General features: G+C 41.0%; 1 protein-coding gene across 2 annotated transcripts; it reads left to right on the top strand.

The window, feature by feature from the left end:
• Positions 1–16,724: 16,724 nt before the first annotated feature.
• LOC142140367 (acidic mammalian chitinase-like) lies at positions 16,725–34,589 on the top strand. Of its 2 annotated transcripts, XM_075198144.1 has the most exons (10): positions 16,725–16,827; positions 17,771–17,972; positions 19,000–19,056; positions 19,181–19,352; positions 29,857–29,981; positions 30,747–30,870; positions 30,963–31,148; positions 31,572–31,688; positions 33,647–33,788; positions 34,278–34,589. In XM_075198144.1, exons 2-10 carry the CDS (start codon positions 17,839–17,841, stop codon positions 34,538–34,540), a joined length of 1,320 nt encoding a protein of 439 aa, XP_075054245.1. In that variant the 5' UTR covers positions 16,725–16,827; positions 17,771–17,838; the 3' UTR covers positions 34,541–34,589. The 2 variants fall into 2 exon arrangements, with proteins under 2 accessions (XP_075054245.1, XP_075054246.1); XM_075198145.1 differs by lacking the exons at positions 16,725–16,827; positions 17,771–17,972; positions 19,000–19,056 and having other exon boundaries at positions 19,186–19,352; positions 29,844–29,981.
• Positions 34,590–72,089: the final 37,500 nt, after the last annotated feature.

Here is a 72,089-nt window from a genome sequence, read left to right as displayed (position 1 = left end):
TGGCAACCCGTCATATAGACGTTAATACTTCTTTTATTTGAGGAAGCAGTGTGAAAAATAGACAGTTTCAGTATACTTTTTGTACATGTTATACAGCACAGACATTGTTCATCTGTTATGTTCAGAATGCATAGAAAAGCAGGGCCCTCTTAACAACATTATGGGCCCCCAGGCAAAGCAGTCCACCGGGGCCCCTATATATATATATATATATATATACACATAAAAAGAAAGTTATATATATATATATATATATATATATATATCACTTTTTTTTACACACACACATACTGGTCAGCCGTCGGCGTCCCTTAAAATAATTAAAAAAAAAGACCTTAATTTACCTTATTCTCCGATGCGATCCTCTTCACTCTTCTTCAAAGTCACTGCAACACGAAAACAACTTTAATCAGCAGGCAGTAGGGGACTCCTTCGTGCTGCTCTCCGCAATGGATGTCAGGCAGGCGTGAGGACATGCACTGCGAGCACCGCACGGAGGAGGAGACCACGGAGGGAGCCGGATCGCTAGCTGACCACAAGGTTAGTATTTTCTTTTTTTTTTTGCAGGATTTTTTTTTTAGCGCTGCCTCTGACGTGCCCCCTGGCCCGCAGGGCCCCCGGGCACCTGCCCATTGTGCCCAATGGAAGAGACGGCCTGATAGAAAGATACTTTCCTTGCCAAGATACAATCCTTGATTGGTCTCAATTACTATTAGACCCCTTATCTCCTACGATATATATGGTATTTTAACCAATTTACTGTTTTGAGAGGACTATAATTGGAGAATCTGGGGATTTGTAGTAGTTTACACTGTTATATAGAACCCAATATCATATGGGAATTTCTACCAATTTATTTTTAGATCTATTTTCTGGATAGAAAGTGCTTTCAGAGCATTTTATATCACTTAGACTTTATACACATTATTCACCATTTTATATTTCGTTATTTCATTTTATTTATTTGGTCAATAAAAGTTTACTTTCATAACCCTGAATATGGTACATTGCTTAACATTCCCTACTACTCTTGAGAGTTGAAGTGCATCTTTCCAAACACAAACTTTTAATCTTACTATTTATAATCCCCAAAACCTCTCCAGTAGAGGTCAGAGGACGAGATACATCTTCCGCAATCTAGTTGGAACAACATACCATCTGGAGTACATTTTATATGCATTTTCTTTCAGAGCTACATTAATAGAGGATTAAGCCATTCTGTGTTTGATTGCATCCCAGTACTTTGCCTCTAAAGTGGTGTTCAGATCTCTTTCCCATTTGGGTGAGTTTTATGGGTCCTGGTGAAGTGCAGAGAATGAAAATCAAACCATTGAGATTTACAGTATAAATACAGGTGCACTCAGTTTCAGCTAATTCTGTTAGTTTATGTGATCTTATCTGCATCTGAATAAAAAATATAATTTGTATGTATTGGAAAAACGATGATTGCGCTAAATCATATGTCTCACATTAATCCGTAAAGTGTGTGTGTGTGTGGGGGGGGGGGGGGGGCAAAATCTTCTAAGATATGAAGAAAGCATTTATAACCTGCTGCTACTGGACTGAGAACTTTTTATTCATTACCCATTTCTCACAGTTTAATGTACTTGTTAATCCTTGGCCCAGTCTAAGCATATCCACTAGAGCATTGGTGTATTATGTGTATTATTATTTCATGTTATTAGGTATATTTTTATATTTTGTCCTTGTCATTGACTGCAATATTGTATATATTAGAAATAGAGAGAATATTACCATATTGTGTGAAAAAAACAGGACAGCAGAAGTCATTTTGCTTGTATTAGCTAAGGTAATTACCATTTGTCTCAAATGTCCATTGTTATGAGGTGTGACCTAGATCTGGTTTGTAATCATAACAATGTCTGAGTGACTTGACATAGCTAGCTGGCAGCCCACATTAATTAGCTAGTTTAACAGGTAATCTGAGAGGTAATTAGGTTAGAACTTCTAGATGATATGCAGTGTGCCTCCACAGTAATACACTGGCTGAAATATCATTGTATCAAAATGTATCACAGACTCAGATTGTGTTATTTTGCAGATACAATGTGTCAAATGCCTAGTTGTTTCACGCAAGCGTGAAGTGTTTAGTGTATCCAGCCAAATAGCTAATTGAGTCAAGCCATTGCATTGTATATTTACATAAGTTTTAAAGTGTCCACTGAGAGACCCCTGCTGCAAGGGGGAGAACTGAGACAGTTGACCCTACTGTATACTGTGTATACTGTGTATACAGCCAAGAATATAAGCAGAACAGAATGCCAAGAGAGCTATTCTAGCTTGAAGGATCCTGGTGTACAAAATATCAGCAAAAAGGACTCTGGGCAGGCATTGTAGTGCTGCTGGAGGAAACCCTACCAAGACAGGGTCTGTGTGAGACAGTAACCCCAGCTGGGTGACATGTGAACTGTCTAGCTAAACGGTAGTGGTCATTTTGTGGGAGGATAAGACTCTGAAAGAGACTGAGATTATTACTTTGCAGTGCAGACTGCAAGAGGCTGCTGGAGGGCACATGCTACCATTTACTCTGTACCTTGTGAATGTCTTGTGGTGCTGTGCTGTCGTAATAAAGCCTTATTTTGGATATACACTGGTCTACCCGAGTGAGTTTAATACCACAGAGAGTAACTGCCATCCCAGCTAAGGATGGTATCCTCACACCTGCTTTAAGCCATTGGTGTAAAATGCTGATGATGTTACCTGGTGGAAATATTGGGTGGTGCCAGATTGGGGTAAGTGGTGAAGGGTATGGTGAGAGCTTGTAATGAGAGTTAGATTTGTCCCAGACAGTCAGTGTTAATTTAGTTGTCGGATTGTCGTTAGCCAAGGCTGGTCGGAGATGTCTAGTGAGTCAAGGGAGGAAATCCAGGATAGAGTCTCCCAGGAAGAATCAGTCTCCATTTATTTCTTTACACCAGACTTAGAATGCCAAGTAAACATATGAGACATCTGTGAGGTTTGGTAATATTGGCTTAATAGTGGAATACCTAGACCTCCAATGGCTGGTGACTTAAGATAGGGTAAATCTGAAAGTTTGAGGTTTTTCATTGGCCCAAATCAATTTATTGCACTGTGTTTGGGGGAACAGAAGGGTGTGTTTTGGGAAGGTAACAGGGAAACATTGGAAAAAGGTACAGCAGTTGATGTAGGACGTTAATTTTTATGGCATTAATTCTGACTATCTGAGAGATCAACATAGGGAGTCAGGTTTTCAAATCTCCTTGAATCAAGTCAATCAGTGGAAGAAAATTTAAGTGGAATAGTTGATTAAAATGTTTAGTTATAGAGATGCTTAGGTACTGGATTGCATTAGGCCTTCAGAGAACACAAAAAGTGATCACTAATTGTTTTTTAGTGTGGTTAGGTAGGTGAAATGCCAAAACCTCTGATTTACTATTGTTGACCTAGTAACTGGAGAGAGTGCCAAAAATGTCAAGCTCCTGAAAAAAATTTGGGAGGGAGGTATGTGGGCTGGTAAAAGTAAACATTACATCATCTGAATCCTTGAATCCCTTTGATGTCTGGGTTGGCACGTATTCTAGCTACTAAAAGCTCAATACAGAAGGGCTATATCCGCAGGGAAATGGAACATACCTGTCTTATGTCGTTGCTTATTTTAAATTTTGGGGAGATTTGACTGTTGGTAGAGACCTAGGAGGAAGGATTATAATATAGTGCCTGTATAGGATGTAGGAAAATTCCATGTAGGACAAATGTTGTTAAGGTCTGATGCATGAAAGGCCAAGATCGCCTGTTGAATGCCTTCTCTGCATCCAACACAAGGATAACTGAAGACTGTTTACAGTCATTAATGTGGTGTATTAAATTAATTTTTCTGCTATGACTGTCACACACTTGACTTGATGGTATAAAATCCACTTGTTCAGGATCAATTTTGGTTGGTAGTAAAGGACTTAATCTGTTGGTCAAAATTTTGGCAAACAATTTAAGACCTCTGTTTAAAAGAGATATGGGCCTATAACTGACAAAGTCTAGTGGGTCTTTATTTAGTGTTGGGATAACTATGATTTTCGAGTGAGTGGTTTCCAGAAGAAAATATTTGCCCTCTTAAATTTTGTTAAAAAGTTGTAACAAATGATGGGAGAGGGATTGAGCGAATATTTTTTAATAGGCCATCGCGGCCTGGCAATTTTGAGGGTTTTTGTGAGTTCAAACCTAGGTGTAGTTCTTCTTTCATAATGGCACTATATTACGATTTGTGCTAGCCAATTGAATAATTTGAGGCAGATTACAATACTAACTGTAAGAGGCACACCTTATATACAAAACTAAGTAATTCTACCTAAAATATGAAAATAAAAGGGACTTTCTGTAAATCTATACCTCTGCCCTTGGTCTTGGATATGAAATAATGGACAGACAGATAAAAATAAATTTTATTGGTAATGATTAAAATCCTTAAAAGTGAAATATTAAAGCAATGAAGGAGATGTGGAAAGTTCAGGAGTATGTAGTCACTTTCAAAAATTATAGACAATGCCATATTCAGGATTCAATTAATAATATGTTTTAATGAAAAATATTAAAAAACATTAAAAAAAATGTTGAACTGATCAAAAATTTTTACTGTAGTTGATTTTTTTCTTTTATTCCTGTTTCTTTATATATTAAAAAAAAAAAAAAATGAGTCCCAAACATTGGTGTGTGTGTGTGTATTTTTTTTTTATAAAAAATGAAAATGTGTATTCATGTAAATTTGTACCATAATGAAGGTACCTTTTGAACACAAACTAATATCTAATATACATTTGTCCCTTTCTACTGGATATTAACTCCCGGACATGTTTAGACATAAGGAAGTTTGTGAGGAGGGTAGCAGGGTAAAAAAAATTATGGCACCCCTATTACTCTATTGAACGATAATCATTTGCTTTCCACACACACTATTATTGGTTCAAAGCTATTATGCTATTACCAGCATACAGCCACAACAATGCCATAAATCATTACATTTTTACAGACAAAGTTTAAAAAAAGGTGCTTCCCCCCAAAGCAGCTTTACCAACTGTAGTGCTGTCAGCCTAGATAGGAACTAGCAACGAATGGAGGCCAAACAGCGTGGGTTCATTCCAATTTCACTCTCATCAGCACTAGGCTTTGCCTGCCTTGGCTGAAAACACTATACCAGGGAATTCAGCTGCATCGGGTCTCCCTGCCATAATAGCTACCTACTGCAGAGTATTCAGTACCGGGCTGCATTTCCTAGGAAGTTGTGGCCCTCCAACCCCCCAAAGTATTTTGTCCCTGGTGCACTATAGGTCCCACGATGACCAGGCCACCATTAAGTGTCTGGATATGCTGTACTACAACTACTACATACTCCATGGCTGCAAGCCCATGCTGGGACATGTAGTGTCCCAAAGAAACATGTAAATAAAACACAGACCAAAGTGTAAACATAATTTTGAATGCCATAACTTATACAACCCTACACAACCACTGACCATGTTTATTGGTCACCTACATGAAGGGTCAAATACATTGCAGGATTCAAATAAAACCAAAAACCTGATGATGCAGAATCAGCTCCTAAGAGCTCAAGCATACTATTTATAACAAGTAGGCAATCCAAATGCCTAGCGTACTCAATCATACAGGTGCCGTGTAGTCAATTGCAGAACACTTCTGCAGTCAGATGCAGTGATGCGTTTTTACATTACATAAATAACTTTACCAAATTCATCTAGCAACATATCTTGAGATCCGTTCCTTCATGAATTCAAAAGTACGCAAAGCCTAAATACTACTGAACGCAGGTTGCACTCGGAATGTGTGCCTTGATGAAAAAGGACCTATATCTTTCAGGTCACATTGCTTTGTGATAGTTCTTGGGCCAGATCTTGGTATATTTGAAGCTTCTTTCCTTCAAACAGTATATAAGGTTGATTTCTACAAATTGATGTGATCGTATCTTTCACCTTATAGGAGAGCAATTTAATGATAATGTCTCTCTGGGATTATTCCTCTCTTAGTTTAGGGAACAGGGTCCTGTGAGTCCTTTTAATCTGTATTTGTAGGTTATTATGGTCTTGGAACAAGGTAGAAGTTCTACTTCCTTGTGAAGAATGTCCATGTCTCTGTTTGAAATTGTAGTGAAGAATCTGCCTTGTGTTTCAATTCAGTAGTACGTTTAACGATTGAAGTGAGACCTGTTTCTGATGATGTAAAACAAATGAACCCAGTCGATTCATTAGTAGTTCTTGAAGAGTAGGGATGTCTCCTATAGTGGTGTGGGTTCCCTCTGAGCTATCGTCTTGCTCTAGGAATGGCAAGGGCAATAAAGGTTAAATGGATGCTGTAGTTTGTGTATCTTGCTGAGAGAAATGTTGTGCTATTTCAGGGTTTGCCCTATTGTATCCTTTCAAAATTGATTTGTACATGATGAATATAGTAGATGAGAAGGTTAAGGTTACAAGAGAATTGTGGTCCTCTCGTAGTGAAATGAAATAGGGGATCTGTGCGGGTGGGATGCTGAGTATTTAGCTTTGGATCATGAATAATTGCACTGGGGTGTTAGAGCTTGTCTGAAGCTTAGAACACTATAATATATATATTGTGGGCAACCCCCTCTTGCACCCCAGTATGTACATGGTGAGTGCAGAGGACCTATGTCTGTTTTTGTTTATACAATGTAAGTCCCATGACTCTTGCACCCCATTCTTTACATTAATTAATTCCAACTTGTGTCAGGTGAGTCCCAGGTCTCCCATGGCTGCTAGTGCTAGGGAAAGACTTGCCTTTAAAAGCTGTGTGCAGGTAAGCCTTAAGCCCAGATAAAATAGCATAGCATTTGATCATGTTAGGACTGACCAGAATGGGAAGACTTTGGCGTGAGTTGGTCAGCTTAAACATATATTGCAATATGTGGAACTAACATTCCCTGTTTTTAATATAGAACAGTACTTGATATAGCATTAATTATGTGTTTGGAGAGTGCAGAGTATCCCTGTTTTCTTGTCTATACAATGTGGGCAACCCCCTCTTGCACCCCAGTCTGTACATGGTGAGTGCAGAGGACCTATGTCTGTTTTTGTTTATACAATGTAAGTCCCATGACTCTTGCACCCCATTCTTTACATTAATTAATTCCAACTTGTGTCAGGTGAGTCCCAGGTCTCCCATGGCTGCTAGTGCTAGGGAAAGACTTGCCTTTAAAAGCTGTGTGCAGGTAAGCCTTAAGCCCAGATAAAATAGCATAGCATTTGATCATGTTAGGACTGACCAGAATGGGAAGACTTTGGCGTGAGTTGTTTTCTTATATATATATATATATATATATATATATATATATATATATATATATATATCTATATATATGCCATCAGAGGGCAGCAGAGTGCTGGAAACAACTATCAATAGGATGATAATTAATGAAATCAGTAGTGTTAATTTCATGCTATATACCAGCAAGATGGTATTCAAATATCCTCATTGGGTATATAGTTAGCAGGATTGTGGGTTTAGCACAGAAAATGGGTAATGTAAGTGAAACAGTGCAACTAACTCTACTTAGCTCTTCTGGGCTGCTTTGCGTAAATCAGCTGTTTATTGTATAGCGATGCCACTTACTAGTAAAGGCATAGGGGTTCTTGAAAAGAGCCAGGTATAATTTGTGTAAGCCGTACACCCTCTTATGGTGTTGTGAATGAGCTGTGTTGACACAGTGCAGTCAGCTGTTTTGTGCAGCGATCCGTATGGAAAGTGTCAGACAGTGAGACTAGTCTGTCTCTGTGATTGTGGGCTGTCGCAAAATATTGGCCTAGAATGAATGAATAAGTTCAGCAGCAGTGGAAGGAGGAATTGTCAAGAGTGGTGTTGCGGACAGCCACAATGAGACAAGTGAGCCGTTGGGGTCCCAAGTTGGTGAATAGTCATTGAAGATCTGGGATCAATGGAGCAGCGAGCAGGTAACTAGATTGCCATCATGTATTGAATCTGAGTTCCAAGTGCCGGCTTATCAGCTGCTGTCTAGTAGATCAGGCTGGTCGTCAGGCAATAGATCATTCACAACATCAAGATTGTTTGTAGTACTGAATGGAATTGTCTCCGGATTCCAACTACAGTGGCTTGCTATTGTATGCAGGCCACCAATATAGTCAGACTCTGGGTTAAACAAGGACTGAAGATCCTGTTTTGGTGGGTCCTTCAGATGGGATGTTGCAGCTCACAAGGGGGAGGAGCGGTTCCAGTGATAAGCCAGACAGATCTCCAGAAAGCCCACAGTATGAGCAGCAAAGAGCGGTAGGTATGGAGGGCGGGGGGTGAAGCAGTGTTTCGTGGATATCTGAACCATTCAGATGGAGTCAAGGAAAAACATGTCCACCATCTTTAGTGCCCAAGTCACACCCCCAATATTTTATTTTTTGACACTATTAAATTAAATGAAAAGACATATTAAGCCATATCACTTAGTATTTATTTGTATTTTACTAAATAATGCGACACATCATCTTAAATTAGGGCTCTTTGTCCCCTGCCTTCACATGTCAAACACACAAAACACAGACACACAAACACAATCATTGGACATTTAAAATGTTTTAAGGGTCAGAACTCTGTCAATCAAGAACTAGAAATACCCTTATATGCCAAGTGACCTATATATTAGAGAGTTTCTCACCCAAAACAAAATTCAAATAAGTGTAGAAGGTCAGGTGTAAGCAATGATAAGTAAAGTGTAATTTGGAAAAAACAGAAAAACAATTCAGAGTAAAGTGTTATATCCATTGTCTGTATCGCTATCACCTCAGCTTTGTCCTTTCTGAATTTGTGAGGGAAAGGGAAAAAGATCCTAGATTGAAGTTCAAAAGTGCTATCAAGACATCTATCCCTGCTGCTTTGGACTCTCTGTATAGGCAAAAGGACCACCTGATTTGTTGCCATTAGGTCTACGAATGTTCCATTTCTGTATTCTGCATCGCCGTTATATAACTGGAAGTTGTACTACCTCACTTTCAGATACAGAAATTTGCACTATCTGACTTCCAGTTACAATGTAATGATTATGTAGTATATCTAATGACTGATTGTTATTTTCTGTTGAATTCATGTATGACCATGTGAATATTTTATGTAACCTCTCAAAGTATACTTTGCTGACTGACCTAGGTGACCTGTGCAATTAACAAAGGGTCTTTTGAAACTAGCCAGATCGATAAACCATCTAGTCACTCAAGCAGAACAGAGGTGAGAGATTCTCTGAGGTGCCCAAACATATATCTTAGTGATAGATAATTTACTTTGGAAAGCTCTGTGTCATTTTGGGAATCAATCTGACTTAGTTGAAAGTGTAATTCCTAAGGTGGGGGTGAAGGGCCTGTAAGAAGGGTTTAAAATCTTCTGCTTTAGACATTACTGTGTGCATTTTCATGAGGGAGTCTATCAAGACTGAAATGTCCCATATTCTTTCATTGTGTTCCCTCACACACATCAATTCTACCTAGTAAGCAGTACTCTGATTTTATTTCCTTTTATATTTTCTCAAACTCATTTGTGTAAACATATTGTATGTCTTGCTATTAATTTTTGTAAATAAGCCTTGGAAATATTTTTCAGATTAAATAAATTTAATCTACCGAATTCTCTGTGATTCTAATGCTACATGTGTATGTGATTTAAGTGTGAAACATTAATAAGTGGTTATGGTGAACTTAGGGACACCATAAAAAATCCTTCATGGTGGCAGAAAAGGTGTATTCATTGCTAAGTGACTAAGGTGATGCCAGTCACGGCCAGCTGTTCAGACTGCTGTATCTGGGACAGGCTGGGCGTTCGTGACACAGAGTCACACAGAAGTCACCATATTAAGTAATTTCTTCACAAAATATTTTGCACCTTCTACACATTGCCGTGGAGACCTGAAACATTACTAAACCACCACGGGCTGGCTGTGCTAGGTCCCATAGGGACGTTATTCCACTAATGTATATCTGTACACTTATTTTCTTTTTTAAAATGTTTACATATAAAAGATTTTCCTAATATCTGAACCTTGGATTGTCCTTCAAAAAACTAATTTAATATGATGAACAATCAAAACATTGCTTGAGCTACCTACATGGAACCCTCAATTCAGCATCTAGCGAACATTGACATTATATTTTCACATATTAATCCTTTACTTGAAAGCATATATTGTTTACTGAAAAATAAAGTGAGGATCAAGAGGTGGAGCTCCAGGGGCAAAAGCCTCCACTCCTGGAGGCCTTATAGAAATAAAATAAAACCCAGAAATAACATAGAAGCGCAAAACTGATCCTATTTAAGGTAAGAAGTATATCACCGTAGAGTTATATCAATATATATTAAAATGTATTTTAATCACAAAAAACACAGTAAATTAGAAGTCAATATCATATGATAAAAATATATAAAACAACCCAAAAAAACTAATGATCCGGACTTCTAATTTACTGTGTTTTTGTGATACATTTTTTTTTATATATGTTGATATAACTCTATGGTGATATATTTCTTACCGTAAATAGAATCAGTTTTGCGTTTCTATGTTATTTCTGTTTTTTGTCTTTCTCCTAAATTGAAGTTGATACACAAACAACTTCTGTATTGAAGAAGCATCTCTGATCCTTTTCTAAGTGTTTTAACGGCATTATGAATGGTTTTTGGCAATATGTGATTTATAAGGTCAGTGCTTAGCCCTTACTCCCAACTTTGGGTGTAAAAGGTTTTAAGTTATAGAAAATTGACTGATGAGACCAAAGACATCCAGATAGCCATCCTTGCCTTCCTCCAGGAAATGATGGACCAGCAGGAGCTTATTACTACAGCTACCAAGGGGTTAAATCCATCTCTGGCTGCAACTTGGTTTGCCTTTTGTCTGTCCCATCAGGACCTGGCCCTACATCTGTCCCAGGGGTGCCTGAGCCTGAGGAAGCAGAGGTCTCATTGCCTGCTTTTGCTCCTACAGCCCCCAGTGCTTGGGTCACTTGAAGTCAGGTGCGGAGAGTCAATAGGAAAACTGACCTTGAGGAGAAAAGAGTGAGAAAAAAACACTCAAAAATTGATTATGTTAGAATCCAATAAAAACAGCAAAATATATTCCACAAATTTAACTGCTTATTTTCAGAATTGTTTTTGTGGCCATAAATGACATTGTACTCTACATGCTTTATTCTTTCGCAATTACCGCCAAACTATCGTAGGAGCACATAATCCCAGAAGGAAGTTTGCAGGCTCCAGGTCGATATTCTCTATCTCCTGGCCAGCAATTTCGACCTCCTTTTCCATAGACAACCCACTCCTAATTGCAATATTTTGAAAAATGGCGCACAGAGTTATAATGTAATACGCAACACCCAGCGCATGTTACGAGTCCCTGCCATGGTGACTCGTCTCCTTGCATTAGGGGCTGCGTCCTGGCTGTTGCTCTGACAGCCGGGACTTCACTTCCGGTTTCTTCGTATTGGCTGTCACCAGAAACAAAGCCAGGATGCTGTCTGTTTCACTGTCGCGACCCGGCTTATCTGTCAGTCAGGCACGTACGTACTACAGTTTAATTAATTATCTGCCTTGTGGGACTAATTACATCCCCTGTGCCTTCCCTCTTATGATTGGTCTATCTAGATATTTAAGACAGGGGGGGCTTAACCTCCCTGCTGGTTATAGCGCACAGTGTATTACACAAATTGCTTTCCTGTATCTGTGGTTACTTGGCTATCTGTGACCTGATTTTCCTGTTGTAACCTTGGCTTGTTTTCTGGACCCTGCTTAAACTCCTGTGCCCTTTTTGACTTTTGCCTGTTTCCTAAAAATTTCCATGTTTGCAACCTGCCCTGACCTATGGCCTGTACCTCAACTTTCCTGCTTGTTACTGACCCACGACCTAGACCTGTCCCCGGTTCTTGCCTCCAGTATTCCGGTTTCATTACCCTTCTCTATGGTTATTCTGATAAGTTTCTACTACCATAGAGTTAAGTACAGGGGGCATCTGAGTACCTCTGGACATATTGATTTCTATGGGAAAAGCGGCTGCTAAAGGTGAAGACCTGTGCTAGTCTGCTTCTAAAAGCTTATCAAAAAGCCGTGGCCCTAACAATGCATACATGAGTGCTACTGCAGACCAATCAAGGCAATGGAATTGGGATTCAAGAAACCCAAAAATCAGTTCTACGACTGACCTTGCGGAGGCATGTGCAGCATTATGTAAATCTTTGCTCTGTGTTTGGATGTGATATAAAGTACATAATAATTTTGCATCAGAATCTTTAAGAACATCCTCAACACTCTTTTAAAAAAGAAAAAAGGAAATGCCCTTCCATGTTCAAAAGCTACAACCCCAATCTCCCTCCCCACCCACACACACAGACAATGGCAGCTGATTAGACGGATACTGTGGGGAAGACAGGAGAAGACATAATTTATCTCTTTGCAATAAACATTATTTGGTAGCTTGGTATGTTAGCAACAAGATCACAGTAGTCAATTTTAGGGAACATTATATTAGGGTTACAAATCTGTTGGCACAAATCTACTTTGTCACAGACACTAGAATTGCTACTTCTTTAATATCCTATGTACTGCACTTTTCAAAACATGAATTTCTAAGCAATCTAAAGGACACAGGGGACTTTATGTGTAAGATTTCATATTACTACTACCAGGGCCTGTTCAAGGTTTCTCAGAGCCCTGTGCAAAGCTTCACCCTACAGCCCCTCGTACCCCCAATACCCACTTTCAGCTCCTTCCACTTTTCACTTGTATATATCTATGCCCCAATATAGTTCCATAATACCCCCTATGACTCAAATAGCTACATAATGTACATAATGCAATCATATTATACTCTCATAAACTAACAAATAGATGAATTGCGATCAACCCGTGAAAATAATTAATTAATTCGAAAAAAATTCATTACACACTCATATCTGCACTTAATCAGAATTTGTATTAAACATTAAAAATCACACTCTTAAAATATATCAGGCTGTAAGAATAAAATAATATAAGACCACATACAAAAATACTAGCATATTTAATTCTCCAGGGCTTAAGACATGTTGGATCTTCTGTTTCATATATATTATATAACAAGACAAACAGTGCTGCCTCTATAATGTCTAATGCTAATCCAATGGGGTGGGTAGTTAAACACACATACTGATTTTTAAATATATATGATATTATACCCTGGCCAGAGCCATATTAACGCATGGTCACGCTGGGCAGTTGCCCGGGGACCTCACGAGCAAATGGGCCCCATAAACTTGCCAACTTTTCAGTATATTTATTCAGAACCTTCAAACCCTCTTTATGAAAACTCTTAGCTGGACTAATCACCTCAGTATCAGCTGTTATCTACTCATAATAATTTTGTACTGTGCCATCTCCGTCTGTACTGTATGATTTACCAACTGAGTAGCATTTTTATATTGAACTAGCAGAATACCCGGCGTTGCCCGGGATTTAAAGAATGTGTTACCCCCCTCGCCACTCCCACCCTTAGGAGTGCTAGGGGTGTCTTGCCCCCACAATATTTGTTGTCAGACTGTAAGTCATATGTGTTCCAGGTTTGGTGTAAATTGTTCCAGACATTCTAGAGCTATGGTCGTTTTCGATGATTTTTAGGTGTTACCCCCCTCGCCACCCCCACCCTTAGGAGTGCTAGGGGTGTCTTGCCCCCACAATATTTGTTGTCAGACTGTAAGTCATATGTGTACCAGGTTTGGTGTAAATTGTTCCAGACATTCCAGAGCTATGCTCGTTTTCGATGATTTTTAGGTGTTACCCCCCTCGCCACCCCCACCCTTAGGAGTGCTAGGGGTGTCTTGCCCCCACAATATTTGTTGTCAGACCGTAAGTCATATGTGTACCAGGTTTGGTGTAAATTGTTCCAGACATTCCAGAGTTATGCTCGTTTTCGATGATTTTTAGGTGTTACCCCCCTCGCCACCCCCATCCCGTAATGAATTTCAATTTTAAATTTTTTTAGTTGCCTCCGTCATGTTTTAATACACTCGTATGCAAAATTTCATGATCTTCGCTTGAAAAATGTGGATTTGTATAGAAAGACAGACAGAAGGACAGAAGGACAAATTTTCTCTTTTATATATTAGACTAGCAGAATACCCGGCGTTGCCCGGGATTTAAAGAATTTTAAGACACAACTGTGTTACAAAGTGTTTCTCTGAGTTTGAAGAGACCAGTTACTGGATGAAGCGGCATTAAACCATTCCCAATATTTAAGAAATGATCAGCAAACTGACCGTCCATTGTGTTGCCATGCAGAGAAACTCTCATATTTGTGGTTAGTCGCAAAGTGCGAACATGCCTGCAAAGATGTGATGATTTAAGGCATGCATTAATTTTATCCGCCATTGTTCCTTTTGAAATGACCAGCAATGTTTGTCGAAAATCTCCAGCCAATACAACAGTGACTCCACCCATTAGTAAATCATTGCCTCTTAAAAATTGAAGTGTTTGATTGAGGGCCTGTAAAGCATTTTTGTGTGACATGGTGGAACTTCTTCCAAGACATTGTTCCAGACATTCCAGAGTTATGGTCGTTTTAGATGATTTTTAGGTATTACCCCCCTCGCCACCCCCACCCTTAGGAGTGCTAGGGGTGTCTTGCCCCTACAATATTTGTTGTCAGACTGTAAGTCATATGTGTACCAGGTTTGGTGTAAATTGTTCCAGACATTCCAGAGTTATGGTAGTTTTCGATGATTTTTAGGTGTTACCCCCCTCGCCACCCCCACCCTTAGGAGTGCTAGGGGTGTCTTGCCCCCACAATATTTGTTGTCAGACTGTAAGTCATATGTGTACCAGGTTTGGTGTAAATTGTTCCAGACATTCCAGAGTTATGGTCGTTTTCGATGATTTTTAGGTGTTACCCCCCTCGCCACCCCCACCCTTAGGAGTGCTAGGGGTGTGTTGCCCCCACAATATTTGTTGTCAGACTGTAAGTCATATGTGTACCAGGTTTGGTGTAAATTGTTCCAAACATTCCAGAGTTATGGTCGTTTTCGATGATTTTTAGGTGTTACCCCCTTCGCCACCCCCACCCTTAGGAGTGCTAAGGGATGAATTTCAATTTTAAATTTTTTTAGTTGCCTCCATCATGTTTTAATACACTCGTATGCAAAATTTCATGATCTTCGCTTGAAAAATGTGGATTTGTATAGAAAGACAGACAGAAGGACAGAAGGACAAATTTTCTCTTTTATATATTAGATTTCTTGTTTTTCAACTTAAAGGCTCATGTTATATTGTCCAAACGTTTGTGTGGATTAATCTCTGCTGTACAGCATGTTTTTAATGTTTAAACACCTATTTTATATAAGTTTAATTTAATGGAAAATTTACATTTTTATTCCTGTGAGTGGTTGTGTAGGTAGGGACCCAGTGTACTACTTTGCCCGGGGGCCTATAATGCTGTTAAGACGGCTCTTCCCCTGACACAAAAAGTGTCCTTTATGTAATATAATTCTCTACAGAGGGAGATATGTGGTAAGTTCAATGTCAATACTAATGAAACAAAAAGTTAACAGTCTAAACACAATTGAATGTGTCCTGCTTTCAGCCATAACAGTCAGGATAAATATAAATAAATAGATTGAGGTATTTACCAGGTCTGATTTATCTATCGTTATATTTACTTTGTCATTGCTATTGACATTAAACAAACCACATATTTCACTGTGTAGAGAATTGTATTACATAAAGAACGCCTCATGGATACAATATTTTATATATAATATACCCTCTCAGCCACATGCATAGCACACACACTCTTACTACATTTATCTCCTCCCGGCCTCCTCCTGCTCAGTCTGCTGATCCACTCTCTGCACTTCTAGCTCAGCAGGCCATGCCGCTGACTGCTGAAACCCATGTGGTGCACATATTGCACCACGTGGTGAATGAGGGGAGCGTGGCACTGAGGCACCCCATATCTTTGCACAGAACAGGTACCGGGGGGTCGGCGATTTTGGGTCCTGCTTGGCGCTCCTCAAATCCCAGCACACTAGGCACTTGCCCAATGGTAGCGCCAGGCCTGACTACTGCTTATTATATTTTCAGCTAGTATTCCAGCCTTTTTGTGGGTTAGACAACATGAGCATATGCAGAACCTTCTTATCATCTAATGACTTCACTACATATAAGAAAGGCTATTTTGTGTTTGCATGTGTATTACAGACTAATTATTCTATATCAGAGAACAAAGGGTAAGAAGCCAATATCAGATCATCCAAAAACGACAGGGGAGTAAAGGGCACATAATTAGTAGGGGACACACAAAGCTCTCTACCTTTGAAATCAAGGTTATATAACAACTGAGTACTGGTCCAAAAATGATACACACCACAAATACAATACAGCTTGTAAGAGTTATATTACATAACACTTAATATCCATGTAAGTTTAAAAGACCCAACAAACCTCTCAGCACCAAAAATTTGTTTTGGGACATATCCAACAGGGTTCCTGTGTTCTTGAGCCACTTTGGGACCTGACATAATAGAGTCACCGATACACTGCAGGTGAAACTATTTTTTTAAATCAACAAAAGCCTTGTGTACTGTACTTGTGTCGGACAAACTGGAGGTGAAGTATTCCTATATAAGTCAGTCACACCAGTCTATGAGCCTACTACGTTTAGAAGATGAACAAATTGCTGCTCATTACGGGTGAGTTTCTCTTTTGTACATATCTTGACTTACGCTGCTTTTAGTGTAAAATGACTTATTTTACTCATCCCATCCTGTTCAAATTCTCCTCTATTTTATTCAGGTCTGGCGCTCCTACTGCATGTGCAGTTGGGTAAGTACATGATAAAATGAAAAGGTACTAACTAAGAAGACATTTTGTATTAGAAGTTATTTTGGCCTATTTCGTTTAGTAAGATGTTCCAAAATGTAGAACTTGAGGTGACACTAGTGCATAGGGATGTAGCAGTGATCTAGAAATACCACTTATTTACTTTAACACTCAACGTATTGTAGTAGGGGTAATGTGTAATCACTGAACTAGCTATACGTGAAAATGCAGCCTATGGAAAGTAATGCAATCTTTGGGTTAAAGCATTTCCAAGCCTGCTGTATTTATGATACATTAAAGTTATTGAAATTATACATAATACATTGAAATTATAGCTGAAAAGTTAAACAACGTTACATGTTTGAAAAAGGGGCTAGAAAACAACATTTAAACATTTCAGTAAAAAGACACTGACGAGTCTGGTGCAGAGTGGTATGTACGTCAGTTTGCATTGTGTAGCCTGCTTGAAATTGCTTTGCACATTCTCAGAAAGTGAACGCAGGCAAATGCAAGCTTGTGCATATCTGACACTGATGACCCGTTGTGTCTGGAGGGTCGGGTCGGTGAAGAGAAAAGAGCGTTCTTGCATAGGTTGACTACAGTAATGGAATGTGTACGCAAATGCTTGTCATGCAGACAGTTGAATATACACCTGTTAGGAAGCATATGTTTTGCATCTGCTATATGGTAGGTGTAAATTGTCACTTATGATGATGACTTGTCATTAACCAGAAGCATATGATGCTGATGCGGAGGCGGATGCATCACAACATATATACAGCCCTTGACATGGGTAAAAATACGCTATTTTTCAGTGCTCTTTATTATGCAAGAATAATTTACTCCCATTATGTAACCAACTCTGCATCAGCCCCAATATCTTTAGTTTTCTATAGGTTGTGTGGTTTTCATACACTTTTGACTATAATATTTTTTCCCTTTTCAGGCTCTTCCTTCAAGTTGGTATGTTACTTTACCAACTGGGCTCAGTACTACCCTGGAGCAGCCAAATATATGCCAGACAATGTTGATCCCTGCATGTGTACTCACTTGATCTATGCTTTTGCCACCATGACCAACAACCAGATTACAACTTTTGAATGGAACGATCCAACACTCTATGCTTCCTTCAATGCCTTAAAGAACTAGTATGTACCTTTAATCTAGCATGTTACATTTCATGTCACTTTAATTTAGGTTACATTAACAATTCCAGCTTATTTTCCATATGCCAGATAAACACCAGACAAAATGGTGTTGATTTGAACAACATAGCATATTTTGTCTCTTTGCCTAATGCTATCCATACATGGTTAAATGCACTTGGATTTGTTTTCAATTTGATCAGGCATATGTAGGCCTAAATTGCACAGATTCTGATTACCAAACAACTGGATCACAAGAGTTCCAGCGTAGCAGTATGGTGAGCTGAAGATTGAATATGTGTAGACTGTGACAATATTTTCAGTCATGGCTGATCAAACACTTATCAAACCTAGTTCGTAATTTGTCCCGCATACACAGCCAATTTGGCTGAAAATAGCAATTCGCCCATACAAATGTGACTGTGAGTTGGAGCCCTGTAAATCTTTATGAAAAAATAAATAAATAAATAAATCATCTGCTTTATAAAAGATTGTTGGAAAAATTGTATTACAACATGAGAAATCAGCACTGACCTACAGACTGTCAAGCCAGAACACATGGCACTTTCTACTCAGTAAGCATATAGGGCCTGAGTCATTAAGGAGAGCAAGGCAAAAAAAAGGAGTAAATGTTATCCGGGACAAACCATGTTACCATGAAAGGGGTGCAAATTAGTTTATTATTTTACACATAAGGAAAATACTGGCTGCTTTTTCATGTCGCACACAAATACTCTATAGCTTTATTTTTACACTGAAATTTAAAGTTGATCTTAGACACACCCTACCCCAACTATAATTCTGTCCCCACATTTTAAATTTACCTTCCAATCCAATGCAATATAGTTTTGCTAAGGTGCAAAGTTACTCCTTATTTTTGCTTTGCTGTCCTTAATGACTCGGGCCCATAAACATTACTAATTAAACATTGGTCACATTCTATATAGAGCACAAAATAATATACTGAGACCACTCTTTAAGAAGATTTTTATTTCACATAACATACAATTTTCCTCTTGTTTATTTACAGTAACAGTGAACTGAAAACTCTGCTCTCTGTCGGAGGCTGGAACTATGGAACCTCAGGGTAATAATAACACAATTCTTCATTTCTCCATCTCTTTGCACCTTATCTGCCACTATTATCTGCTCACTTGTACTAATCTTACCACAATATTAATGTTACAAAGATGATATTTCATTTTACGCAGGTTTAATACAATGGTATCCAATTCTCAGAATCGGCAGACTTTTATCACTTCTGTTATCAAATTTCTGAGACAGTATGGTTTTGATGGCTTGGATATTGACTGGGAGTATCCTGGGGATTCCGACAGAGGCAGCCCCCCAGAAACTCAGCAACAGTTCTCCGTTCTGCTACAGGTAAACAACTTTTTTTTTTTTTTTTTTTTTAAGTTACCTCCACAGCATTACAAACCTTATTTGTAGGCAATGTAGCCTATTCATTTTTACATGTTTTGTACCATAAAACAAAGTGTATTAAAAGCAACAATATACAATAGCAGCAAGACATAACTTACAGTTAAGTCCATAAATATTGGGACATCAACACAATTCTCATATTTTGGGCTCTATACACCACCACAATGGATCTAAAAATGAAACTAACAAGATGTGCTTTAACTGCAGACTTTCAGCTTTAATTTGAGGGTATTTACATCCAAATCAGGTGAACAGTGTAGGAATTACAACGGTTTCTATATGTGCCTCCCACTTTTAAAGGACCAAAAGTAATGGGACAAATTAAACAATCCTACATCAAACTTTCACTTTTTAATACTTTTTTGCAAATCCTTTGCAGTCAATTACAGCCTGAAGTCTGGAAGGCATAGACATCACCAGACGCTGGGTTTCATCCCTGGTGATGCTCTGCCAGGCCTCTACTGCAAATGTCTTCAGTTCCTGCTTGTTCTTGGGGCATTTTCCCTTCAGTTTTGTCTTCATCAAGTGAAATGCATGCTCAATCGGATTCAGGTCAGGTGATTGACTTGGCCATTGCATAACATTCCACTTGTTAGCCTTAAAAAAACTCTTTTGTTGCTTTTTCAGTATGCTTCGGGTCATTGTCCATCTGCACTGGGAAGCGCAGTCCAATGAGTTCTGAAGCATTTGACTGAATATGAGCAGATAATATTGCCCAAAACACTTCAGAATTCATCCTGCTGCTTTTGTCAGCAGTCACATCATCAATAAATACAAGGGAACCAGTTCCATTGGCAGCCATACATGCCCACACCATGACACTACCACCACCATGCTTCACTGATGAGGTGGTATGTTTTGGTTCATGAGCAGTTCCTTTTGTCACTCACCGGACTGTGAGTGCTTCTTCCCGGACTATTAGGAACCGTGGACGTCCTCTATCCTGAGGGACTGCGCATGCGCAGCCCTTTCCAAACCTTCAGTGTATGTTCCTTTAACTTAATTGGCAGATCAGGCAACCTCCCTATATTAAGCACCTGTGGTCAACACCACGTTGCCTGATCTTGGAGTCTCATTCCCCATGAGTCTCTGAAGGTGTTCCTGTGTTTCCTTGTTTATTCAGCCCAGCTGATTCCTGTGGTTTCCAAACCACTTCTACCTCTGTGGTTTCCAAACCACTTCTACTACTGTGGTTCCCATACCACTTCTACCATCTACTGTATCATCGTGACTGTGAGCTGATTCCTATCCGCTGCCTCCGTGCACTACAGTCTTCTAACCACTTCAACTCTACCATGTATCATTGGGACTGTTAGCTGATGCTATCCGCTGCCTCCGTGCACTACAGTCCTTCATCCACATCCACTCACCTGTTCATGATTGTGACTGCCAGCTGATTCCTATCCGCTGCCTCCGTGCACTACAGGCTTCAACCTGCAACTCGTCTGTGTTTCAACATCGTGACTGTTTGGCTGATTCCTATCCGCTGCCTCCGTGCACTACAGTCTTCAACCTGCAACTCGTCTGTGTTTCATCATCGTGACTGCTAGCTGATTCCTATCCGCTGCCTCTGTGCGCTTCAGTCTTCAGTCCTTGTCAACTCTACCGTGTTTCCTTGAGTCTGCTGCCACTATTGCTACCCGCTACTCTCCGTGATCAACTGTTCCAGTTCAACTCTGCTCCGGTGTCCCATCGTTACTGCACCTGCTGGTTGCTATTGGTTACCTCCGTGTTCCCGCAGAGACCCGCTGCTGTTATTTCTCAGCGCTACTCATCCATCTACTGCTGATCCGCTCTCCACGCCTTCCTGTGTTCCCTGCTGGTCTACCTACCTGTGCGCTGCACCTGCTAGACCCCCGCTTCACCCATCCAGGGACTTGTATCCTGCTGGCCTCCTGCCCTTCAGGTATCTCTGCACTCCTGTCTGACTGCCTTCTCCTGAACCACGGTATGCATACTTCCCATTGACTGTGCTGTGTATTGCATACCTTGCTGGACTGTGTTGGTTCTCCTCTGGAGTGTACTATCCGCTGAGTCTATTGCCATCATTGACTGTGTTGGTTCTCCTCTGGAGTGTACTATCTGCTGACTCTACTGCCATCATTGACTGTGTTATCTCATGCCGGATTACTTCAAGAGACTTTCTATATTGGCAGTGTTGTTCAGTCATTTATACATTTATATTGTGCATATTACTGTGGATCAAAGTCAAGGTGCCCGTGTATATATTGTGTTGCAGTCTCTCCCCGTGCACCTCCTCACATATATATTCAGTGGTACAACTTGCTAGTGGCAGACCACTGACTCCTGTTTACAGTTTCACCTGTTCCAGTATCCTCTCACATAGCAGTGGTACAACTTGCTAACGCAGACCACTGACTCCCCGGATACCTCCACTTGTATTCCATTCCTTCACTCTGACAGCGGTACAACTTGCTATCCGCAGACCGCTGACATTCATCACCTCCTCGTTTCTGTTGGACATTCCTCCTCACTATAGCAGTGGTACAACTTGCTACCGCAGACCACTGACTACCTTCACGTGTCCTTTGTCCATACAGTTCCTCGTGTATTATTACCTCCATATGGCCAGTGCTGCTAGTCATAGACTTTCCTGAGCATCTCATCATCTGCTATTTCCTGTTCCGTGATCACCCTGCTACCAGAGTACCATATTACCACCTATACTGCTCTGGTAAGCCTATCACCTGGTGATCCCTGGGTAAAGACTCCTAGTGCCCGTGACAGTAAGATCAGGCCATGACAGACCCAGATACGGAACCTACTGCTAAAGAGATGCTGCAGCATCTGGTCAGCCGTGTGGAGCAACAGGATGCTCGCCAACAGCTGTTACTTCAATGTTACCAATCATTAACCTCCCAAGGAACATCTGGACAGACTGTTACAGCTAATATTGAAGCTCCTGTGCTTTCCTCCGTTTCCCCAGTGCCATCCCAGGTGTCTACAGCTCCTACGCTTCACCTGCCTACTCCGTCAAAATATGACGGGGACCCCAAAACTTGTAGAGGTTTCCTTAACCAATGTTCAGTCCATTTTGAACTCCAACCTCAAAATTTTTCTACCCATCGTTCCAGAGTGGCCTATCTTATCTCATTGTTTTCTGGACAATCCCTGGCTTGGGCCTCCCCTCTGTGGGAGAGAAACGATCCAATTCTACAAGATAGTGCCAAATTCATTTCCACGTTCCGAAGTGTGTTCGATGAACCAGGTCGTGTGACCTCCGCTGCTTCCAGCATTCTTCGTTTGCGACAAGGCTCCCATACAGTAGGACAGTATGTCATTCAATTTAGGATCTTAGCCTCTGAACTTCAGTGGAACACTGAAGCATTAGTTGCCGCCTTCTGGCAGGGGCTCTCCGATAAAATTAAAGATGCACTGACTACCCAAGAGCTTCCTTCGTCACTAGAAGATTTGATCTCTCTTTGCCATCGTGTAGATATGAGATTTCGTGAAAGAGAGTCTGAGAAAACAACGGCTGTCAAAGCACCTCTTCGTTCAAACCCTCAATTTCGTCCAGCTCCATCCTCTGTGATTCCCATGGAGATAGGACGTTCCAAATTATCTTCAGAGGAGAGGAAACGAAGAGTAAAGAATAGACTCTGTATCTATTGTGCTGATTCCACGCATATGCTCAGCTCTTGCCCTAAGAGATCGGGAAATGCCAGGCCCTAACTAGTTCTGGAGAGGTGAAGTTAGGGTCCCTGGAGTCCTCTCCATTGTCTATGAAATCTAAAGTCTGCGCTTTCGATGTTACGATTTCCTTTGCTACCAAATCCTTTGAGTCACAGGCATTGATTGATTCCGGAGCAGCAGGAAATTTCATTTCTAAATCACTAGTGAATCAATGGTCTCTACCAGTGATCACTTTAAAAACACCCATTACTGTGACGGCTATAGATGGATCACGTCTCATCAATGGTCTCATCACCCAGAGTACGTCTCCAGTAACCCTTCAGATTGGTGTACTACACCATGAAGAAATTTCGTTTTTAATTCTTCCAGTTACGACAAGTCCGATTGTCTTAGGCCTTCCATGGCTTCAGTGTCACTCTCCCCAGATTGACTGGCGCACTCCTCAAGTTATGTCTTGGGGGTCTGAATGTCACCAGCGTTGTCTTTCTCAAGTTATTCCTCTTAAAGTACAGCAATCTTCCATCGCATATTCCTCCCCGGGACTCCCTCCTCAGTATGCTTCATTTGCCGATGTGTTTGATAAAGCTCAGTCTGAACGTCTTCCTCCTCATCGTTCTTGGGATTGTCCGATCGACCTTCTACCTGGCAAGACTCCTCCCAGGGGTCGGGTCTATCCTCTCTCGTTACCTGAAACTCAAGCCACATCTGAGTACATACAGGAGAATCTCCAGCGTGGGTTCATTCGACCTTCCACCTCTCCCGCTGGAGCCGGGTTCTTCTTCGTCAAAAAGAAGGATGGATCATTACGCCCTTGTATAGATTTTCGTGGACTCAACGCCATTACTATCAAGAATCGGTATCCCATTCCGCTGATCACTGAGCTATTTGATCGCATCAAGGGAGCTCGGATATTTACTAAGTTGGATCTTCGTGGTGCCTACAATTTAATTAGAATCCGTTCCGGTGACGAATGGAAGACCGCGTTTAACACCAGAGATGGGCATTACGAATATTTAGTAATGCCCTTCGGGCTGTGTAATGCCCCCGCGGTTTTCCAGGGTTTCATCAATGAGATCTTTCGGGACTTATTATATGTATGTGTCGTTGTCTACCTGGACGACATATTGATCTTCTCACAGGACCTGCCTTCTCATCACCAACATGTGGCAGAAGTCCTCTCCAGACTACGGAAAAACTCGTTGTTCTGTAAATTGGAAAAATGTTCATTCGAGTTACCCCAGATTCCATTCTTGGGGTATATAGTTTCCGGAGTTGGCCTGAAGATGGATCCAGACAAAGTAAATGCTGTACTACATTGGCCTCAGCCAACTGCTCTTCGTGCCATCCAGCGTTTTTTAGGTTTTGCCAATTACTATAGACGCTTCATTCAAGACTTTTCATCCATTGCATCTCCCATTGTGGCCCTAACTCGGAAAGGGGCTAATACTAAGCAATGGTCATCTGAGGCTCTCCAAGCCTTTCAAATCCTCAAAGAGTCCTTCTCGTCTGCTCCCATTCTGCGACAACCTGATGTGACACTCCCCTTCTTCCTAGAAGTAGATGCCTCTAATGTGGGCTTAGGAGCTATTCTCTCCCAACGCTCGGAGCAACAAAAATTACATCCTTGTGCCTTCTACTCTCGGGGTCTTCTGCCCGCAGAGAAAAACTATACTATCGGGGACAAGGAGTTGCTGGCCATCAAAGCTGCATTAGAGGAATGGAGATACTTGTTGGAAGGAGCTCGCCATCCGGTGACGATCTTCACGGATCATAAGAACTTGTCATATTTGCAATCTGCTCAATGCTTGAACCCTCGTCAAGCAAGATGGTCTCTTTTCTTTTCCCGTTTTGAATTAATTATAACCTTCAAACCAGCTGCTAAGAACAAGAAAGCTGACGCTCTATCTCGAGCTTTTGTGACGTCCTCTGATGTAGAAGAGGTTCCCAACCATGCTATTCTAGACCCCAAATGTATTTCTCTGGCTGCTTCATCCACCAAAATGCTACCATTTGGGAAGACCCTTGTGCCTCCTACTCTGAGGAGGAAAATCCTTTCGTGGTTCCATGCCTCTCGTTTTTCTGGACACGCCGGTGAACACAAGACCTTTGAGATTCTCTCTCGTAGTTACTGGTGGCCTTCAATGAGGAGAGACGTCAAAGAGTTTGTTGCTTCCTGTGATTTATGTTCTCAGTTCAAATCCTCCCGCAGAACTCCAGCAGGGTTGCTGCGACCACTACCCATTCCGTCCAAGCCTTGGACCCATATTAGTATGGATTTCGTTACTGATTTGCCACCAAGTAAGAATCACAATACTATTTGGGTAGTGGTAGACAGATTTTCGAAGATGGCCCATTTCGTCCCTCTGTCCGGTTTACCTTCCTCGTCTACTCTGGCTGAACATTTCATTAAAGAAATCTTCCGTATCCATGGATGTCCGTCTGAGATTGTGTCGGATAGAGGAGTACAATTCGTTTCCAGATTCTGGCGGGCCCTTTGTAAAACCTTGGGCATACGATTAGCACTCTCATCTTCTTACCATCCGCAATCTAACGGACAAACGGAACGAGTCAATCAAGATCTTGAGACCTTTATTAGGATGTTCTCTTCAGCCAACCAAGACAACTGGGTAGAATTGCTTCCTTGGGCTGAATTCGCCCATAACAACATGTACCATGAGTCATCATCCAAAACTCCATTCTTTGTGGTCTACGGTCACCATCCGTCTTTTCCGGAATTTCCTGCCCTCCCGCCCACCCAAGTTCCTGCTGTGGAGACTGCTTGTCAGACCTTCAAAAATATCTGGTCTCAGGTCAAAACCTGTTTAAAGAAGACATCTATCAAATATAAGTCTTTCGCAGATAAGAAGAGGCGGGCTATTCCACCACTAAAAATTGGAGATCGTGTCTGGTTATCCACCAAAAATATTCGTTTGAAGGTTCCATCTATGAAATTCGCCCCTCGTTTTATTGGTCCATATAGGATCATTCAAGTTATCAATCCAGTATGTGTTAAACTTCTTCTTCCTAAGAATCTTCGGATTTCCAATGCCTTCCATGTGTCCTTGCTCAAACCTCTCATCATCAACCGTTTCTCGACTCCTCCCTCAGCACCGCAGCGAGTTCAAGTTCATCAGGAGGAGGATTTCGAGATTACTGAGGTATTGGATGCAAAAATTTCGCGAGGAGTCCTCCGTTTCCTCGTTCATTGGAAGGGCTTTGGTCCTGAAGAGCGTTCATGGATCAAAGCTGAAGATCTTAATGCTCCTGCCCTTCTGAAGAAGTTTTATTCCAAAAATCCGGACAAGCCCGGTTCCAGGCGTTCTGTGCCCACCTTTAAAAGGGGGGGTACTGTCACTCACCGGACTGTGAGTGCTTCTTCCCGGACTATTAGGAACCGTGGACGTCCTCTATCCTGAGGGACTGCGCATGCGCAGCCCTTTCCAAACCTTCAGTGTATGTTCCTTTAACTTAATTGGCAGATCAGGCAACCTCCCTATATTAAGCACCTGTGGTCAACACCACGTTGCCTGATCTTGGAGTCTCATTCCCCATGAGTCTCTGAAGGTGTTCCTGTGTTTCCTTGTTTATTCAGCCCAGCTGATTCCTGTGGTTTCCAAACCACTTCTACCTCTGTGGTTTCCAAACCACTTCTACTACTGTGGTTCCCATACCACTTCTACCATCTACTGTATCATCGTGACTGTGAGCTGATTCCTATCCGCTGCCTCCGTGCACTACAGTCTTCTAACCACTTCAACTCTACCATGTATCATTGGGACTGTTAGCTGATGCTATCCGCTGCCTCCGTGCACTACAGTCCTTCATCCACATCCACTCACCTGTTCATGATTGTGACTGCCAGCTGATTCCTATCCGCTGCCTCCGTGCACTACAGGCTTCAACCTGCAACTCGTCTGTGTTTCAACATCGTGACTGTTTGGCTGATTCCTATCCGCTGCCTCCGTGCACTACAGTCTTCAACCTGCAACTCGTCTGTGTTTCATCATCGTGACTGCTAGCTGATTCCTATCCGCTGCCTCTGTGCGCTTCAGTCTTCAGTCCTTGTCAACTCTACCGTGTTTCCTTGAGTCTGCTGCCACTATTGCTACCCGCTACTCTCCGTGATCAACTGTTCCAGTTCAACTCTGCTCCGGTGTCCCATCGTTACTGCACCTGCTGGTTGCTATTGGTTACCTCCGTGTTCCCGCAGAGACCCGCTGCTGTTATTTCTCAGCGCTACTCATCCATCTACTGCTGATCCGCTCTCCACGCCTTCCTGTGTTCCCTGCTGGTCTACCTACCTGTGCGCTGCACCTGCTAGACCCCCGCTTCACCCATCCAGGGACTTGTATCCTGCTGGCCTCCTGCCCTTCAGGTATCTCTGCACTCCTGTCTGACTGCCTTCTCCTGAACCACGGTATGCATACTTCCCATTGACTGTGCTGTGTATTGCATACCTTGCTGGACTGTGTTGGTTCTCCTCTGGAGTGTACTATCCGCTGAGTCTATTGCCATCATTGACTGTGTTGGTTCTCCTCTGGAGTGTACTATCTGCTGACTCTACTGCCATCATTGACTGTGTTATCTCATGCCGGATTACTTCAAGAGACTTTCTATATTGGCAGTGTTGTTCAGTCATTTATACATTTATATTGTGCATATTACTGTGGATCAAAGTCAAGGTGCCCGTGTATATATTGTGTTGCAGTCTCTCCCCGTGCACCTCCTCACATATATATTCAGTGGTACAACTTGCTAGTGGCAGACCACTGACTCCTGTTTACAGTTTCACCTGTTCCAGTATCCTCTCACATAGCAGTGGTACAACTTGCTAACGCAGACCACTGACTCCCCGGATACCTCCACTTGTATTCCATTCCTTCACTCTGACAGCGGTACAACTTGCTATCCGCAGACCGCTGACACTCATCACCTCCTCGTTTCTGTTGGACATTCCTCCTCACTATAGCAGTGGTACAACTTGCTACCGCAGACCACTGACTACCTTCACGTGTCCTTTGTCCATACAGTTCCTCGTGTATTATTACCTCCATATGGCCAGTGCTGCTAGTCATAGACTTTCCTGAGCATCTCATCATCTGCTATTTCCTGTTCCGTGATCACCCTGCTACCAGAGTACCATATTACCACCTATACTGCTCTGGTAAGCCTATCACCTGGTGATCCCTGGGTAAAGACTCCTAGTGCCCGTGACACCTTTCCTTCTCCATACTCTTCTCTTTCCATCAATCTGGTACAAGTTGATCTTTGTCTCATTTGTCCATAGGATGTTGTTCCAGAACTGTAATGGCTTTTTTAGATGTTGTTTGCCAAACTCTAATCTGGTCTTCCTGTTTTTGTGGCTCACAAATGGTTTACATCTTGTGGTGAACCCTCTATATTCACTCTTGTGAAGTCTTCTCTTGATTGTTGACTTTGACACATATACACTTACCTCCTGGAGAGTGTTCTTGATTTGGCCAACTGTTGTGAATGGGGTTTTCTTTACCAGGGAAGAAATTCTTTTGTCATCCACCACAGTTGTTTTCCGTGGTCTTCCGGGTCTTTTGGTGTTGCTCAGCACTCTGGTGCGTTCTTTCTTTTTAAAAATGTTCCAAACAGTTGATTTGGCCACACCTAATGTTTTTGCTATCTCTCTGATGGGTTTGTTTTGATTTTTCAGCCTAATGATGGCTTGCTTCACTAATAGTGACAGCTCTTTGGATCTCATATTGAGAGTCGACAGCAACAGATTCCAAATGCAAATGCCACACCTAGAATCAACTCCAGACCTTTTACCTGCTTAATTGATGATGAAATAACATGGTAATAGCCCACACATGTCCATGAAATAGGTTTTGAGTCGATTGTCCCATTACTTTTGGTCCCTTAAAAAGTGTAAGGCACATATAGAAATTCCTACACTGTTCACCTGATTTGGGTGTAAAGACCCTCAAATTAAAGCTGAAAGTCTGCAGTTAAAGCACATCTTGTTAGTTTCATTTCAAATTGATTGTGGTGGTGTATAGAGCCCAAAATATGAGAATTGTGTCGATGTCCCAATATTTATGGACTTGACTGTATTTCCTAATGCAATAATGTTGATTATTGGCTGGTTGTTCTCAGTAGACTACTACCATTGAGTGGGGCCTGAACAAATCCATCTTCGTTACAATATTTATCTATTTTTTTTAAAAAGTCCCAGGCAGGTTTTTTTTGGTATGAGGATTTGCTGGTAGCTACTCCTGCGTTTAGGAGTAAAAACCTTTTTGTGCACTAGCTGTCCCACCTCTAGTTACCCATGCTTAGCACCACTAGGCTTGTCAACTCTTAATTACTCAATTTCTTGAAAAGCTCTAATCTTATTTAACTCTCACACTTAGTCAACCCAAAATGTATGTATCTCTCAGACCCATTCTTCCACATTACCAGTGAGGATGGGTCCATGGAAATCATCCAGCATATATTGGCCACTCTTATTCAGCACACTATTTACAGTATCCTCCAATAAGAAGCCTGGAAATGCTCTTTTGTTTTACAAAAAGCCCTCCTAAGCTTAGACATGGAAGATTTAGCTTTAGCTATATGATCATGCAGGCACCTTACGTTCCCCTATGCTAAACCTACAGAAAAATGCAAAAACAAAATTAGCCTGCAATAGATGGTCACATAAATAACAAATATCATATAATCCCCATTAGAGTTACACTATTTGTTATGTGATATATATTCCAATTTATTTATATAAATTTGAGAATCATTTAAATTACATCACAGTTTTATATTGCAGGAAATGTACGAGGCATTCATGCAGGAATCCAGTCAAACCAACAGGCCTCGTTTGCTCATGTCTGCTGCTGTGTCTGCTGGAAAGTCCACCATAGAAAATGCATATCAAATTCCACAATTATCTCAGTAAGCACGTTTCACCAGAAAGCGACAGCTTGTAGAGATCCTGATTGTCTGATGTCTGAATCTGTGTCCTAAATAGACACATAAATTATTGGCAAACGGAGTGACTCCACTCTCAGTGTGCCAGGCAAATGGGAGCTGATATGTTACTCGTCAGTGGATATCTGCACACACAATGTTGGCTAATGTCCAATACAGTCATCTGCTGACAAAATTGCCCACCCTCATGTGGAATCAAATGCAATTGGATCTGATTTTGACACCTCAAATTGGTTGAAAATTACCAAATTGACAGAAAAAACTTTGTGTATAGTAGAATGATTGTTTATGTTTATAGGGGGGGGGGGGTAATAGTGTCTATAAGTTATGTTACATTTAATTGTCTAGAAATGTAAACAGAGTTGTGTTTACAGTTGATGCTGGCAAAATTAATGAGGGTGCAACCCACTAGTTCCCTCTCTTTCCAATACACCCACCTCCATTATTTTTATATGAAAAAGTAGATGGATGAACCAAGCTGCAAAAAAATTTGAAAGTAAATAACTATAGAATAACATAAAACCAGTGAGTTGCTGCCTTAGGCAAATGCCTAGTTTTACTGCATGGTAAATACATGATAAGGAACCTAAATTCATGAGATATTTATTAATCGTTATACAAGCTGCCATACTGCTTTCACACACAAGGAAAAATCAGGGAGCTATTTTTTTTATGTATATGCATTATAGTGTAGTACAGAGATTACAAGGAAGTCTACTTCATCCATAGGTACCTTGACCTTATCAATGTGATGACATATGATCTGCGTGGTTCATGGGAAGGATTTACAGGAGAGGATAGTCCCCTTTACCAGGGTCCAGCTGATCAGGGTGGTTACATCTACTTCAATGTGGTATGTTGTCTATTGTTCTATATTTTCTCATTGTGTCTTTGGTAACTGCTAGGGACTTGGTGTTGAAACTTACCACTGTTCTTACTTTTTAGGATTATGCTATGAACTACTGGAAAAATAATGGAGCTGCACCAGAAAAGCTCATGGTTGGGTTTCCAGCCTATGGACGAACCTTCACACTCAGCAACCCTTCCAACAATGGCCTTGGTGCCCCAACCTCTGGCGGTGGTCCTGCTGCTACATACACACAGGAGGCTGGATTTATGGCATACTTTGAGGTATCCTCATTGTAACCATATGTTTTATCCATTGCATTTCTAGCCATTAGCCCCAGTTAAATGGGGTATAAATCCAAAAAGTTACTATATACTCAAACATGATGCCGGCATGTTTTATTTACTCCTGTGTACATAGACCATTAAAATGAGCCATGTGACACAAGTTCTCTAGTAACACAAATATAAGATGATCAGATGATACAAAATGTTATTCTTGCCCTTAGCAAAAACGACATGAAGCTTCTGCATGAAACTTGTCACTGGGCATACCCCACTCCCAAGATTTAATAGCATGAACAGAAAAGCTTTGACTTTCTGTGATTAACAGGCAATGTGTGCCAGAGAAACATGGGAGATGAAAGACCAGACTGAGGATGCTACCAGAACAAACTGTTCTTCACTTGTGTTTCTAATTTTATACAGATCTGTGGTTTCTTGAAAGGTGCCACAGAAGTGTGGAACAGTCCACAAGCAGTCCCCTATGCCTATAAAGGAAGTGAATGGATTGGATATGACAACCAGAAGAGTTTCCAGATCAAGGTATGAACATATTTATATTGAAAGAAGTAAGGGGCTTGAAATGACCTGGCCATAGTACAGCAGCATTGGGATCTGAAAGTCTAGATTGAAAGGGACATATTGTTTGCAATTATTTGCCATATTCATACTTTTTTAGGAGGCTGCTTATTAAGATTCTTTACATATATCTATGTCTGCACCTCTGTAAGGTGTAAGACATAGATATTTTGTAAGACACCAACTATAATCCTCTTTAGGGATGTCTGCATTTAAGGGTCAAACACTAATTGTATTTTACCACTGTTTATTTTACCCTGGCAAATTCTAAACTCTTGACATGGGTGATCTATAGGAACTTTGAAATCTCTGCTTACTTGAATGGGTTAAGAGCAAAGGAACAATTTATTAAAAAAAACTCAGCTATTTTGTCTATGTGCTCCCCTCTCTGCTGCAGGCTAATGACTGCGCAAGTCAGTTTTGAGAAAAGTTGTATCTCTAAATTAAAAATCATTATTTATGGATAAATGCAGTTTGTTTTCAAAATTAAATAAAAAACAGGTGCGTGTATATCTTTTACATTTACTATTGAAACTATGACGGGGTCCTAAGTTTACAAATACTGCTTAACTATATTTTGTTAGCAGAAGTTAACACAACACTCATATTCATTTCATGGAAATTGAGTTACGCCATTACCGTGCATGGCCTACGTTAGCTTGCCCATTTCCATTCCGCTTCTCAAGCCATAGTGACACATGTAATTATGTTCATTGGTTTAATGTCCATTTCTTGGCATATGCAGAGCTATTTCATGCAAGATACGCTACGCAAATGGACGTACGTGCAAACTTTAATCATGCCCATAATTACCAACATTTTAAATTATTTCTAGGCACACCTAGGAGGACCTAGGAGTACTACAGTCATCATTATGCCATATTTATTGTATTTATTATAACATATTTTATTGCATTTTAAATACTCCTAATTAATACATATTAACTTAAAAACACAGAGAATAATGAATACAATGTAATAATTGTATCTAACATTGAATTAATATTCAAAAATAGGGATATTTCCAGGGACAAGTTTTTAAAAAGTGGAACTGTTGCGAACTATGGGTCTGATTAATCAAGGCACGTATCTGCCGATTTTGAGGATATTGTACGCAAGATCACTCAGAATCGCCCAGAACCAGAGCATACACCCATAAACACAGCCCTGTCCACTCCATCTTCGGATGCAGAGGACATTGAATACGGTCTACGATTTCAGGGATTGAACTGGTTCAGGAAGTAGTGTTTGGCCGTAATCAATTTACAGTAAGGTCTTGCCAAACTCAAGCACACGCAGCCATGTCTGAAACAAGCTCTAGGCTGCAGCCCCAAAACTAAGGAAGTGCCCTGCTCATGAGAGTGCTTATATTCTAATTGGAAGAGGACACAACTGAAACAACAGGAGTGAGTGTGGCTCAGGATGGAGACTGGGACAGTTGTGAGGATGCATTGTGGTTAGTATAGGTGGGAATAGAGTAAGATCCTTATGTTGGGCACATGACTTTATGAGTGGTAGAAATTTGGCATAAATAAGTGGAAAGTCCTTATAAAAATGTTCTATTATATTGACATAGTAATATTTAAAGTGATTGTGGCATTAAAGTTGGACATATGTCCAATGACATTCTACCCTCTAAGGTCCAGAGTGATCTGCTCAGTTTATATTGTTTTCCTGCAAATCAACGTGAAATAAAGCAGTCAGATTTAAATCTCACCCATTGAAGGTGGTTTAATAGCTATATAAACTGATTAAAATGTTTTTACATTTCCATTCAACTAGAAGACTGAGAACATTTTGAAACACTGCAGGAGACTGAGCGATCAAAAGTATAATTGTTAGATTTTTGGTTGTTTTGTCCAATAATGGTTTTTCCAAACACATAAACCATTGCATATAATGTGATTTCTCTCCCATACTAGGCAGAGTGGCTGATGAAGAATAACTTTGGAGGTGCTATGGTGTGGGCTCTTCCTTTGGATGATTTTAGTGGGACTTTCTGCGGTCAAGGCAAATACCCTCTAATGACTACATTGCAATCAGCTCTGGGAATCTCTTTCCCAAGTGAGTGTTAAAATCTGTGTATCTGCAGTGTGTCTCCAAATACATTTTTTAGGTGAGCCCAGAATTTGGAAACCATTGAAAAAAAATGTAGTCCAGTAGCTCCCAGAACTGTTTGATAAAGAGGCGACAAAAGTGGCATTTGATCAGGATTCATCAGTTGATCTTCTAGTAATGGAACATAAATGTAAAAGCCTAAATAAGTTTCTATCCCCAGCGGTCTATTTAGTCACTATTAAAGCTATTAGAAATAAATGGAATTTGTCATCTTAACTTGTAGTATAATATTCAAATTATGCCCTATGGTGGTGGCATAAGAGGCATTGTAGATACAAAATTTGCCTGAGAATGCTTCATTAAATGTTATGATCATGGACATGAGTGTGTGTTTAAAACATATATGTGATCTATGGAATGTCAGTGTCATGAATATAAACATATTACATAGCATGTTATATGCAAATGTTAATGTTTAATTTTTATTCCATGCAGATTGCAAGACACCAACTATAACTGTAGCGCCAAACACAGCAGCAGCTCCTACTGCTGGGGCTCCAACTGCTGGAGCTCCAACCGCAGCCAGTGGGACTGGAAGTGGCAGCAGCAGTTTCTGCGTTGGAAAATCAAATGGTCTTTACCCAAACCCAAAAAGCAAAAGCGGTTTCTTTAACTGTCTGAATGGGAAGACCTACCAGCAGTCCTGCCAAACCGGATTAGTTTTTGATACCAGCTGTTCTTGCTGTAACTGGGCATAAGCAGAAGGATCTACATGTTCAGATGTCAATAAACCACTTTTCAGTGATGAATTCAATAAACATATTGCCATAAAATGATCTTGTGTAATAGTGTTGATCTATATACTAAGAAATATAACAGCTTGCAATGAATAAAATATATTTTTTAAGGTGATCTATATGGAGGTAAATCTGAGGTGTGATTTTCAAGAGAAAAGTGCAAGGCTGGCAATGTGCAACATTTTTATCAGTTAATGATTTATGAGGTGAACTGCAACACCATATGGATATAAGTGCATGTTTAACAATCAATGGATAGCAACACACTGATGAAATCTTATTGCCTGTCCTGTTGATCATAGAGATGGACATATGCTGTAATTTTACAGCTGAAATTGGGCAAGTGGCCCAATATCCCACCATGTATGCCCCCCCATCATGCAAAAAAGCAGTACAATATTATAATATTGGGCACTTCACCAATAGACCACAATAAAGCAAAAATGATTTCTCTGCTCTGTCTAAGAGGTGAATTTCAGGATCTAGTAGGTTTGTCCATCCATTCAAAAAATAATTTCTTTGGAAGAATTGTATTCGGTTTGTGTTTTTTTGGAGTGGGGGAGTTGCACTGCAGGAAATACTGTCTACCTGGTACAAAGTTCACTGTTTATCCCCTAAATAACTATTGAAATTATCTGGGCTGAATTAATTAGTTTAATTAGTCTCTGCCCTAAAGCATCCCTTATACTCTCTAGAAGAAGAAACAATCCAGACAACTGTGATAGATCAATACCAAATACTCCCCCTATGTCCGCATTAAATTCTCTACCAGTCAGCCTTTTGCAATTTAAGAACTGGTACTGGGGTGACAGTCCATGTGATTCCTGCGGATGGACGGGTCAGAGATGGTCAGAGATGTTATCTTGGCAATGTGGTCAGGTCTCGTCACGTACGTCCCCCTTCTTAAATCAAGGTGTTAAAGTGTAATTTTAAATCAATGTGATTGTGTCATTAATGATCAGTTCATCGTATTTTGCTTTGAAAAAAATTACTTTCATTCACTAGATACTTTGTAAGATAATTAGAATCTCAACCTGTGCAACCTAATGTATATGTAAAACCTAGATTTGCACATATATTTAGTATAAACACAGCCTTTGGTTGTATTCACAAAGTTTAAAATGTAAAACACAGTACAACAAGCAATACATATGAGAAGCAGACGCTGATTAACATCTCAGATAGACTGGAATCAATGTTCAATAACTTAATAATAAGATAAGTGTTAAGCAATAGTTTTAGAAACTTGGAAATGGTCACTATCATATCTGTTGTGAAATCCTTATTAATTTAAGACTGAATATGACTTCACTAATTGTAATATTTCTATGTAAGAGTTACCTGTTTTAAGTGTCCAAAATCCAGATGTCAACATTGCCTGAGGGAATGCTAGACTCCAGCCAGGGCCTGATTAAGGGTTCTGGCCGCCCTAGGCTAATACGGCCGCAGCCCCCTCCCCCCCCCCCCTTCCGAATATATAAGTGTATAGGAACACTCCTGAATATGAATGTTCAGGTGTATTCTCCAGCATTCAAATTTAGACAGATTGTGCCATTGTCTCTTACCTGTTCTTGCTCTTCTCTCTTGCAACTTTGTTATCCTCTCGCTGGCTTCTGGAAAGTTGGCATCCTGTTTTGAAAATGCAAAAATTTATTATAATGCAAAATGTTAACAAACCCTGAATGATTAGGCCCTTTAGTTAAACTAAACACTCCATTATGGCCAGCTAAAAGTACCCCATTGTACAGGCATATATAAGCAATATTTGAATATTTGTGGTCAATCAAATACAAAACTTTACCACCCCCATCTCACTAATATTTAGTATTCTAGTGATTGCTGAGACCACAGAGAGCATCTATGTAACCGCCACACAATCATGAGATTATGCCCCCCAAAGCTGCTCTATTTTTTAAATACCCCCTGCAGCCATTTTCCTTAACCACCCCCCCCCCCCCGCAGCCATTTTCCTTAACCCCTGCTGCAACCATTTTCTTTAACCCCCCTACAGCCATTTTCCTTACCTCCCACCCTGCATCCATCCTATCTGCAACTATTTTCCTTACCTACCCCCCGTCACATCAAAACTCCCCGTCACATATATCAACCCCCTCCTCTGCCCTCCCTCACACATATAAACCTCTCTCCCTCCCTATAGATTTTCATGGCAGTCCCCCCCTCTCTCTCCCTATAGATATGCATGGCAGTCCCCCCCTTTCCCTCCCTATAGATATGCACAGGGGCGCACGCAGGATTTTTTAAAAAAAGCGAAAGCTGCTGCGCATGTGCGGTCCGTTTCGACAGCTCTGTACTATCCAGCAGCCGCGGTGCTGTCAAAGAAGCGCTGGATAGTACAGGGGCACTTCTTTAGCGGAGGGGAGGGGTTTCTGGAGACCCAGAACCCCCCCTGCGTGCGCCACTGATGCATGGCAGTCCCCCCCTTTCCCTCCCTATAGATATACATGGCAGTCCCCCCTCCATCCCTATAGATATACATGGCAGTCCCCCCTTTCCCTCCCTATAGATATACATGGCAGTCCCCCCTCCATCCCTATAGATATACATGGCAGTCCCCCCTTTCCCTCCCTATAGATATACATGGCAGTGCCCCCCTTTCCCTCCCTATAGATATACATGGCAGTCCCCCCTTTCCCTTCCTATAGATATACATGGCAGTCCCTCCTCCATCAATATAGATATACATGGCAGTGCCCCCTCCATCCCTATAGATATACATGGCAGTCCCCCCTCCCTTCCTATAGATATACATGGCAGTCCCCCCCCTTTACTTACCTGTAGTTGACTTGTGTTGGCCAGCGTCGCTCATCGCTCCTCAGATCAGCAGATAGGAAGTGAACTGCTTCCTGTCTGCTGCACAGCTACAGGCAGCCTAGCGATTGGCTGCCTGTTGCTGACCACTGACCACCAATGCTTTTGATCATCGCCACCTACACCCCCACCCCCAACAGCGACCCCCTGCAGCGACCCCCCCCTCCCCCACCCCGGAAAAAAAAAGGAATGAAATAAATAAATAAATAAATACCCGCAGCACTGCGCCCCCCCGGGACCCAGCTGCAGCCTGGTCAGCCTAGCGGTTGATCAGGCCCTGACTCCAGCCCAACAACCACTCATTCTTCCCCGATGAATTTTGCAACCAGCATAGCGGGTTATGGTCTGAGAGGATGGTGAACTCCTGGCCATATAGGTAGAGCTGCAACTTCTTTATAGCCCACACAATAGCCAGGCATTCTTTCTCTATAGTTGCATAGACTATCTCTCTCTCAACCAGTTTTTGTGACAGGTATACAACTGCATGTTCAAGGCCTTGAAAAAGCTAATTAAGTGAAACGCGCGTTGGCGTTTGCTCTGTGTGTTTTAAATCCAATTATGTAGATAGCGCTCTGTATATATCTAGTCCTTACAGACCTACCAAGGTTAAAACGATATTTATGTGTGGGGTTCTGGGGACACTACAGCGCTTCTACTTAATTCAGGGTCAGAGGGCTGACGAGAGATACAAGATACTAGTATCTAGATAGACTACCAGTGTGTGTGTCATAAATCTTAGTAGATACAGTTTTCAGACAAGTTAGACTCACACATAAGTGTAGATGTGAGCGGCTTACTAATGTTCGATCCTCTATGATTTATAAGTGATAATGGAGATATAATTAACATGTGGGGGTCTGGGGACATTATAGTAATTAATGCCTGTATATGATTCAGGAATAGAGGGCTCACGAGATACTAACTTCTGGATAAACTATCAGCATGTGTGTCAAGAATTATAGCAGACACAGCTTCCATTTTTGCTAGACCTGTGTGTCAGGAATTATAGCAGGCACAGCCTCTAAACTTGTCAGACCTATATATAAGCAATCATACTACTAAGTGTATCTCTTTTTTGGGGCAGAGTATAGTTTGACGGCTTATACTGTCCCTACTCTTTTAGATAGATAGTGAGCCTGTTACCAATTGCAGTGTTCAAACTATACAACTGACACATACTAGTTATACCATTTTAGTATACTACATCTCTTTCCTTGAGATTTGTACCAGGACAGCGATTAGGGCTCCTAATTAAAGGAGACTTTTTGACCTAGTAGTCTATGGTACTTATTATGGTAAGATAGACAGAGGATAGATAATCTTATGGACATACCTCTGCATTAAGACTTGATAGTTGCCCACTGATTCATGTATTTATATCATATTATATGATTCATCAGCCCTAAGAATTTGACCACAGAGCGATTGTTGCAGTTGATTTGCAACTTTTAATTTCACTGTCCTTGTTTTCTTTTAATTATTTCGCGTAGCTTTCATTTTGCTAGGATGTATGTATTTTAATATATACCAATAAAGATTTGTATTTTATTATATACACCTTCATTAACCTCGTATCCTAGAGTGCCCCACGCCATAACCTCTGTTCTGTCCTTTTTGTTACCAATATATTTCCAGGTTATAGGGTGCACCTTTCAGCGATTCTGCTGATTTTCGATGATAGTATATTATCAACTATAAACTGATATATATAGGATACTTGGCTATAGACCTAGTGCGGTTGTACTCCTCCCTTTTTCTCTAATCCCCTGTTAGTTCCCTTATTAATACCGGTGCTGACCCTCTGTTGCCTCTCGACCTGATCATATCAGAATAGGAGTCCCTGTGCTCTACCCAACATCGGGACTGTGTTATGCCACTGTTTGCCACCAAATGTGAGAATACCGTGTTTTTAGAACTGAAGTTCACTGTGGTACACAGCCCCTCTTAGGTTCCAAAATCACACAAGCAAGAAGAAGAACGAAATATACAATATGATCTTTACTTTTTTTACAGTAAAACGGCAGAATATAAAACTGCACACTTTAAACAATAGGTTAGCTGATCACCAGTGTCAGTAGGAGTCTCAGCAAGGTTCCCAACCCACATTAGCCACGCAAAAGATCCACAGGCAAAAGAGTTTGTCAACAGAAGGTCCAGAGAGTCTTGGTATGTTGCTCTTCTCCACCAGCGTGGTGGGGCTCTTGGTATCAGTCTCCCCACACCTGTGGGTGCACCTATTTAGCCAGAACCTGGCGAGTATCTCCTGATGGAGTGAGATGATGACAGGTACCAAGATGGTGCAACAGTCTGCTTCCATATGTACAGGACAGTAATGATCACCGGGTTTGGTGGTAGAGAACAGCTCAAAACTAGTCAGCTCTACAACTTCCAGGAATCAATCCTCAGAATGAACACACACTCCTCCCCTGTAGTGGCCCCTTATATCCATGGTCAAATTCCCATGGTGTTTTCCCCTCCCCAGGCAAACCCCTGGGTCTCTCCTCCTTAAACATTAGTGAGTGAGGGGACAGTAGGTGAGCTGGCCTTCCACAGTGACTTCCCTGCTGTGTCCCTGCCCTAATGTCTGTGCCAGTCCTGTGGAAGACAATGGGTAACACTTATCTTTCCCCACCTCCAGATCTTAGATAACACACAGTCCCTCCTAAAATTAACCTCTTCCACGCTCTTTTGTAATGTGTCAGGGCTTCCAGCTGTCCCGCACTTCCTGTCCCTTCCTTCTTACTTCCTCCATGTGTCTGCAATAAGTTGTCCCTCTATTCACCGGGCAGAATTTAAGAACTGATTCTGAGGTGACAGTCCATGTAATCCCTGCAGATGGCCGGGCACATGGGAGTTGTTATCTTGGCAGTGTGGCCTTATACTGTTGCATTTATAAATACTTATTTCAGAGACTGACCTATATAGTGACAACTTCTATCATCTGTATCGATAATGATATTGAATTCTGATACTAATACAGAGATGGTGAAAGTGGGATATACTTATAAATAACCAATGACGGACTGGCCAAGAATTGAGAGAGATAAAATCCAAAAATTATACTGGTGAACTGTAACATTTCAAGTATGTGACAACTGTTAATATTTGTTATAAGTGAGGAGTGTTATTTAGAATTTAATTTAACTATTATAATTTAAATTTTGTTAGGTATGAGCATATAGGTGTAATATATAGTGAGAGTTTATAAGGAGTTGAGTTTGGTTTATAAAGCAAATTAAATATAGCTGGAATAATTAGACTAACATTCAAATTATATAGTTACTAGTGTTTCAATTTTTACTAAAGAATCTATGGTGAGTTGTATGTATTGTTTAGAATCTAATTTGTTATCTATTCCCTAATTGCAAATAAATTTGAAATATATATATATATACTTTCAGAATAAATATTTTTATTTAACAAAAAAAAACCTACATTATTGTGTGTCAGAATTGTGTGAAGTCTGTGTGGTTATAGGGGCTCCCCAAGCCGCCCCTGGTGATCATTTCATCCAACTCCATTTAGACCCCCTAAGTGAAGACTTGGTGGAGGCACTGCACACAGACAAGTAAGTGATAAACACACAAAGAGTTCTTGAACATATCCCTTAGCCATAGTAAGGTGATGTTGCATAAATTAATATATATTCTTTATACTTGTCCATGTTCACAAATAAATTGTTGGAACTGGTAAAATGTTTCTATTATTGAGTGTTACTTTGCTAGGGATGCCCATCATCACCTTTGCTCATTCTTCCAAGCAATATAGTTCTTGTTATAATTTATTAGGGACTTGCTGATATAAAAGAGTTAGTTGTAGCAGGCAAGGAATATAAACTAACCCACAATTATTCTGACTCTGACAAATCTACTAAAAACATTGTGGTCAATTTAATTTATTGGACCAGTTGACTAAAGTGTCAGGCACTTCAGATTCAGGATTTTGCCCTCACAATAGCAGTTTAGAAACCCTGTCTTACATTTGTATGGCATATTACATCTTTAAAATGTCTTTTATTTAAGTTAACTGAGCCAAAACCTTTGCATTTGACTAACCCTTCCAATAAAATTACATTGTATTCTACAGAGATGAGAGATGTTGAATTTCAGTTGGATGATACAGATCAATGTTGTTAAAATAATATTTTTATCAAAAATGCTATATACTGATATATACTGATATAGATTTGAAAACCTACAAATCAAAGTGACGACATCCACCTTTCATAATTTACAAAGACTAGCGAGTAATTTTATATAAAAATGCAGAAATTCATTATCAAGCACCACAAGTAGGTCAATTAGTGGATAACCACAAACATGAAAGACCTAACTGTGGAGTGCAATTATAAAACACAGAATAAGTGACATTAACAGCAGGAAGTCAATGAATATATTGGAAATTAGGGCCTCTGGGCTGAATGACAGAGATTCTTATCCATAAACCTTGGCTTTTAATGACACTAAATATAAAAATAAAGTTGATTTATATAATAGGACTGATAGAAACTTTCCTATATACAGTAAATGTCAAAGTTTCATGAGCAGATCAGAGTGGAACATAGTTGAAGTTCCCATCAAGGGGGAAGGTGGTTCTTTTCCTTAAGGAAAATATACTGCCTTATTTGGCCACCTTAGCCCAAAATGGCTGAAAACACAGAACGATAGCTAGCATTGAGCTGTATAGCAAATTTAATTACAAGGTGAAATATCTAATTCTGTGATGGTATGGAGATATATTTATGAATGCTATTAGAAGCATTTTTAAATACTGAAACATATATGTTAGTTTTAGTGACCCTTTAACATTACAGAACAACTGTGCACAGTCATTAGGGAGTCCACTACTTTTCTCTTGCCAAACGTTTATTGACAGGTCAGTATTTTAACTAGAGCGAGTCACTGACCCCCGTGTTTTGGTTTTGTATTCGGTTTTGGATCTGGATTACCTTTGTGTTCTGGTTTTGGTTTTGGTTTTGCAAAACCGCCCTTGCGTGTTTTGGTTTTGGTTTTGGTTCTGTTTTGTAATTTGTTAAAAAAATTACATTTATTGGTGCTAAAATAACATAATTTAGGTATTATTTTGTAGCTACATAATTATTAACCTCAGTAACACTAATTTCCAGTAATTTTTTATTCAATTCTGAACACCTCCTATGTCACAATATGATTTTCATGAACTTGAAAAGAAAAATTTCTGCAGTTCTTGCCAGTGATAATAAAAAGGCCATTGTCATGCCTGGGCATAAGACCAAAAATCCACCTCTTAAGTGTGGAATTATTTTTACACAAATCCTGGCAAGAGTTGTCTATCCATTTGTAGAATTTTTAAAGCCACACTCAGTAAAGGTAGGAACCTTAACCATCTGGGATCCTCATCCATGTTTCGTTATTTTTCAGCGAGTTCTTGGAAAACTGTTGGGAAATTCAGAAACTTAGGTTAAAAAAAATAACAACAAGCAGTCCAGCATAATCTACCTCCCTTCTCTCATCTACATCCCAGCACCTGCAATCTTCCCCCCCCCCAACACCTTCATAATCAATATCCCCTGAACCGACAATTGGCAGTTAAACAATCCTCCGCAAGAGGAAGCAAGAATGAAACCTGTCACCCAGTCGCAAAGCGGATCACAGACGCCCTGGGTACTATGCTAGTGTTAGATCTGCGTCCAATGTCCACTATTAATACAGTTGGTTTAAGACATTTAATTGAGGTGTTCTGTCCCTGTTAGCAAATGTCATCACTATACCATTTTACTAGAAAAGCAAATTCTCTCCTGTACCGGAAAGTTCATAAAAATTTAATTATTGGGCGACTAAATGGCATTCTACTCACTGTACACTTAACCGCAGATATTTGTACAAGCGGAACTGGGCAAACTAAAGATTATATGACTGTGAAAGCCCACTGGGTTGGTCATTCGCCTTCCCCAGCATGGACAGCAGCAGCATGTACCCAGGTACGTCACATTTTTGAGAAGTAGGCTACTCTGTGTATCAGCGGCTTCAGTAAGAGGCATACAGCTGACAAACTGTTCCAAAAACTAAGGGATGTCATTGAAAGATGGCTAATCCTGCTTGCACTCTCCTGAGGATATGTCATTTCTGATTACGACCCCAATATTGGTCAAGCATTACAGCGGGGTTGAATTCCATCACATTTCCTGTTTTGCACACACTATCAACTTGGTGTTACAGAACTTTTTAAAAATGACATGCAGGAGATGCTGTTTGTGTCCAGAAACATTTAGGGTCAATATCTGGTTTCTGAAACAGCATGTAGGAGAATGCAGCAGCTGCAAGAAGACTAGCATTTGAGGGGAATATACTTTAGTCCAGCGAAGTAGTTACCTGTGAAGAAAGTGCAGACACGGTTAGCTTGAGTCAAGTGATTGCCTTAATAATACATTTTGAAAAGGTGCTACAGAAAATTATTGTGTGAAATAAAACAAAGTAAATATGCTAACTATATTTTAATTGTCGATTAAATACTTAATTTTCTTTGCAAGGATCCCAGAATTATCAACATCTTGTTTGGACGTCTTCTCCTTCAGTTTCTCTGGCAACTGCTTGTTGTAAAAAAATTGCTTTCTCAAGACACCCAGTGGTGATGCAGATGAGTCCGCACAACATTTTGATATTTGCTCTGCTGTAAAAGAATTGTCCAAAAATCATGACAGCTCTGCCCTAAAATCAACTAGTCATTCCCTTTGGAAGGCCATTATCGCCAATTACATCATACTACACAGACTTCTATGATGGTGGGATAAATTAGTATTGTTTGAGGAAGATTATCACTAAATCCTGCCACCTCTCCTGTTTCGCAGTGAGCTATGGTACAATAAAATGTAATTGCAGATTTAGACCAAGACTGTCAGCCCTATTATTTCTATTTCAGCAATTACAATTAGCAATGGAGCAATGGAGCTCTTCTCTTTGGGTGTTACCTATATAACGCAGCACAATTTGCCTGCAAAATCTACAGACAAGCCTGCTTGTCTTCCTCTTCATCAATGACTCTTAGCAATTGAGCACTCGTCTTTGGGTGTATATTACACCCAAACATTATTAGAGAAAATTAGGAAAAATAAAGTTTAATCCCTGATAGGCCCTCCACCATCCTTTGCATGTTACTAGTAGTTATGATCAAGTTATGGTTGGAGTTATGGTCAAGGTCACACATTTTTTTGACAAATCCTTCAAACCAGCCCAGATGTCAAACTGTTGTGGTCTGCCACCTGCGTCATCCCTGCTTGTGTTTGTAAAGTGCAAATTGGTGCCAGAAGCTCAAGTGCCAGAACTGCTGCCACTGGTGCCACACTGCTGCCTCTGGTGCAGGAATTACAAAATCAACCGCATCATCATCAGCGCCCTCGTCGGATACCCAAATCTCCCCCACATCTTCTTCTAAAGACAAAGTGTCATCATCACTTGGTGTATCACCGGCTACACTCGGGCTGTTCAGGCACACATCAGCAGAACTGCTGAAAGGGCCCCTCTTTATGGGTACACTAACAGAATGCTCACGATTAGACATCCCACTGTTGGATGGACTCTCCACAGGGATTGGTGTAATTTCTGATTCAGAGCAAACATTATCCTTTAATGCCTTACTGTTATCTTGCAGCTCGGCTTTGATGCGTAACAGTAATTGTGCACCACTTGTAGGCTCGGTAACATTTTTGGATCTGCCACTAATAGAGAAATGCGAAGGCCTCATTCTCTCTTTGCCACTGCATGTGTAGAATGGCATGTTGGCAAAAAAATTTTTATCAGCACTTAACTTTTCCTCAGTTACACTTCTTTTTCGCTTCAACACAGTAAAAAAATTTTTGGGGTGTGTTTTTTTAATGATTTCAAAACACTGTGTACTTTGACAACGCCTTGCCCAGATGACGTACTGGGAACACTACCATCAGGACTGGTGACAGAACCTGGTTGCTCATTCTGCTCATATGTGGACTTTTTTGAATCCATTCTGAGCCCAAATCACTTGTAGTGCTAAAAATTATTTGGTAGATACTGCTAACAGATAGTAATTTTGACAGCCAGAAATATTTAGGCAAAATAATGGGGGACATCCCAAAAGCACTGGGGAGTGCTAAAAATTATTTGGTAGATACTGCTGACAGATAGTAATTTTGACAGCCAGAAATATTTAGGCAAAATAATGGGGGACATCCCAAAAGCACTGGGGAGTGCTAAAAATTATTTGGTAGATACTGCTGACAGATAGTAATTTTGACAGCCAGAAATATTTATGCACAATTATGGGGGACAACCCAAAAGCACTGGGGAGTGCTAACAATTATTTGGTAGATACTGCTGACAGATAGTAATTTTGACAGCCAGAAATATTTAGGCAAAATAATGGGGGACACCCCAAAAGCACTGGGGAGTGCTAAAAATTATTTGGTAAATACTGCTGACAGATAGTAATTTTGACAGCCAGAAATATTTATGCACAATTATGGGGGACACCCCAAAAGCACTGGGGAGTGCTAACAATTATTTGGTAGATACTGCTGACAGATAGTAATTTTGACAGCCAGAAATATTTAGGCAAAATAATGTGGGACACCCAAAAAGCACTTTGAGTGCCAAATACTGAAAAAAAAAAACTCCTCTATCCTCCTCTCTTCTATAGCGATTTTTGTTAGCACAATTGGATTCAGATTATTGTATTATCTGTCCCTGCTCTAATCAGCCTGTGACTACACCCTGCTCTTTCCCTCTGTCAAATGGCGATGGATTGCTGTGGAGGCGTGTATTTATAATCTTCAAGTATCGCGAGAACCGAGCCCCGAGATCCGACGACGTCACATTGACGTTCGGCCTTGATTTGGATTCCGAACAGGCAGGCTCGGTACTTGGATACCCAAAGTTCGGGTGGGTTCGGTTCTTGGGGAACCGAGCCCGCCCATCTCTAATTTTAACCATGAGGTGATCCCATATAGCAGGATCTATTGGAGTGGCACCATATTATTCACTATCATACCTGTCAACTGTCCTGATTTTGACTGGACTGTCCCTATTCATGGACCTCGGACGGGGCCAAACATATGATCCAATGAAAGTACGTAAACATTTGCTAACAAGCTCTAATTAATAAACAAATTACCAAAAATAGTTTGCTTATCATTAAACTGATAATCCTAAAATATCTTTATTTCACAATTTACCAAACCTACACAAAAATCTCTGTGGGGACTTATAGACTCTGTAACTTTAACTTGCTTAGCCAAATATTTGGACTACTTTTTAATTCTTATAGTGACTCCTTTTTAAAGGACTCTAGAGAGGTTATCTTAATTTATGAAATGTCCTCTTATCACACTTATGTTGATAAAAAAAAATAGCAAAAAGAATAAACTATTGTAACAAGTATCAAATAACCAATTTTGACATATCAAACTTCATATCAAACTTCAAAAATATCTAAATTCAGGCTGACTCATAACCCTGTTTCACAGTTCCCAATTCCATCAGAAACTTTTGGAAACTGTTAATAATTCCATATAAAAGATAATGAAAATTGAAGGAGTATACGGCAGAGATGAGACAAATCGCTCCTTGGGCAGGACCATCCCCTTGCAGTCACTTCGCCCTGTCTAAGTTGAATCTCGAAAAAGAAACTGAGAAATGTGGACGGTAGCTTCTACTAAAAGCTCATTAATGCTGTTACAAATTCTAACTTATTCATTTCTTACATTTTTAAAATGTTTTTTCTTATTATCAACAAACTGTAAAATTGCACATCAAGGCCTGTCTCTAATTGCTAAATTTAAAGGACATAAAAGAAAGCACTGAAAGAACTTCAAAAATATGGAGATTTATTCCATATTGTTACATTTGGCACTGCAAGCAGGGTTTTCAGTGCTTAATGATTTGATAGATCAGTGTTTCCCAACTCCAGTCCTCAGGGACCCCTAACAGTGCATGTTTTCCATATCTCTTTTCTGGAGCACAGGTGTATTCATTACTAACTGACACATTTTGAAAGATTCACATGTCATACTAATTATTTCACTTGTGACCTGGAAAACCTGCACTGTTAGGGGTCCCTGAGAACTGGAGTTGGGAAACAGTGTGATAGATTATAAATTAAGGTTATACATTTGTAACATATTTGCTATTGGTGTTAGTTTGATCATTGCCTTTTTGGTTTGGTGCTGATAAGAGCACGATTTTCAGCTTTACACCTGCAGACCTGTGTCTGTCTCTAATCACTGAATCTAAAGTACTCAAGAACTCTTAATAGAACTAGAACATGTGGTATTTTACTTCATACCGATACATATTATATAATATTTATTATCATTTATTTATATAGCAAAGGCATGCTCAACAGAGGTTTACAATTGGGAATAAACACAATAATAAAACAAGATAAAAAGGTAAGAGGGCCCTGCTTAGAAGACTACAATCTATAGGAAACAATGAGTTTCATAGATGATGCTAGGTGCCATATATTGCCATATAGCCAGATAGCCTTGGTAAAAAGTGGTTAGTGGGGCTATACACTCCACATAGCAGTCTGATCAATATTTGAGCTCAGAGGGTTCTTTGTGCATAGAAAGATAATAAATATAAATTATGAGTGAACTGTGTAGAAGGGTGGTAATCAGGGAGAATAACCTTGGAGGTCAGGAAGTTTGGATAATTTTGAGGAAGTCTCTTTAAAAAGTTGAAATCCAGGGCAAAATCTTGTTGTACAAAGGAAGAATTTTCAAAGAAGTCCGCTAACAAGGAATGTTAGCAAATATAATGATGGTGGTTGAGAGGCACAGATTTGGACAGGGAGGAGGGATCAATTTGGGATCTATTGGGAGACAAATGAAGAGATGTATGTTTACTCTATTTTGTTGTATACAGTCTTGAACATTAGTATAAATATTTTAGATTGGATTTGGTAAAGTACAAACAACCAATGTAGGGAGAGTAGAGCAGCATTAGAAAAACATTTTGTGAGAAAAATTAGTCTAGCTGCTGCAATGAAAAAAGACTGTAGGAGTGAAAGTCTGGTTAAGGCAAGACAAGTTTGAAGGGAATCGAAGTGGTCAAAGTAGGAGATTATGGGTGCTTGAATTAAAGTTTTATAATGTCTAGTATGAGATTTGTACATAATCTGTAGATGTTGCTTAGATATCTGTAACAGGATTTGGTTACAGATTGGATGCAGGGGAAAAAAAGACAGTAGTTTGAGTCAAGAATGTCACCTAAGCAGTGAGCTTGGGTATGGTTTATTGTTCTCTTGTCAACAGAGATAAAGGTATCAGGTAAGTAGCTCTTGACTGGTGGGAAGAGTATTTAAAAAAATAAGTGGTTTAAATACATTTTGGTATCATCCGCATACAGATGATACTGTTTTTCAAGAAAAGTGGAATATATAGAGAAGTGCAAAGAGTCTAACCAAACCTTGTAGAACTCCAACTGATGGAAAAGAAACAAATACTGGATTAGAAGTATAATAAGTAGTAGGATAAGAACCAGCATAGAGCTTGAAGACATAGTTAATGTAGCATTTGTATGCGCAGTGAGTGGTCAACAGTGACAAATGCAGCAGAAAGGTCCAGGACAATTAGGAGCCTATTGTGGCCTTTAAATTTAGCAGTGATCAAATCATTGCCCACCTTAGTCAGTGCAGTCTCTGTGGTGTGGTGAGAACAAAGTCCTGATTGTAGTGTGTTTAATCATTTGTTTATGGAAGGGAAGCATTTTAGGCAAGTGTGGGTAAGCCATTCAAGAAACTTGGCGGAGTGTGGGAGTTGAGAGAGGGAGAGTTTGGATGAGAATTCTTTTTTATAATAATAGAAGTAATAACCATGTCAGGCGCCGTCTCCGCACTGACACTTGGTGCAGGAGACGGACACCTGCACCTTCTCTGCACTCGCGTCCTGTTGCCTAGCAGCATGACGCTATCTCTGCCTTCCTGTCAGCAGTCTCCATGTCTAACCGCCAAAATCTCCCTAACCCAATCAGGAGGCACCTAATGGTATATAAAGCAGCCTCTGACACCTGTCTAGTGCCAGAGTATTGGTTCACTCCTGCTCCAGCGTTTCCTGAACTTCTGATACAGTGTGTTATTCGGTTCTAACTCGGCTTGCTGTGACTACTCTCCTGTGTTTCGTTTTGGTACAACCGCTCAGTTGGCTCTGACCTGGATTACGCCTGTCTACTACTGTCGCTACACCGGTGACTGTCTTGGAGAACCGCGACCTGCGTACCCTCTGCAGCTAAGCCCAAACCCCCTTGCGGGGGTCCCTGGTGAATACCAGGGGTACGTTAGACTCCGCGCCTCCCTATTCAGTTGCGCCAATACCGGTTAGCGGCCATCTCTGCAATTCCGTGACAGTATACTCTGGCCATATGAGTGGACAGGATGAACCCACAGCTCGGGACCTTCTGCTCCACTAAGCCCACAGGGTGGATCAGCAAGACTCCAATCAGGCACAACTCTTGCAAAGTCTACATGGGGTTGTTTCTCATTTAGACACCCTTCCGGGGTCTCTTCCAGCAAGCCAGAAGGCCTTAGCAGTAACGGCTACCTCCGCAGCCACAACGTCTACTGCCAGCACCGCTAGTTCCAGAAGCCTACGTATTCCACCGCCGGAGAAATATGATGGCGATCCTAAGAAATGTTGTGGGTTCCTTAACCAGTGCGGTATTCAGTTTGAGCTTTCTCCAGAAAATTTCGCCTCCGATAGGACTAAAGTGGCTTATATAATTTCCCTCCTCTCTGGTCAAGCCTTGTCTTGGGCTTCTCCACTCTGTGAACGAGACGATCCTACGCTCCGAGATTCTTCCACCTTCATTAAGAATTTTTGGAGGGTTTTTGATGAGCCCGGCCGTGTTCCCTCCGCCGCTTCTGGCCTATTAGCTCTCCCTCAAGCTTCAGTCACTGCTGGGCAGTATGCCGTACAGTTTCGAACCTTGGCTTCAGAACTCCGCTGGAACAATGAGGCTCTGGTAGCCACCTTTTGGCAGGGGTTAAACGACCGTATCAAAGACGATCTGGCCTCCCGTGTGCTTCCGTCTAATCTTGACGACTTGGTCTCTCTGTGTATCAAGGTGGACATCCGCCACAGGGAACGTACTCAAGAACGTGAACGGGCCCGGCACTCCTTTCCTCGCCTGGCGCCTCAGTTACAAGCTCCAGTGACTCTTCCGGAGGAACCAATGCAAATTGGCCGCTCTCGCCTTTCCCAGGAGGAGCGTGACAGACGCATCAAAAATCGTCTTTATTGTGGGGACTCGGGTCACCTCCTCTCCTCATGCTCCAAGAGGCCGGGAAACGCCCCATCCTAGGCGATGACAGGGAGGTATTCTTAGGATCCAAGTCCCTTACTCCCTATTATTTGAGAGATTCTGAATTTCTGATGCCTATTACGTTATTTTCTCCAGATGGCCCCCAGCAATTGAAAGTTTTTGTGTACCCTGGATCCGCTGGGAACTTTATCTCCGCTGAGTTGGCTTCCAAGCTTCGTCTCTCCATTCTTCCATTGCCACACCCTCTGGCACTGACCGCAATTGATGGTAATCGTGTCAGCAATGGTTCCATTGATCGCATTACCAGTCCCTTACGGCTGGCGGTAGGAGCGCTTCACACTGAGTGGATAAGTTTCCTAATTCTTCCTCAGTCCATCAATCCTGTTATTTTGGGCCTTCCATGGCTTAAAGCTCACAATCCGCAGTTCGATTGGTCTCGTGCCCAAGTCATTTCTTGGGGATCCATCTGCAAGCAACATTGTTTGACTGCTGTACATCGTCCTAAGTCTTCAATCTATTGTCTAGCCTCTACTCCGCAGCCTGCTCTTCCTGAAGCCTATGCCGAGTTTGTAGATGTATTTAGCAAAGCTGCAGCCGAGTCCCTGCCTCCTCATCGACCCTGGGATTGCCCCATTGACCTCGTACCTGACAAATGCATCCCTAGAGGCAGAGTCTTTCCTTTATCTCTCCCAGAGACCCAGGCCATGTCTGAATACGTCGCTGAGAATCTTGAACGTGGTTTTATCCGTAAGTGTCACTCACCGGACTGTGAGTGCTACTTCTAAGGTAGCTAGGAACCGTGTCCGTCCATTTTAATGAGGTACTGCGCATGTGCAGTCCCTTTTAACCGTCAGTTCTGTTCCTTTAACTTAATTGGCTGATCAGGCAACACTCCCTATATTAAGCACCTGTGGTCAATACCACGTTGCCTGATCTTGGAGTCTCATTCCTCATGAGTCTCTGAAGGTGTTCCAGTGCCTCCTCGTGTGTTCAAGCTTATGCTGATTCCTGTTTGCCGTTTGTGGTTTCCAGACCACTTCTACTCCTCGTGTTCCAAGTGACTTCAGCAGCTGATTCCTATCCGCTGCCTCCGTATATCTACAGTTACAGATTACTGCAAACTCTCCTGTGTTTCATCGTGACTCCAGCAGCTGATTCCTATCCGCTGTCTCCGTATATCTACAGTTACAGATTACTGCAAACTCTCCTGTGTTTCATCGTGACTCCAGCAGCTGATTCCTATCCACTGCCTCCGTGTGTCTAAAAAGTTACAGATCTCTCCAACTCTCCTGTGTTACATCGCTACTGTTCCAGCTGATTCCTGTTAGCTACTTCAGCGTGTCTACAGAGTGCTGCTCGTCTCAGCGCTCCAGTCTGCATTCCACCTGCCGTCAGCTGACCCGCTGCCTACTGCTTCTACAGTGTGTCCATTTGTGTCAACTTGCCTGTTAGCATCGAGTCTACGCTCCTCGGCTTCCAGCTCTGCTACATCGCTTCAGCTCTCCCGTGGTCTCCTGCTGTTCAATTCGATATACTACTGCTTCCTGAGTATTTGTCGTCCTTGTTGGCCTACCTACAGTGCGCTGCACCTACCTGCCGCTTCCATTCTTCAAGGACTTCTCATCACGTCAGTTCACTGCCGCTCAGGTATCCCTGCAGCTATCTCTAACAGCCTGCTCATCTGAACCACGGTATGCATACTTCTCATTGACTGTGCTGGTGTATTGCATATCCATCTGGACTGAGTTGTTCTCCTCCGGAGTTTCCATCCTCTGAGACTATTGCTACTATTGACTGTGTTTCCTTTTGCTGGACTATTCTAGTGACTTTGTTTATCTGTGCAGTGCTGTTCATTCATTATTATTATTGTGTGCAGTTCAACGTGGGATCAAGTTCAGTGTACCCGTGTAGACTCTGCATTGCATTTATCTCCTCGTGTCCTTCCTCACATATATATTCAGTGGTACAACTTGCTAGAGGCAGACCACTGATTCCTGTTTCCCTGTGTCACCAGTTGCATATATCCTCTCACATAAGCAGTGGTACAACTTGCTACACGCAGACCACTGACTTCCCCGTTACCTTCACCTGGATTCCATTCCTTCACTACAGACAGCGGTACAACTTGCTATACGCAGACCGCTGACTTCCACCTCCTTATTACTCCTGGACATTCTTCTCACTATAGCAGTGGTACAACTTGCAGTGCGCAGACCACTGACTACCCTCACGTGTCCTTGTCCATCCAGATCCTCGTGTTCAGTTACCTATTGTTTACCAGTGCTGCTAGTCATAGACTTTCTGAGCATTCTCTAACCATCTGCTGTTTCCAGTTCCATTATCACCCTGCCATCAGAGTATCATATACCAACTCTACTGCTCTGATAAGACCATTAGCGGGTGATACTGGGTAAAGACTCCTAGTGCCCGTGACAGTAAGTCTTCTTCACCGGCGGGTGCAGGGTTCTTTTTTGTCAAAAAGAAAGACGGTACCCTTAGACCCTGTATTGACTACCGGAAGCTGAATGCTATCACGGTGAAGAACCATTACCCGTTACCTCTCATATCAGAACTCTTTGATCGGATTCGTGGAGCAGAGATTTTCACCAAACTGGATCTTAGAGGGTCCTATAACCTTATCCGCATTCGTCAAGGTGATGAGTGGAAAACCGCTTTTAATACGAGAGACGGACAATATGAATAATCTTCAGAGATCTTTTGTATCAATCTGTAGTCGTCTATCTTGATGATATCCTGGTCTTCTCCCAGAACATCACCTCTCATCGAAATCATGTCAAAGAAGTTCTGTCTCGCCTTCGTACTAATCACCTATACTGCAAATTGGAGAAGTGTCTTTTTGATCAACCTCAGGTTCCATTCCTCGGGTATATAATCTCTGGCATGGGTCTTCAAATGGATCCAAAGAAGGTAGAATCTATCCTTAGTTGGCCTCAACCCTCTGGCCTGAAGGCTACTCAACGTTTTATTGGATTATGCAACTATTACCGGCAATTCATTAAAAACTTCTCTTCATTGATCTCGCCCATCATGTCACTTACCCGTAAAGGTGGATTAGCCAAGAACTGGCCTCAGGATGCAGTCTTGGCCTTCAAAGTTCTTAAAGAAGCTTTCTCCACCGCTCCTGTCTTGAGACAGCCTGATCAACTACGACCATTCTTTCTAGAGGTGGATGCTTCTTCGGTGGGTGTGGGAGCAGTTCCCTCTCAGAAGAATTCTGCCGGCACTTTCTCTCCATGTGGCTTTCACTTCAGGAAATTTTTACCCGGTGAGGTCAAATATAGCATCGGAGACAAGGAACTCCTGGCCATCAAGATAGCCTTAGAAGAATGGCAGTACCTGCTTGAAGGCGCTCTCCATTCTATCATGGTATTCACAGATCATAAGAACCTCACTGTCACGGGCACTAGGAGTCTTTACCCAGGTATCACCAGATGATGGACTTACCAGAGCAGTATAGTTGGTATTATGGTACTCTGGTAGCGGGGTGATCACGGAACAGGAGACAGCAGATGGTAAGAGAATGCTCGAGGAAAGTCTATGACTAGCAGCACTGGTAGTAGGTAGATAACTGTACACGAGGAACTGGATGGACAAGGAAACGTGAGGGTTGTCAGTGGTCTGCGTATAGCAAGTTGTACCACTGCTATAGTGAGGAGGAATGTCCAGAAGTAACGAGGAGGTGATGAGAGTCAGCGGTCTGCGTATAGCAAGTTGTACCGCTGTCTGGGTGAAGGAATGGAATCCAGGTGAAGGTATCAGGGGAGTCAGTGGTCTGCGTTAGCAAGTTGTACCACTGCTATGTGAAAGGATACTGGAAACTGGTGACACAGGAAACAGGGGTCAGTGGTCTGCCTCTAGCAAGTTGTACCACTGAAATATATGTGTGAGGAGGAGCACGAGGAGATGAATGCAATGCAGAGTATACACGGGCACACTGAACTTGATCCCACGATGATATGCACAATATAGTAATAACTGAGCAGCACTGCACAAATATATAAAGTCACAAGAACTATCCAGGCTAAAAGGAAACACAGTCAAATGATAGCAATAGTCTCAGTGGATAGGGAACTCCGGAGGAGAACAAACTCAGTCCAGCGAGGTATGCAATACACGAGCACAGTCAATGAGAAGTATGCATACCGTGGTTCAGGAGAAGCGGTAACCAAGTAGGTGCAGCGCACAGTAGGTAGACCAGCAAGGATTAAACAATATTCAGGAAGCAGTAGTATATAGAACTGGACACCTGGGGAACACAGGAGAGTTGAGGCGGTCTGCGCCAATAGCTGAGATGAAAGCAGCGGAGCGTTGACCCGATGCAGACAAGCGAGTTGACATAAGCAGGAACACTGTGGAAGCACGGAGACAGCGGATCTGCTGGCTGCAGACACGATGAACACTGGAGAGTTGCGATGAGCAGGACTCTGAAGAAACACGGAGGCAGCGGATAGGAATCAGCTGGTGCAGTCACGATGAACACGGGAGAGTTGAAGTGAGCAGGATACTGTAGAAGCACGGAGGCAGTGGATAGGAATCAGCTGGTGCAGTCACAATGAACACAGGAGAGATGAAGTGAGCAGGATACTGTAGAAGCACGGAGGCAGCGGATAGGAATCAGCTGGTGCAGTCACGATGAACACAGGAGAGATGAAGTGAGCAGGATACTGTAGAAGCACGGAGGCAGCAGATAGGAATCAGCTGGTGCAGTCACGATGAACACGGGAGAGTTGAAGCGAGCAGGATACTGTAGAAGCACGGAGGCAGCGGATAGGAATCAGCTGGTGCAGTCACGATGAACACAGGAGAGTTGAAGTGGTTTCTAAACCACAAACGAACAACAGGAATCAGCAGGAGCTGAATACACGAGGGAACACAGGAACACCTTCAGAGGCTCATGGGGAATGAGACTCCAAGATCAGGCAACGAGGTATTGACCACAGGTGCTTTAAATAGGGAGTGTTGCCTGATCAGCCAATTAACTAAAAGGAACAGATACTGAAGGTTTAAAAGGGCTGCACATGCGCAGACCCTCAGGATGGTGGACGGCCACGGTTCCTAAACACACGAGAAGTAGCACTCACAGTCCGGTGAGTGACACTCACCTATCTGGAATCCGCTCAGTGCCTTAACCCTAGTCAGGCCCGCTGGTCACTTTTTTTTTCCAGATTCCAGCTGATCCTGACTTACCGTGCTGGGTCGAAGAATTCCAGGGCCGATGCACTTTCCAGGTCTTTTGATCTTTCGGATTCTTGCCAGTCCGATGTTAGACCAATCATCAGTCCTCTGAAGATCTTGGCTTTGACTAAATCCTCTGTTAAGACGCCCCCTACTGGACGTTCTTTTGTGGAGACCCATCTTTGTCCCAGACTGTTGGCGTGGGGCCACGATTCCAGATTTGCTGGTCATACTGGGGTTAAGAAGACTATTGCTCTTTTGTCCCGCAGCTATTGGTGACCATCCTTGAGTGCTGACGTTCACAAGTATGTTGCACCTTGCGGTGTTTGTGCCCGTCACAAGACACCTAGGTGTCCACCTGCAGGGCTTCTTCTTCCGCTCCCGGTTCCAGACTCACCTTGGACAAGCATCAGCATGGATTTTATTACTGATCTCCCCAATAGTCATGGCTTTAATACTATTTGGGTGGTGGTCTATCGTTTTTCCAAATGGGCACATTTTGTCCCTCTCAAGAAATTGCCATCCGCTGCTGATCTAGCCACTCTTTTCATTAAGAATATTTTTCGGATTCACGGTTGCCCCATTGAGATCATCTCTGACAGAGGTGTACAATTCATTTCAAGATTCCGGAGATCCTTTTGCAGCAATCTAGGAATTAAGCTAAAATTCTCATTGGGATATCATCCCCAGATCAATGGTCAGACTGAGCGGGTCAACCAGGATTTGGAGACGTTCCTCCGTTGTTACTGCTCTGATCACCTATCCTCCTGGAGTGATTATTTACCTTGGGCAGAATTTTCACATAATATCCATGAACATGAATCTTCTGGAACATCTCCCTTCTTTACCATCTTTGGCAGACATCCCATACTTCCCACCTTTTCAGAAGTAACCAGTGCATCGGTACCTGCAGCTCAAGAGATGGTCGGTGACTTTTCGAAAATTTGGACTCAGGTACGATCTAAACTGTTACAGTCCTCGGAACAGCATAAACACTTTGCTGAACGTCACCGTAGGAAGATTCCAGTTCTTCACATTGGGGACAAGGTGTGGCTGTCTACGCGTAATTTCAGGCTCAAGCTACCTTCAATGAAATTCGGTCCCTGATATCTTGGTCCCTTCTGCATGTATCATATTATTAATGCGGTTACCTATAAGCTCCATCTACCTCCTTCACTCCGTGTGCATAATTCATTTTACACTTCCTTTTTAAAACCTTTGGTTCTCAACGAATTCTCCAACCTTCAGCCTCCACCTCCTCCCATCAAGACAGCCTTGGGAAACGAATATGAGATTGAACGCATCTTGAAATCACGAAACATTCGGGGTAAGACTCAGTTTCTCGTCCACTGGAAGGGTTATGGCCCTGAAGAAAGGTCATGGGTGGATAAGAAAGACCTTCATGCCCCACATCTGCTTTCAAAGTTCTTAAAGAATCAGATGTCCAACTCCTCTTTTTCAGGGGAGGGGGGTACGGTCAGGCACCGTCTCCACACTGACACTTGGTGCAGGAGACGGACGCCTGCACCTTCTCTGCACTCTCGTCCTGCTGCCTAGCAGCAGGACGCTATCTCTGCCTTCCTGTCATCAGTCTCCATGTCTAACCGCCAAAATCTCCCTAACCCGTATCAGGAGGCACCTAATGGTATATAAAGCAGCCTCTGACACCTGTCTAGTGCCAGAGTATTGGTTCACTCCTGCTCCAGCGTTTCCTGAACTTCTGATCCAGTGTGTTATTCGGTTCTGACTCGGCTTGCTGTGACTACTCTCCTGTGTTTCGTTTTGGTACCTCGCTGCCCGACTGGTTTGACTATTTGGCTTGACCTGACTACTCTCTGGATCCTCCCTCTGTACTGCACCACTCGGTTGGCTCTGACCTGGATTGCCTGACTACGCCTGTCTACTACTGTCGCTACACCGGTGACTATCTTGGAGAACCGCGACCTGCGTACCCTCTGCAGCTAAGCCCAAACCCCCTTGTGGGGGTCCCTGGTGAATACCGGGGGTACGTTAGACTCCGCGCCTCCCTGTTCAGTTGCGCCAATACTGGTTAGTGGCCATCTCTGCAATTCTGTGACAAACCACATGCTTAAATAATGATGGAAAGGTACACATGGAGAGAGGGAGTGAATAAAGATGTTATTTAATGCTGGAAATAGCACAAGTAACAGTAGCCTACAGTTTTGTAAGGAAATAGGGTCCAGTGGATGTTTAGTACAGTGGGAGGAGAACAAGAGAGTATTTCATATTCATTAGTGGGCACAAATAGAGAGAAGGTATCAGAAAGTGTAGAAATTGTGCAGGTTGTTGCTTGGGGAAAAGGATATTACTTCGTATTGGATCTTTTCTATCTTGTTCTTAATGTCAATGATCATTGGATGGGTTGTTGTGAGAAGGTTGCAAAGATAGATAACTCAATGTATAACTCAATTTATATTAAAAAAATCTAAACGGAAAGTTGAAACTCTTGAAATAAAAGTAGCTCAATCATATCATTATTTACTGAGTTAATTAACTAAAATACAAATGCTATAAAAGTATTCACACACTATTACATTTGTCACATATTATTTTCTTGCATAAAGGAATAAAAATGGATGAAATCAGGAATTCTTACCACTGATAAACACAAAATGTCATGCCATTTAAACAATCTGCTTTTAAAGAATTTATCACAAATATAGAAAAAAATCTAGACAATATATCCATTTTATAAATGTATTTTCTGAATGCTCCTGACCCATGGACTATGCATGTGTCAATTCTCTGAGTGACCTTGATAGGTTCAGATTTCCACGACTTATCAGTTGCATTTGATTGACTTATTTGATTTTTATACTTTAATATTATTTTTGGCTGCACTTTAATGTAATTCTAAACTGACTATCAGTTTTGATAAAAGAATGAACAGTCATTGGTATAATTATCAGACTCAATTACATAATTTCAGTCATTCTTTGTCACCTGAAAAAAAGTGTAAATATAGATAACATTTTCATAAAGTGTAAATATAGATAACATTTTCATACATGTTTTGTTGACTGACCATGTTATATCTTACGTGTATTTAGACATACCTAAAATAGCTGTCATGCTATTAAGTGAGTTTGTAAGTAAATAGACAGATGCATTATCTGAAATAGTACTGTGTTTGTTAAGCAATTAGTAAATTATGCAACTTTTCCCTTACTTTGCAATATGTGACTAGCACACGCCATGCTCCGGAAAAAGTATAAAAAGACAAGAGCTGATGTTTGTCTTTAGTGTGGAGGCAGCGATGGCCAAAGTTATCCTCCTCACCGGTACGTGCATATTGGAGAAAATACAAAGAAAACTCAATATTTCTAAATAACTTTTTGATTATAGGTCTGCTATGAAAATCCAAATTGCTACAGTCAGAACAAATACAAGTCAAACAAAGCCTGCAATTCTTGATTTATTACTAATGACTTTCTTACAAAATTCTCCATAAAACTACAATTTCCATATGAATAGCTGAATAATATTTTCTTTGTGTTTTATTTAGGGTTGGCACTGGTGCTGGTCGCTCAGTTGGGTGAGTTACAGGTTCATATATATCGGCTAGCATTATGTTTAAATAATTAAAACAAGATGCCTGTTGTACCTCATTCGGGCCTATTTAATTAGGCAAGGGGAACTCTTCTGCTCTTAACAGCTATCACATTTCAGTACAACAGGTTTAGGAGCTGCCCAAGTTTGCTAAATATACTTGGCATATATCTCCATTTATGAAGGACACTTTACATCTTCACTATGACGTTTTCAGTACTTGCTTGTTATATTTTAGCACCTTAAGACATTACTGCACTGTTAACAATTCACCATCACAGAAAGAAATACATCTTGAACAGGGATTGCTCTTTACATGTTTCCAAATACCCTTTTGAATTCAACATTTAATAGTGGTAAAATTAACAAACAAGGCTGTATTATGAATGACTGAAGTTACATAGTTGATGAGGTTGAAAAAAGACACCAGTCCATCAAGTTCAACCTATTTTGGATCTCCTGCGATCCTGCACTTATATTTGAAATTAATCCAGAGTAGGCAACCGCCAATCTGTTTCAATTTTGAAAATCCCCCCAGACTCAATATTGCAAACCAATTTTTACCCTATATCCACTACTATCCTTTATTTTAAAATAACGGTCGTATCCCTGGATACACCTTTCCGCTAAAAATTTGTCTAACCCTTTCTTAAACATATCTATTAAATCTGCCATCACAACCTTCCCTGGCAATGAATTCCATATCTTGACTGCCCTTACTGTAAAGAACCCCTTCCTTTGCTGGTTGTGAAATTTCCTCTCCTCTAACCTTAGGGGATGACCACGTGTCCTGTGTATGGTCCTTGGGGTAAAAAGTTCCCATGAAAGCTCTCCGTATTGACCCCTAATGTATTTGTACATAGTAATCATATCTCCCCTTAGACGCCTCTTTTCTAAAGTAAACATGCCTAAACTGGCTAACCTTTCCTCATAACTTAATGACTCCATACCCTTTATCAATTTTGTCGCCCTTCTCTGAACCCTTTCTAGTTCCAAATTATCTTTTTATAGAGTGGTGCCCAGAACTGTACTGCATATTCAAGATGAGGTCTTACCAACGATTTATACAGTGGCAAAATTACACTGTCTTCCCTTGCATCTATGCCCCTTTTTATGTATGCCAATACTTTGTTTGCCCTTGCAGCTGCTGCTTGACATTGAGCACTATTGCTAAGTCTACTGTCTACGAGCACTCCCAAATCCTTTTCCATTATAGATTCTCCCAAATAAATTCCATTTAATTTATAGATTGCGTTCTTGTTTTTGATCCCTGAATGCATAACCTTACATTTATCTGTGTTAAACCTCATATTCCATTTAGCCGCCCAATCCTCTAGTTTATTTAAGTCCCTCTGTAGAGAAGCTACATCTTGCTCTGATTTTATTACCTTACAGAGTTTAGTGTCATCTGCAAAAATAGAAACTTTACTCTCTAAACCATCACCAAGGTCATTAATAAATATATTAAAAAGGAGTGGTCCCAGCACGGAACCTTGAGGTACTCCACTTAAGACTTTTGACCAATTAGAAAATGTTCCATTTATCACAACTCTCTGTTCCCTATTCTCTAACCAGTTTTCGATCCAAGTACAAATTTTGATTTCTAGACCCAGTTCCCTTATTTTATAAACCAACCTCTTGTGTGGCACTGTATCAAAGGCCTTTGCAAAATCTAAGTAGACCACATCTACTGTCCTGCCCTGGTCTAAGTTCCCACTAACTTCCTCGTAGAAACTAATTAGATTAGTTTGACACGACCTATCCCTCACAAATCCATGTTGATTCCCACTAATAATTTTATTGCGTACCAAGTAATCCTGAATACTGTCCCTTAAAATACCTTCCAGTAGTTTCCCCACTATTGATGTCAGGCTTACAGGTCTATAATTCTCTGGTTGTGATCTCGTCCCCTTTTTAAACAATGGCACCACATCTGCTTGGTACTGAGCCTGATGAGATTGAATCTCTGAAAATAAAGAATAGCGGTCTAGCTATTTCCGAGTTTAACTCCATAAGGACCCTTGGGTGTATGCCATCTGGACCTGGAGCTTTATTTATCTTAATATTCTTCAGTCGCCTTTGGACTTCTTCCTCTGACAACCAAGTATTAATTAATGGCATGGTTTCATTTCCATTTTTATGTATTACTCCTGCCATTTGTTCCTCTCTGGTAAATACTGAAGAAAAGAACGTGTTTAATATCTCTGCTTTTTCCTTAGTATCATTTATCAATTCACCCATCTCACTTCTTAGGGGTCCTATATTATCTTTTTTAATCCTTTTGCCATTTACATACTTAAAAAACTTTTTGGGGTTTGTCTTTTGCAATGTGCCTTTCATTTTCCAATTTAGCCAATCTAATTTCCTTTTTGCATGTTTTATTACATTCCTTGTACCTATGGAAGGACTCCTCTGACCCTTCAGACTTAAACAATTTAAATGCACGCTTCTTCCTTTGTATTTCTTCCCTTACCTTTTTATTTAGCCACATTGGTTTGAACTTAATTCTTTTACATTTATTTCCCATAGGAATGAACTTATACGTGTATGTTTCCAACAACATTTTAAAGACAGCCCACATTTCTTCCGTATTTTTTCCTTCAAAGGCTTTTTCCCAGTCTATGCTCTTTATAGACTCCTTTAGCATATTAAAATTTGCCTTTTTAAAGTTTAAAGTCCTAGTTGATCCCTTATACTGTTGTTTCTGAAAACTAATTTCAAATGAGACCATATTATGATCACTGTTTCCCAAGTGCTCCTTTACTTGAATATTTGATATTACGTCTACATTGTTTGTTATTACTAGGTCCAGTATAGTCCAGTTCCTAGTTGGTTCCTCAACTAATTGGGACATGTAATGGTCTTTTAGCGTGCTCAGAAACCTATTTCCCCTAGCTGTACCGCAGGTCTCAGTACTCCAATCAATGTCCGGATAATTAAAATCCCCCATAATTAAAATTTGACCTAGTTGTGTTGCCTTTTCAATTTGCTGTAGAAGTTGGGCTTCCTCAATCGTACTAATATCTGGCGGTTTATAGCATATCCCTATCAGAAACTTCTCTGAACTTTTTCCTCTGCTGGATATTTCCACCCACAATGCCTCTATATTATCACCAATATTCTCGTATATAACTCCCTGAATACTTGGTTTTAATTCTGCCTTAATATAAAGACATACTCCTCCTCCCCTTTTATTTACCCTATCCCTCCTGAAGAGAGAATAGCCTTCCAAGTTGACTGCCCAGTCATGTGTATCATCCCACCAGGTCTCAGTAATACCTATAATATCATACTGCTCATTCATTGCTACTAGTTCTAACTCCCCATTTTACCTGTCAGGCTTCTTGCATTTGCAAGCATACACTTAAGTCTATTGCCTCCCTTAGGTATTTCTTTTTGCTTTAAAAAGGGCCGCTTATCGGCTGTGCTTCCCTTTCCCCCTCTCCACCCCCTCTCCACCCCCTTTACTCTTGTTAAATTCCTCCTTACTACTCTCAATGTCTATCCCATAAATACTTGCTTGCCCCTCCCCCCCGGAGCCTAGTTTAAAATCTCCTCCAACCTTCTAACCATCCTCTCCCCTAGCACTGCAGCCCCCTCCTCATTCAGGTGCAATCCATCATGACAATAAAGATGGCAACTGACCGAGAAATCAGCCCAGTGCTCTAAGAATCCAAAACCCTCCTTCTTACACCAATCTTTTAGCCACGCATTAACCTACCTAATCTCCCGCTGCCTCCCTGGACTAGCGCGTAGCATAGGTAGTATTTCCGAAAATACTACCTTGGATGTCCTTGCCTTAAGTTTGCGACCTATGTCCCTGAAATCATTCTTTAGGACACCCCTTCTTCCTCGTACTCGGTCATTGGTGCCAACATGCACCAAAACCGCTGGGTCATTCCCAGCCCCTCCCAACAATCTGTCCACCCGATCCGCAATATGCCGAGCCTGAGCACCCGGGAGACAACACACTGTTCGGCATGCACGGTCCCGGTAACAGATTGCCCTATCTACCTTCCTAATAATTGAATCCCCTACCACCACAATCTGCCTGGCTCCCTGAGTAACTTTGGTCCCCTCTGTGCTGGAGAGACCATTCCCCTGGTTGCTAGAGGAAGCAGTCTCATCCAACTCTGCCAATTCTGAACTGCCTTCCACAGTATCTTCATCCAATCTGGCAAATCTGCTGGGATTGCCTAGCTCAGAACTGGCCTGCCTCTTCCTCCCTCTGCTACCCCTAGTAACTGTTACCCAGCTGTCTACCTGTGCATCCTCCTCTGTCTCTGCTCCACCCTGCTCAGCTAACGCATCAACGGTGAGCTGTAAACTCTGCTCCAGGTTGGCAATGTCTCTCAATGTTGCAATGGTCTGCTTTAGATCAGTTACCTGGGCTTCCAAAGAGACCAATTGCTCACATTTCTCACAGAGGTATAAACCTTGGAACACTTGCTCCAAGTGTGCATACATATGACAAGATATGCATTGAGTGAGATCATCAAGCCTGCTACTACTCATCTTATTATGGCTAACCTAACTTCTTATAGCCTACAGTGAACTTTAGTACTAGCTTTTCCTAGCCACTTATAAGATTAAACCCCTTTCTGGATTTAACTCCTTACTGGAACCAACTCCACACTTTAAACAAAAACAGCACTTGAAATCAAAAAAGCAGTGAAATCACAAGCTCAATGAAATCGCTTGCTACCTCCTGTTAAATAGAGCTTGCACTAACCAGCTGTATCAACTATGCAATTAAACCACACCCACTAGCTCTAACAGAGAGAAGGAAAAAAAAAAAAAGAAAAAGGGACACTTAATAAACACACAGAAAAACGAATCCCGTTCAATAAACACACAGAATAATTCCCCAATCTATATCACTCTCTCAGCACAGCACAGCAATCCTTACTGGAACCAACTCCACACTTTAAACAAAAACAGCACTTGAAATCAAAAAAAGCAGTGAAATCACAAGCTCAATGAAATCGCTTGCTACCTCCTGTTAAATAGATTTTTTTTTCCATTGTCCTTACCAAATAATGAAATATTTAATCAAAGAGTTAAGAGAGACTATTGTATCCTCCTAAGAAAACATTAAGATGTTAAATGACCAATTGTGCACTTGCTATTAAATAAAAAATCTTGAAAGCAAAACCTTTTTACTTAGAAATGTGAGTTATTCACTAACACTGCATTTAGAAGTGAATTTGGACTAAATAATAGCAACCAAACAGGCCTTGATTTTGTTGTGAGACTTGCACTGGGCAGATACAAGACAATTGCTGATTGGCTACTACGGCTTAGAGCACCTCAATGTTAAGTTAGTAAGTTACCTTTAATGAGTGGAAACCAATCCACTGAGTGGTAGACTCAGGATTTTTTTTAATCTATAATATAAATGTCTAGTGGCGTGTGTTAGTCTGTCTGTGTGTGTGGAAAAAATAAAATCAAGCTGCAGCGCCACCTGCTGGGCGGAGTTATACACTGACCTACTAAATTCTTAGTGTGTGTGGGAAAAAAAATTCAGAAAGGGCTGAAATTTGGTATACTAAGATGTTTTTAATTTGTTAATTTAATTTGTTAATTGTTAAAAGTGTTTATAAAGATTTAAAAAAAATATATATATATTTCTTGAAGGAGAAGTGACAGTTGGGAGTGGTTGGTGGTTGCCGGGGGTGACAGTGGGGAGTGGTTGGTGGTTGCCGGTGACAGAGTGAGAGGAGTCTGATACTCAGGACCGCTGAGAGAGATCCCTGTGTCTGGATAGACATCTGGATAGATGTGGCGATGAAAATGAAGGATGAGGTGATGGAGAAGAATGATGAGGTGGTGACATGTGGACAAAACCACGTTAAAAAAGGGCGCTTACGTCGGGAAGTAACGCTCTTCCCCTGACAAAGCCTGGGCTATGGCCCAAATGCATGACAAGAACCTTTTTAACACCTTAAGTAGCTTGATTTGACTAGAATGCATGAGTATCATGCACGGGTTAACTTGTATGGTATATGATTTTTCAGCCACTTTCACTGGCTAATTGAAATGATAGTCTAATTTGGTGCATATTTAAAAGGGATCAACTCTGTGAGTCAAACCAGGTCCTCTAGAAGATCCTTTAGTCTACAGTATTACTGCTATACAATCAATGCACTTAATCACAGTCTAATAATCCTGTTTTTGTAATGTACTATATAATTTTATAGACAGGTGTATATTCTTTCATTTTCTCTAACTGAGCTTACAGTGTATCTTGGTGCATGTGAGCCAGAAATATAAAGTCTCTTCTAGGTGGAAAGAAGCCAATGATAGGATTAAAACCAGGATATAAGCAAATCAGTTAGTATTATTAATACTATACAATGAGTGGTCTTAACCACTGAGCAACAACTGCTTGTCATTAAATAGGTTCTATTTATATAAAGCAAATAAACACTGCAGGCTTGAAGCAATTACATTTTTGTTGCAATTTGATGGTGCTATTGGAAGATTATTGAAAATCCTTTAAGTGACTGCAGTGCCGTAAGTGGATTCTTGGTTTGTGATTATCACAATACACAACTGCATTGCGGTTCTTATAACTTGTTTTTAGATATATATTGCATATTATATAGTTTAAAACCACACTTAGGTTTATAGATAGTATACCATGTCCTGTGCTGAATAACTTTACTTCACTTTGTTACACACAGGCTCGGCCTATGAGTTGACATGTTACTTTAGCAACTCTGCCCAGTACAGACCTGGACTAGGAAAATTTAACACTGATAACATTGACCCATGCCTGTGTACTCACCTGATTTATGCCTATGCTGGAATGTCCAACAACCAAATCACCACCTTGGAATGGAATGATGTCAATCAATACCACGCTCTTCAGAACCTAAAGAAACAGTATGTAACATAACAACAATTTTTATGTCATGTGTATAAAGGTGCTAAAAGACACTTCATTTTATATGTCCATAGCTGATATACCTCTGTATGGTGACTTGTTTTCTGTTACTTGTCATTATTATTATTATTATTATTATTTATTTTTATATCATTGACATGTTATACTTATACTAAACAAAAGAGTTATACTTAGAGCAGTCACTTTTGTTTTAGCTTTACATCTTTAAGGTTGGAAAACTGCACTTCTGTTTATTGCATTTTATGGCTAATATAAAGTAACCATTGTCTATGCTTTTTAGGAATAGTAACTTGAAAACTCTAATATCTATTGGAGGATGGAACTTTGGAACCAAACCGTAAGTACAAAGTTTGAAAAAAACATATAGAGGATACTTCACTATTAATTTATCGTTTTAAAATAGGAAACACTGTCCTTACTCACTGCAGCTTCACTGCCATGGTCTCAACACCCGAGAACCGTCAAATATTCATAGAATCAGTGATTAATTTCTTACGGATGTATGACTTTGATGGGCTGGATATCGATTGGGAGTATCCTGGTACCAGAGGAAGCCCCCCAAGTGACAAGGATCTGTTTACCATCTTGCTGCAGGTAAACAAATTTCACTTTAAATCTTCTGCAGTTAAAATAAAGGCATATAAGACCACATTGTAGTTTTTATTAAAGGTAAACATTTGTATCATTATAACGCCCTGTATATGTGACAAGGTAAATATATATGGTGAATAGCTACACTGGTCCTATGATGTTTTCATGTATGTGCAAGGGAATATTGTATACTGAATAGTATAGATCTTCATGTCTCACTGTATCAACATTCTTTGCTGATAAATGACTCAACAGGTGCTGAAATGTTTGTAATACATGATGTATTTTAGAAAGAAAACATTTTGGCCTACATTTAGTATTAGGCTGCTGATTAGTATCTTCTTCCTAATTTTATCTGCCATGTGATGTAATGTTCTGGATGCAGTCTTGATTCCCTTCAACAGGACTAATATTGTAAGTACACAGATTTCTGTAACAGCACAGTCCATTCGCTGTTACCGATTGGTGGGTTCAAAGCAGAAGGAAACATAACTGCCTTCCCTTTGAAAGGTGATTAGTGGTAGAGAAATCAGCTTCCTTTATGGTTATTGGCTGTCTGTAGGAGGAAAGTAGGGACTCTTATGAAGTAACTATAGTTATGGGCTAACGCTAGCCAGAGGTGAAAGGATATCTCAATGGGGGTAGGATGTGAGGGGATGGGAATTTCAAGTTACCATTAACACTCCCACTCTGCCTCAACAACCTACTGAATTCATGAAGTATTTACCTAGATAACATGCTTATTATATTGTTCCAGGAAATTAAAATAGCTTTTGAAACTGAAGCTTTAATAACTAAAAGATCAAGATTTCTGCTGACTGCTGCAGTGGCTTCAAGTATCTGGAAAATCCAGTCAAGTTATCAAATACCGGAACTTTCTGAGTAAGAAAAGCCATATCTCTACATACTTTATCTCTCTAGGACGGCGATTCATTTAGTTGTGAATATAACACCATTTTTTTTCATGTTAACGTGCATAATTTTAGCATTATCAAATTCAGTTGCTCTAGTTTTAAGGTTTTTACGCAAGTTAGTGAGATCAAAGTGTTAACTTTGCAACCATATTTTTTAATCACAAATCTGAATAACAATTTTTTTATAAAACTATGGGGAAAAATCGAGTGTGAAAAAGTGCTAAATTCTCTCATATTTGTTCACAGCTCTTGAAGTGTTGGAACGTTTGTCAAATAAACAATCTTTTATCAGGAAAAAAATAGTACTGAACATCAAATAAGCACCTCTATACAAATAATAGTGAATTGTATACAAAAAATTTTGTAGCCAAATTAAACCACATAAAAATGAATGAAACCACTTTTGATTATCAACAAGAGTCGCAGGAACAATATTGATCTCTGACAGGCTGTATTATGGAACTAGACAGTAGCGAGTATTTCTGGGTGGCCTTTTCTCAGGCATTGCTTCAATTCCATCCATGTATATCCCATGCCTTGCACAGTACATAAGTTAACATGTGATGTGGGTTTGAAGACTACAATTAAAATGCATGCAAACTTCACGCCATAAAGAAGAAAATAGAGTATGATAGCCACAGAACATTAGCTAGATGGTGATGTTAACGTTAATTAACCTAATTTAATTGGCCTTTAGCTGTATATTTATTTATCTATCATTATTATCACTATAGCTAGATCTGTACTATACAGATGTACTTTCTTTGCAAATGCACAGATTCTAAACTCCTGATTCATTTAGGAGCACAAAGTGAACGCAATTTGCGCTTTTTTTAAAAAAGACGGTAAATGCAAGCAGGTACGCCCGTATTCAGCAGGAGGAGTATCTCAAGAATCATTTGTAGTTGAATACGGGTGTAAGTACCTATACGACACTTTCCATATGCAGATAGACACAACACACTGCACAATGCATATGTATATATAAAGTCCTATAAAAAAGGAAAGAATAAATACATTAACACCTGTTAATAATATAGGCATTAATAAAAATACATTTAAAAAAAAAGCATTTATTTTACATGAAATACATTTATCATGGTTTTATTAATGCCTAGTGTGCATAAAATGGATTTTTACAGTTGCTCCTGATTGCAAACACATGTTCTAGAATGCATACATGACTGTAATCACTATCACTCTGTAGCTGGTGCAAGTGATACAGCTGAAAATCCCATACTTGAGAAATGCCCAGAGTTTGAATCAGATGGATGTGCATGTGCTCAACCTTGGCACACCCTTATTGTACATTGACTAAGTGCATATGCCCCTTACCTCTTCTGTTCCACCCTTCAAATTGTTGGTTGTTGGAAGTGTCTTTTGTGAATTTTATGCAAAATTATTGGCATTTATGTTCCTTCCAAATATAAAATGTATAAAAATTATATTTTATACCACACAGAGCTTTGGATTACCTCCATGTCATGACGTATGACCTGCATGGCTCTTGGGAAGGATACACTGGAGAAAATAGCCCACTGTTTGCCATGCCAGGAGAAACAAGATATAACCCCTACCTTAATGTTGTGAGTATAACATTTGTGTTAAAATGATATGACTGAGGAACATGTTACTCTTCCAATTGCAAAAAGACAATGTAAGCATACAGATAACCATTATATCTAATCTATCTTCTATCTATCTATCTATCTATCTATCTATCTATCTATCTATCTATCTATCTATCTATCTATCTATCTATCTATCTATCTATTGTGTGTCTGGGTTTCAATTTATAAGAAGTAAATGAAAATATATTTCAATCACTTCTCTTTTAGGACTACGTCATGAACTACTGGAAGAATAATGGTGTACCCGCTTCAAAACTCCTTATTGGCTTCCCAACCTATGGACGCACATTCAATCTAAAAAATCCATCTGATACTGCTATTGGTGCCCCAACCTTAGGACCAGGACCAGCTGGTCCTTATACCAAACAACCTGGTTTATGGGCTTATTATGAGGTAAGTGGCAACATGATTATGTTAATAAATGTTTTTGAGCAAAGCTCACAATTGTGAGTCTCTATTGACTATTTAAGATATTTCCCCCAATTTCCATCTTGATTATTTAATGGATCTAAGGCCGGCACTACCACTAGGCGAATTTGGCAGTCGCCTATGGTGCCAGAGTTTAAGGGGGACCTAAAACATTGAATGACTCACATAATGACACTCATTCAGTGCTCTTATTTAACCAGTGGCACCTCCACATAGAGTGTCGGCTGCTGACATTCTTACCTGTGAATCTGCTCCTCCATGTTGGTAAAGGGTTTAAAGTGTGGCGCTGAGCTATGATATCACAGCATTAGTGCCACACTCCCAATGTAGGGGAATCTGAAGATGCTGTTGATGGAAGGAGCCTATGCAACCTAGGGCACATCCACTGGTCCTGAATGCATCAGTCAGAAATGTCATGTGCTAGCTAACCTCTTGTTATATGTATTGCAAAATAAATTGCACTGCACATTTTAAGTTCTATCCAACATACTGTATGTCCAAAAGAAAAATTTACTCTGTTTCAAAAATGACAGATCCTGATGTTATAAAGAACATGATACTCTACATATTTCAAATTAAGTCTGCTATAAGCATTTCATTTATTTGTAGCCTTGTAGATTGACAGGCACCTGACAAATGGTACTGAACACTATATCACTTTCCATCTATAATATTGAAAGCATAAATATGCCATGAAATAAAATGAAACAACATTTTTTTCACTCCTCTTTAGCATTGCTAAAATAAAAAGGATACACATTAAACCATCCCACATTACATGGTAATAGCTCTTACCCTATTAACACAAGGTGCAGATTCAAATAGCCATAAGATCCTGTGGGAACAGAGCCTGATTAAGGGTTCTGGCTGCCCTAGGCTAATACTCCCGTAGCGACCCCACCCCCCTCAAATCAATAAAGGAAAATTCAGGGGTATTTTCCAGCAAACAAATTTAGACAAATTCTTTAACCTGTTATTGCTGTTCTTTCATGCTTGTTCTTGCAGCTGTTGTCGTTTAGCTGTCTTCTGGAAAGTTGGGGTCCTGTATTGTACAGCACCGCTACGGACGCTTCTTTGACAGTGCCGCGGCTGCTATATAGTACAGTGCAGCCGAAACGGATGCGCGGCAGCACTCTAGGGTTTTTGGTTTTTTTCGTGCGCCCCTGCTCAGAACACACACTGTCCCCCTTCAAAACATACGGTCTGTCCTCCTTTCTGCATGCTGTCCCCCCAGAACACACTCTGTCCCCCTTTGTGGACGCTGTGCCCCCAGAACACACTCTGTCCCCCTGCCTGCATGCTGTCCCCCTTTCTGCACGCTGCCCCCCCAGAATACACACTGTCCCCCTTTGTGCACGCTGTGTCCCCAGAACACACTCTGTCCCCCTGCCCGCATGCTGTCCCCCTTTCTGCATGCTGTCCCCCCAGAACACACTCTGTCCCCTTCTGCACAATGTCCCCGCAGAACACACTCTGTCCCCCTTTCTGCACTCTGTTCTCCCAGAACACACTCTGTCCCCCTTTCTGCACGCTGTCCCCAGAACAAACTCTGTCCCCCTTTCTGCATGCTCTCCCCCAGAACACACTCTGCCCCCCTTTCTACACACTGTCCCCCAAGAACACACTCTATGCCCCTTTCTGCACGCTGTCCCCCCAGAACACATTCTGTCCCCCACAGAACACACACTGTCCCCCTTTCTGCACGCTGTCCCCCCAGAACACATTCTGTCCCCTACAGAACACACTCTGTCCCCCTGCATAAAACACACACTGTCCCCCTGCATAAACCCACACACACACACACACACACACACTCTGTCCCCCTGCATAAACACACACACACTCTGTCCCCCTGCACAAACGCACACACACACACTCTGTCCCCCTGCATAAACACACACACACTATCCCCCTGCATAAACACACACACACTGTCCCCCTGCATAAACAGACACATACACTATCCACCTGCATAAACACACATACACAGTCCCCCTGCATAAACAGAAACATACACTGTCCACCTGCATAAACACACAGGGTCCCCCTCCATAAACAGACATGCACACTCTGTCCCCCTGGACAAACACACACTCTGTCCCCCTGCACAAACACACACACACACACACACCCACACTCTGTCCCCCTGCACAAACACACACACCCACACTC

The sequence above is a fragment of the Mixophyes fleayi genome, chromosome 2 (assembly GCF_038048845.1).
Source record: "Mixophyes fleayi isolate aMixFle1 chromosome 2, aMixFle1.hap1, whole genome shotgun sequence".
Taxonomy (NCBI): domain Eukaryota; kingdom Metazoa; phylum Chordata; class Amphibia; order Anura; family Limnodynastidae; genus Mixophyes; species Mixophyes fleayi.
The sequence above is the reverse complement of the archived record's forward strand: the minus strand, read 5'-3'. Positions and strand labels throughout refer to the sequence as shown.

Coding starts and splice junctions, on each gene's coding strand:
- LOC142140367 (XM_075198144.1), top strand. CDS start 17,839: ATGCCAGACAATGTTGATCCCTGCATGTGTACTCACTTGATCTATGCT. Junction 19,057..19,180: donor TGGAACTATGGAACCTCAGG/GTAATAATAACA, acceptor CATTTTACGCAG/GTTTAATACAATGGTATCCA. Junction 30,871..30,962: donor GTTACATCTACTTCAATGTG/GTATGTTGTCTA, acceptor CTTACTTTTTAG/GATTATGCTATGAACTACTG.